The 57,258-nt window shown below is 47.0% G+C and overlaps 1 protein-coding gene across 1 annotated transcript; it reads right to left on the reverse strand.

Moving 5' to 3' along the window:
* Nucleotides 1–26,724: 26,724 nt before the first annotated feature.
* LOC147105060 (small nuclear ribonucleoprotein E) lies at nucleotides 26,725–36,508 on the reverse strand. Its single transcript, XM_086011120.1, has 5 exons — nucleotides 36,299–36,508; nucleotides 33,542–33,568; nucleotides 33,140–33,202; nucleotides 31,329–31,407; nucleotides 26,725–26,939 (listed from the first exon to the last, which is right to left on the reverse strand). The coding sequence occupies exons 1-5, from the start codon at nucleotides 36,350–36,352 to the stop codon at nucleotides 26,884–26,886; spliced, it is 279 nt and encodes a 92-aa protein (XP_085867246.1). The 5' UTR covers nucleotides 36,353–36,508; the 3' UTR covers nucleotides 26,725–26,883.
* Between the last annotated feature and the right edge of the window lie 20,750 nt (nucleotides 36,509–57,258).

Below are 57,258 nucleotides of genomic sequence, written 5' to 3' on the forward strand. Positions count from 1 at the left end.
GCTGGCATTTCTGCGATTTTATGTCTCTTAACACGATACTTCCCACAAAGGTGACTTAACAATTGCGTTTTCTCAGTAAAGGACGTTCCAGAAAGAGGATGTGTGTCATCTGTGGCACACACATATCTGCTCGCATGAATCACTTGACAGTGGTTTTAATGAGGCCTCGCTGATCACTACGAGAAGTGACATTGATACTAAACTGAACCCTCTCGCTGGCAAGAAAATTGCATTTTTCTGCCTGCAAGTAGTTAATACAAATGGACTTGGGAGGGTTACTGATCCAGATGTGTCAGTAATCCCTCCATCGAATCGTTCTCGGTTATTTGGTCAGTACATATGGTATTTGGAAAGTCGTTCATTGAGCTGGGGCCTCCGGTGTAGGTTCCTTTCTGACACAAGCTGTTCCTGCCACATTGCTCCTCCTCAGCTGCCTCTCACCCACTACCTCCTGCTCAAGGTGTCAAGAGATTAGATCACACTTCCTCTAATGAGCTTCTGCACAATCCAACAGTCAAACTGTCTCCGCAAACAAAATGTATTTTTAAAAAAGCAGCAGTGCGTTTTCCCTTGCCTTATTGTTTCTTTCAGAAAATAATTATTTTTATCTGTTTGTTTTTTAATGCTCAGCTATCAACTTCAATTTAAACTGATAATATTTTTTTTTAAAACCTCCAAAGATTCATGTTAATTGAAGAAAGACTTGCATTTATATAACAACAATTTGTATTTATATAGTGCCTTTAATGTAGTGAAATGTTCCAAGGCGCTTCACAGGAGGATTACAAGACAAAAGAATGACACCGAGCCGCATAAGAAATTAGGGCAGGTGACCAAAAGCTTGGTCAAAGAGGTAGGTTTTAAGGAGCGTCTTAAAGGAGGAAAGAAAGGTAGAGAGGCGGAGAGGTTTAGGCAGGGAATTCCAGAGCTTAGGGCCTAGGCAGCTGAAGGCACGGCCACCAAAGGTTGAGAAATTATAATCAGGGATGCTCAAGAGGGCAGAATTAGAGGAGTGCAGATATCTCGGTGGGGTTGTGGGTCTGAAGGAGATTACAGAGATTGTGATTTCAAATAAAGCTGTTGGGACTATAACCTGGTGTTGTGTGACTTCTTACATTTGTCCACCCCAGTCCAACTCCGGCATCTCCACACCAGAGATAGGAAGGGGTGAGGCCATGGAGGGATTTGAAAACAAGGATGAGAATTTTGAAATCGAGGCGCTGCTTAACCAGGAGCCAATGTAGGTCAGCGAGCACAGGGGTGATGGGCGAACGGGACTTGGTGCGAGTTAGGACACGGGCAGCCGAGTTTTGGATCACCTCAAGTTTACGCAGGTTGGAATGTGGGAGGCCAGCCAGGAGTGCGTTGGAATAGTCAAGTCTAGAGGTAACAAAGGCATGGATGAGGGTTTCAGCAGCAGATGAGCTGAGGCGGGGGCGGAGACAGGCGATGTTACGGAGGTGGAAGTAGGCGGTCTTAGTTATGCTGCGGATATGTGGTCGGAAGCTCAATTCAGGGTCAAAAATCGTTTTAAAAAAAAGGACTTTCTTTTAAAATTTTCTTTGAATACTTTCACTTATTAGTTAGAAAAACACATTTGGAGATGGGAAAAGGAGCTGTTTGACTGAAGTTGACAATCATCCAGTTGGGTAATGAAGCTTCTCAATTGGTGTGGGAAGGCGATGCACCCCAACGATGGACATGTTGGTCGCCCACTGGTGGAGGCGGGGCAGTGGGAGGCGGGAGGTCATGTCATTAAACCTCCAGGAATACGTCCAACCAGAGTTGGCAACCCTACCACCACCTTCTCAAGGGCAACGAGGGATGGGCAACACTTGCCAGCGACGCCCAGTTCCCGAGAATGAATAAAAAGACATTTTAGAAGTGAATTGCTGAAATGCATCAGTGACAGCTGTGGTTCAGTGGGTAGCACCCTCACCTCTGAATCAGGAGGTTGTGGGTTCAAGTCCCACTCCAGAGACTTGAGCACAAACATCTAGGCTGACTTGCTGAGGGAGTGCTGCACTGTCGGAGGTGCCGTCTTTCAGATGAGACATTAAACCGAGGCCCCGTCTGCTCTCTCAGGTGGATGTAAAAGATCCCAGGACACTATTGCAGAGGAGTTATCCCCAGTGTCCTGGCCAATACTTATCCCTCAATCAAAAAAATAGATGCTGGAAATCTGAAATAAAAACAGAAAATGCTGGAGATACTCAGCAGGTCAGGCAGCATCCGTGAAGAGAGAAACTGAGTTAACGTTTCAGGTTCTGACGAAGGGTCATCGACCTGAAACGTTAACTCTGTTTCTCTCTTCACAGATGCTGCCTGACCTGCTGAGTATCTCCAGCAGTTTCTGTTTTTAATTCACAAAGAATTCAGATTATCTGGTCATTATCACATTGCTGTTTGTGGGAGCTTGCTGTGCGCAAATTGGTTGCCGCGCTTCCTACATTACAACAGTGACTACACTTCAAAAGTATTTCATTGGTAGTAAAGCACTTTGGGACGTCCGGTGGTCGTGAAAGGCGCTATATAAATGTAAGTCTTTCTTTATTTCTTATTTCTCTATCTGCTCACTTGGAATGGGTCTTGGACTGTGTTCCCCAGTTTTGGTTTGTAGAGAGAGGATATCTTCACCCAGTCTGTCCGCCTGGATTCTATCCCGGGTCTTCAACATGGCCAGCCGCTCGAACTCACTGCATCTCTCGGAGGAGAGGAGACCCTGGTGCCCAGTGTGGCTCACTTCCACTTTACTTGCAGAGCAAGCTCCTTCCAGTTGTCACATTCGGAGAGTGTTAGCGGCCTCACTGTCAGGTATTTATTGTATTTATTTCACATCCATCATTATCAATTTGAAGGCACCTGCTGTCCCACACACCTCTGACACAATGTTCTAACCCCAACCCCTCCTGATATAATTGGTGGGTTTTTTTCCTCGCGGTGTCAGAAATTGATCGACAGCTTTTTAAGTGTTTTCTTTGATCCCCATCTCTCGCGGGACAATTGGTGGACAAGAGAAAATAAAGAACTTGCATTTATACAGCACCTTTCATGACCTCAGGTCGTCCCAAAGCACCTCACGGCCGATGAAGCACTCCTGAGGTGCAGTCACTGTTGTAATATAGGAAACGCAGCAGCCAACCTGTACACAGCAAGCTCCCACAAACAGCAATGTGATAATGACCAGATACTCTGCTTTTTTTATTAATGTTGGTTGGGGGATAAATGTTGGCCAGGACACCGGGAAGAACTCCCCTGCTCTTCTTCGAAAAATGCCACAGGTTCTTTTACGTCCACCTGAGAGGGCAGACGGGGCCTCGGTTTAACGTCTTATCCAAAAGACGGCACCTCTGACAGTGCAGCACTCTCTCAGCACAGCACTGGGAGTGCCAGCCTAGATTTTTGTGCTCAAGTCTCTGGAGTGGGACTTGAACCCACAAACCTTCCGACTCAGAGGTGAGAGAGTGCTGCCCACTGAGCCACAGCTGACAGACCCACGCTGCTTTATGACAAATTATTACTGTGTGAATTGGCCGTGTATGCGTACCCAGTTACCAGAATAATCCGGAAACATACCGCTCATCAATAGTACCGACAGCACTGCAGGAGAGGGGCTGTTAAAAAAGGTTTCCCCCCCCCTCCCACCCCAGCATTTTCTCTCCTGAAGATGCTGATCTTGCTGGTTTCACAAGCACTGGATTACACAGAACTCACAGCACAGAAACAGGCCATTCAGCCCAAGGGTGGTGGAAAAATACACTGGATGAATACTTGAAGGAAAGCCTTCTGAAAGTCCAAATACACCACATCCACTGGTTCTCCCTTATTTATTCTACCAGTTACATCCTCAAAAAATTCCAGTAGATTAGTCAAGCACGATTTACCTTTTGTAAATCCATTTTGACTTTGTCCGATCTTGTCACTGTTTTCCAAGTGCTCTGCTATTACATCTTTTATAATGGACACCACACCTCTCAGTATCCTCCCATTAATTGTGTATTACTTTGCCTTGTTGCCCCTCCCCAAATGCATTACCTCACACTTTCCCGGATTGAATTCCATTTGCCACTTTTCTGCCTAACTGACCAGTTCATCGATATCTTCCTGCAGTCTGAAGCTTTCCTCCTCACTGTCAGCCACACGGCCAATTTTTGTATCATCTGCAAATTTCTTTATCATGCCCCCTACATTTAAGTCTAAATCATTAATATATACAACAAAAAGTAAGGGACCGAGTACTGAGCCCTGTGGAACCCCACTGGAAACAGCCTTCCAATCTCAAAAGCCATTACCCCTTGCTTCCTGCCACTGAGCCAATTTTGGATCCAATCTGCCACTCTCCCTTTTAGTTTTTTGAACAGCCTGCCATGTGGGACCTTGTTAAAAAAAACCTTGCTAAAATCCATGTAGACTACATCAAACGCACTGCCCTCATCGACCCTCCTTGTTACCTCCTCAAAGAATTCAATCAAGTTAGTCAAGTTCATCTTGTATAACTCGGGACAGCAAGCACCAGCAGGCCATTTGACAATAGCGGGGCACTGCAGCTGAGTTTGAGCCTGTCCTAGTGTCTATACATATGCAAGTATGTGAACCAACACACACACACGTTCCAAGCAAGAGTATCAGGGGTTACTGGTTGGAGCCATGGATGATTTTCTTCCTCCCTACCCCAGGCGATGTTGATTTTAATAACCCTGCCACCTGGTTTCGCTGCTCACCGGAGACTACACTTACCAAGCAAGCCACGATGGGAAGTTTCCATTCTGTTTCCTAACATGAATCATTCAACGCAACGCCACTGGATTTACTTAATTAGCATCATTGTGAAGGTTTCTAGCCTCTGCCGTGAGACAGAAGGTTTCTTTGATCACATCCCTATTGAGGGTTACAAATAAATACTCCAGGGCACATGGACAAAACTATCAAGGACAGACGTAACAAGTCTTTTGTCCCTTTTGTGATATGCTAGACCCACATTAACCCCCTTGAGAGCCACAGCGCCGAATAGCATCATAAACCAGCGTGCTCCCAATTTCCCCCACCTTCTAGTGCGCATTACGCCCAGCTCGCTTCATGCCCTAGCGGGGCCTTTGGTATTTTACGTATAAAATTCTTAAAGGACTTGACAGGGTTAATGCAGGGAGGATGTATCCCCTAGTTGGAGAGTCTAGAACCAGGGGTCGGCAATTTAGGACTGAGATGAGGAGAAATTTCTTCACTCAGGGGGTTGTGAATCTTCGGAATTCTCTACCCCAGAGGGCTGTGGAGGCTCGGTCATTGAGTATATTCAAGACTGAGAGCGACAGATTTTTGGAGTTGAACATAAGAAATAGGAGCAGGAGTAGGCCATTCGGCCCTTCGAGCCTGCTCCGCCATTCAGTGAGATCATGGCTGATCTTCTGCCTCAACTCCATTCACCGGCCCTATCGCCATATCCCTTGATGCCCTTACTAGTCAGAAATCTATCGACTTCTGTTTTGAATATACCCAATGATTGAGCCTCCACAGCCCTCTGGGGTAGAGAATTCCAAAGATTCACCACCCTCTGTGTGAAGAAATTTCTTCTCATCTCAGTCCTGAGAGGTTGAAGATCAGCCATGATCTTATTGAATGGCGGAGCAGGCTCGAGGGGCCGAATGGCCTACTCATAGAAACATAGAAGATAGGAGCAGGAGTAGGCCATTCGGCCCTTCGAGCCTGCTCCGCCATTCAACGAGATCATGGCTGATCATCCAAACCCTAGCACCTGGTCCCTACACCGACAGCCATCCCACCCAAGCCCTATCCCCGTAACCCCACGTATTTAATCCCCCCTAACACTAAGGGCCAATTTTTTTTATCATGGCCAATCAACCTAACCCGCACATCTTTGGACTGTGGGAGGAAACCGGAGCACCCGGAGGAAACCCACGCAAACATGGGGAGAATGTGCAAACTCCACACAGACAGTCACCCGAGGCCGGATTTGAACCCGGGTCCCTGGCGCTGTGAGGCAACAGTGCTAACCACTATGCCACCGTGCTGCTCCTAGTTCTTATGTTCTTCCACCGGAATCTTCCTCCAGGTGAGCACTGAAACGCGGGGCTGCTCAGAAGGAGTTGGTAGTGGCCCTGCCGTCTGGCTCCTCTTGGACTGTTGCAAGGCCAGGAGACCTACGAAGGTGAGGGGCACCCTTTTTCTTCTAGGTCCTCAATGGAGCTCCATGGCCAGAGGACCTCTGCCTGCTGTTTCTGGACAATAGTCAGAAGATCCCCAGCTGGCTGTCCCCAACTGTGGGTGCAGACTCCTGCCAAAGGCTGGGTCATAGGAACAGGAGTAGGCCATTCAGCCCCTTGAGCCTGTTCCACCATTCAATTCGATCATGGCTGATCTGTATCTTAACTCCATCTGCCCGCCTTGGTTCCGTAACCCTCAATACCCTTACCCAACAAAAATCTTATCAATCTCAGTTTTGAAATTCTCAATTGCCCCTCAGCCTCAACAGCTTTTTGGGGGAGAGAGTTCCAGATTTCCACTACCCTTCTTGCGGAGAAGTGCTTCCTGACATCACCCCTGAACGGCCTGGCTCTAATTTTAAGATTATGCCCCCTTGTTCTGGACTCCCCCACCAGAGGAACTAGTTTCTCTCTATCTGCGCTATCAACTCCTCAATTAGATCACCCCTTAATTGTCTATATTCAAGGGAATACAAGACTAGTCTATCCAGCCTGTCCTCGTAATTTAACCCTTTTAGCCCTAATGAATCTGCGCTGTACCCCCTCCAAGGCCAATATATCCTTCCTGAGGTGCGGGGCCCAGGACGGAACACAGTTCTCCAGGTGGGGTCTAACCAGAGCTCTGTACAGCTGTAACATAACTTCCACCCTTTTGTATTCCTGCCCTCACTGGGTCACTGGATAGCGATCAGGAATAGGGACCCCTGATTGAATTGTTTTTCTTTCCTTTCCTCAGGAGCCTTGTGCATCCCCTACTGATACCCCACAGCAAGTAACCCAGGACAGAATGGGGGAGGGGGTGAACCTGCGACCTTTTCTGGTCAGTGTGGCTCAGTTCCACACTCAGCATTCCAACTGCGCCACCGAAAGATCCCCACATCTTTACACCACCCCTTTAACACAGCGACACAATCCCTTTCAATATGGCAACAGTCTCGACGGCTATGGAGCTGTCCCATTTTTAATTAGAGCAACAGTAGGGAATCCTGACAGTGCCCAAAATGTGCCTTTGGCGGCATTTCAAATGCTGCCCAGAAGCTAGTCTCTCCACACCACTCGGGATTCTTCTCTCCTTTAAGCATAGCCCTTCAATCACGTCCACTCCATCAAAGGCCAAAGGTCGCCCCAATTCTTTCCGCCAGTTCAGTTCCTTCCAATTTAAAATCCTTCTTGGAACGATCGACGGCAGCATCACAGAATTTAGCCGATTCAATTTATACTTGTAATAAAACTGCGCATTATAATATTCCCTCACACCAGGAACATTAGTCCATTTTCTCGCTGAACTCAGTCACCCTGCCTGGTTGAACAAAGTAATGATGCAAAACCAGGGGCCTGTTGATCTTAATTGCCAGGCAAAGCATGTCAGAGCTAAGATGGAAAGTCATTAAAGCCAACTGTGTGAGGAATGGTCACTTGTTAAAGAGGCAAAACCTTCCCCAGCTCAGGCAGAATTCTGAATTGACAACTCAATGCAATTCCATCATTAGAGTTTCTAATGCTTAAATTCAAACTGAGATATTATTCTGAAAATTATTTGCATGAATCCTTCCAGCTGTCTAGGTGGATGGAGGCCGTGATGGTCCGGTGCTGAGATCGCGCTCCCTGTTTCGGGCGGCCAGTTCTTGCCGCTCGCTCCCGCAACCGGAGCGAGGTGCTCGGCGAGTCGGGCAGAGGCAGCGCAGCGCGGTGAGCAGCAGCAGCAGCCAAGCCGACCCGCTGGAGCACATCGGCCGGCAGCTCCTCGGCGGGAAGGAATTCCGACTGGGAGGAGGGGAGCCGAGCATGGCGGCCAGAGGCCGACCCGTGAAGAGAGAGAAGTAGGCCCCGGGCCGTGGAGCGTGGAGCCGGCGACGGTGAAGAGGAGGCCGCATTGGAGCATTCACATCCCGACGATGTGTTCGGCGAGTCGGGCAGAGGAGCGCAGCGCAACGAGCAGCAGCAGCAGACTCAACGACAAGCTGCAGCACGTCAGCCGGCAGCTCCATTTCGGGTAACTCGCAGTCCGGATGGGAGGAGGGGAGCCGGGCATGGTGGCCAGAGCGGGAGAAGCAGGCCACCACACGTGGAGCCGGCAACAGTGAGGAGGAGGCGGCGGTGAAGAGGAGGACGGAGCGGCTGAGGGACATCGTGCTCCCACTGCCACGGGAAGCCATTGTATTGACTCTGAACGCGGCGCTGTATGTATAGCTGACGCGTCCCTACGGGGGACAAGCATTCCATTGTACTTGTTACATATGGCAAATAAATCTAATCTGAATCTGAATCTGAATCTGGTTATGCTTAAACTGTCTAAAAAAACTAGTTCGGCCACAACTAGAGTACCGAGTACAGTTACCGCCGCCGCAAACTGGCAGGTGAATTTTGCGGGCGGCGGTGATGTCACTGCGCCCGGGTGGTAAGATCTGAGCACCCCGTTATTGCGCCCCCCACCCCCGGAGGCAATAACGAGAGGCACTCATCACCGAATTTCTAGCCCCACGTGATTCGTGAAGTTTCAGAGATAGAGGCTGCACCTCAGAAGGAGAGACACAGACTAAGAGATGTTAGTAACACCTGTGCTTTGCTTATAGTCAAAATTCCAAAGCGATTGTTTACAGAAAATAGGCAGCTGTTACTTATCTATCGAGCGGCAGTAGGTAAAGGAAAGCAAGCTTTCAGAGCAAAATAAATGTTTCACATTAAAAACTATTTATCAGCCCCCTTATTGTTAGAAAACAACATATCCTGTGACTCACTGTGAGTAACACAACCCCAGATCCTGCTGTATAAATAAAGTTGTTGCTGCTACTACACATTTTAAGAAAGACTTGCATTTCTATAGCACCCTGCAGGACATCCCAAAGTGCTTTACAGCCAATGAAGTACTTTTGAAATGTAGTCACTGATGTACTGTAGGAAACGCGGCAGCCAATTTGCGCACAGCAAGCTCCCACAAACAGCAATGTGATAATGACCAGATCATCTGTTTTAGTGATGTTGATTGATATTGGCCAGGACACCAGGGAGAAATCCCCTGCTCTGCTTCGAAATAATGATATGGGCACTTCTGCGTCCACCTGAGAGCGGACGGGGCCTCGGTTTAACGTCTCATCCGAAAGACGGCACCTTCGACAGTGCAGCGCTCCCTCAGTACTGCACTGGGAGTGTCAGGCTGGATTTTTGTACTCAAGTCTCTGGAGTGGGACTTGAAGCCACAAACTTCTGACTCAGACGATGGTGCTATCAACCGAGCCACGGCTGACACACAACACACAAGCGTATCAGGATAAATTGAAAGCTTCACTTTTGCTTCCATTTCAGCTTGTTTGTGGCTTTGAGATGATTAGCCAACAGTCCTCTTTGACCTCTGAGTGCCTTCCTCCTCCATGGTCTAGCTCGAAGAACTGCCTCGCTTGGTGTATCTCCAGCAGCAGCTTCTCCCGCTGTTCCTTGTGTGTCAGCCTTGGCTCGATGGTAGCACTCTCGCCCTTGGGTCAGAAGGCTGTGGCTTCAAGCCCCACTCCAGAATCTTGAGCACAATTTCTTTTCTTTTTTTCTTTCCCACCCCACCCCACCCCTGGGGTTTTGGATGGGATCTGTATCTTTTCCTATGGTCTGGGTGGGAATATAAGAGTTAATATTTTACTTGGCCCTGCAATTTTTACACAAAAAATAACAGCTGAGCAAAGGTGTCCAGGTGCACACACCATTAAAAGCTAGTAGACAGGTACAAGAAGCAATCAAAAAGGCGAATGGAATTTTGACCTTTATCTTGAGGAAGCTGGATTACAAAGGGGAGGGAGTGATGCTTCAGTTGTACAGAGCTCTGCTCAGACCCCACCTGAAGTACTGCGTTCAGTTCTGGGCACCGCACCTCAGGAAGAATATATTGGCCTTGGAGAGGGTGCAGCGCAGATTCACCAGAATTATACCAGGGCTTAGAGGGTTATATTATGAGAACCGGTTGCATTAACTTGGCTTGTATTCCCTGGAGTATAGGAGATTGAGGAGGGGGTAGATCTGATAGGGTAGATACGGATAAACTATTTCCTTTGGTGGGGGAATCAGGAACAAGGGGGCATAATCTTAAAATTAGGACTAGACAAATCAGGAGCAAAATCAGGAAGCACCTTTGACATGAATCAACTGAGCGGCCTGCGGGTGGCGCTGTTCAGGGAGAGTATAAATACTCGGGCACGGGCCCAGCTTGCGCAGGACATTCTTAACAGGAACTAGTGAAGGACACAACTAGACCTCCATGTTGTAAAACAGTTGATTAAAGCTTTCTTTAACGCTTAGACCAAGTGCCGAGTAGTTTTCTTACGTCAACCTTTTCCACACAACGGGTAGTAGAGATCTGGAACGTTCTACCCCAAAAGGCTGTGGATGGTAGGACAGTTGGAGCTTTCGAGACTGAGATAGATAGATTCTATCGAGGGATCTGGAGCAAAGGCGGGTAGATGGAGTTGAGGTGCAGATCAGCCATGATCTAATTGAATGGAGCAGGCCCGAGGGGCTGAATGGCTGACTCCTGTTCCTAATGTTCCAAAGTGATTACAAACAGTAATCATTATGTTAATCATTAAAACAATGCTGGGAATTTTAGGCACAAATGTACGCTGCGATCTGCGAGCTAGTAATTGGCTGCGTCTCTGTAGCTGAGAGTAATGGCTTTGGGGATCACAATCAAATTAAAACTGAGGGGTCTCAGACAGGCTCAGAATGGAAAATGCTGTTGGAGAAAATTCCATTGTACAGCTAAGTTAATCATTTGCTTGTAAATTTTAATAATTTTAATGTCTCTTTCCGTGCACATCAAGATGTGGAATGTTAATGCTGGGAATTGGAACTCATCCCATTTCAGGCCCCGTGTCAACTCAATGCAAAGTAAAGCTCCCTCTACATTGAAACAACAGCCCCAGCCTCAGACGAGCGCCCTCTACTGCGGCAGTGTGATTCCCCACCCTCCCCACACGAACCATCCCTAGGCCTGTCTGGCTGACATTGCCAAATTAAGAGGTGATTGTGTGTTTAGCTCCATGGCCACCGGGAACTGCATTGAGTCTGGCTAAACCCATTACACCATTACATCTTTCGGATGAGACGTTAAACCAATTCCACCCCCCCCCCCACCGTCTGCTCTCTCGGGTGGACGTAAACGATCCCGCAGCCACTATTTCGAAGAAGAGCAGGGGGAGTTAACCCCGGTGTCCTGGCCAATATTTATCCCTCAATCAATATAACAACAAAAACAGATGATCTGGTCATTATCACATTGCTGTTTGTGGGATCTTGCTGTGCGCAAATTGGCTGCTGCGTTTTCCACATTACAACAGTGACTCCGCTTGAAAAAGTACTTCATTGGCTGTAAGGCGCTTTGAGACGTCCGGTGGTCGTGAAAGGTGCTATAGAAATGCAAGCCTTTCTTTCTTTTACACACTGGACCCTTCCAGCCAGCAGCAGAGAGGAAACGGCAGGTGCTGCAAATCGGAAACAAATCCAGAAACTGCTGCAAATAAGCAGCAGGCCAGTCAGCGTCTGTGAAGAGAAAAGGCAGGCTGTTCTTCATCAAAACTTTCATCCCATCGGTCCAGGCTGGATCTGACCCAAGTGCTAGAGGTGAAAGGTTAGTGTCGAAACCACTGCACCACACAATTCCATAAAAAATAAGAGCAGGAGTCAGCCATTTGGCCCCTCGAGCCTGCTCCGCCATTCAATAAGATCATGGCTGATCATCTACTGCAACTCCACCTTCCCGCCCGATCCCCTTATCCCTCGATTCCCTTAGTGCCCAAAAATCTCGTGTCTTGAATATACTCAACGACTGAGCATCCACAGCCCTCTGGGGTAGAGAATTCCCAAGATTCGCAAAACCTCTGAGTGAAGAAATTTCTCCTCAGCTCAGTCCTAAATGGCCGACCCCTTATTCTGAGACTGTGACCCCTGGTTCTAAACTCCCCAGCCATTTCATTTTAGGTTTTTATTATGCTACAAAACTTTTATTTCCAGTAGATGAGACGTTAAACCGAGGCCCCGTCTCCTCTCTCAGGTGGACGTAAAAGATCCCACAGCAGTATTTCGAAGGAGAGTAGGGGAATTATCCCCAGTGTCCTGGACAATATTTCTTCCTCAACCAACATAACAAAAACAGATTATCTGGTCATTATCATCAGTGCTGTTTGTGGAAGCTTGCTGTGCGCCCATTGGCTGCCGCATTTCCCACATTACAACAGCGACTACACTTCAAAAAGTACTTCATTGGCTGTAAAGCGCTTTGAGACATCTGATGGTCATGAAAGGCGCTATATAAATGCAAGTCTTTCCTTCTTAGTAAGCCCTCAGCTTAGTGAAGAAACAAAGATGGCCAAATAAAATGTTTTGAGCTACTTTATTTGATTTCCCTCTCCTTTTTTAAAAAAATTGGTGGCTTTTGCCGACTGGTTATTTTCAAGCATCCTGAGTAGTTCTTTGTTTTGGAAGGTAATGTCCTCGTTTTGCCTGCATACAGTCGGTATGCCCCCTACCCGTTCAGTTGTGATTTCCCCCCCCCCCCTATTTTATGACATTTTAGCCAATCCAGTGTAATTGTGACATAGACATTTAAAAAGAGACAGGCTTGATACCCGGAGGTCATTGTTCCCTTTAAGCTGCGTGGCCGCGTGGGTCTCTGAAGGTCCCGCGCAGCCGGCTTTTAAATAGAGAAACCGCGCAATCGCGGTATTTTGAATGGGTCGCGCGGCATGCCCCCCCCCCCGCCAAAAAATGACAGGGAACACTGCCGGAGGTGCCGTCTTTTGGATGAGACGTTAATCCGAGGCCCCCGTCTGCTCTCTCAGGTGGACGTAAAAGATCCCACGGCCACTATTTCGAAGAAGAGCGGTGGAGTTATTCTCGGTGTCCTGGGGCCAATATTTATCCCTCAACCAACATCACCAAAAAAAAAACAGATTGTCTGGGTCATTTTCACATTGCTATTTGTGGGATCTTGCTGTGCGCAAATAGGCTGCCGCGTTTCCTACATTACAACAGTGACTACACTTCAAAAAAAGTACTTCATTGGCTGTAAAGTTCTTTGGGACGTCCTGAGGTCGTGAAAGGTGCTATAGAAATGCAAGCCTTTCTTTCTTTCTCTTCTTGCTGGAGACATAAGCCACGCCAGTTCATCGTCATCTCTGTGCTGCATCCTACGAGGAGGCGAGCTCCAGCGGCAAAATTAAGGGAACTTCTTCCCCGCTGGAAAACCAAAATGCAACAGTTAATTAATTGATGACTGGAGCCTCTTGTGTTGTAGCAGTAGGGCTGCTCTTTGCAGCTTTCAGTTCCCTTAGAAACAGTCAACAAAAACTTCCTGATGTATGTATACAGTGCTGGCTTGGATGAAGACATTCGCACATTGCTGTTCCTATCTGCATCTATCCAAGGTATATTCTAAAATACCAATTAGTCACACATAGATTTAAAATTGTGTGGCAATAATTGCCTTGTTACCGCACCAGATAGGAGCACTGGCAATCACTCTGGCACTGGATGTGGATGTGGTAAGTGCACTTGGTATTTAGAAAGGACACTTGCGCCCCACAATGGTGGCAAACTTGCTCTGCATCTCAACTGCAGCAAAAAATGAATCAGTGCTTCTATTACTTGCCTTTATATAGCACTTTATCATGCTCAAACATCTGAGCTTCACACAATGAATTCTATTGAAGTGTAGTGGCTATTGATGGTCATTATCCCTTGACCTCTCTGCTATGATCAATCACACCAAGGTGTCAGCCAATCGCTCAATGATCGCACTCTTGTCGCTGAGTCAGAAGCCGCCATCCAGAGATTTCAGCAAGTAATCCAGGCTGGCATTTCAATGCAGTGCTGAGGGGGTGCTGCAGCGTAGGAGGTGCCGTCTTTCGGACAAGACGTTAAACCGAGGCCGCACCTGCCTTCTCAGGTGGATGCAAAAGATCCCAAGGCACTATTCCGAAGAGGAGCAGGGGAGTTCTTCTCCTAGTTTCATGGCCAATATTTATCCCTCAACTATCATTAAATATCTGGTCACATACCTCACTGCTGTTTGTGGGGCCGTGCTGTGTGCAAATCGGCTGCCATGTTTTCCTGCATTACAACAGTCACTGCAGTTCAAAAAAGTACGCAATCGGCGCTAATCGACATCCTGAGGTCGTGAAATGCAAGTTCATTCATTTCCTGTTATGTAGTCCAACTCAAGGGGCCATCTGTCTCTGTGTGGTTCCATTTCTATCTGTCCCACCATAGCACATGTTTAGCAATGGCATCTGCTCCCATCCAGGATTCCATCCTCAGCCCCTTCATTTGCATATTGCCCTTAAATGAAGTCATCAATAGACATGGAGTCATGCTTCATATGATACAGTTCTACTCCTTCACAACTACCTCTGTGCTTTCAGACTACTTGTCCAACATCAAGTTGTGAATGAGTCAGAATATTCCTCCAGTTGAATACTAGGAAGGTTGAAGTCATTGTTAATAAATACTGTGAATAGTTGAGGCCCCAACACAGATTCCTGTGGGACACCACTAGTCACATCCTGCCAATTTGAGTACCTATCCATTATCCCTACTCTCTGTCTCCTGCCGCTCAGCTAATTTCCTAACCAGGTCAATAATTTGCCCTCAATTCCATGGGCTTCTACCTTAATTAACAGTCTCTTATATGGGACTTTATCAAATGCCTTCTGAAAGTCCATATAAATAACATCCATAGACATTCCCCTGCCCACTACTTTAGTCACCTCTTCAAAAAATTCAATCAGGTTTGTCAGGCATGACCTACCTTTCACAAATCCATGCTGGCTCTCTCTGATCAACAAAATTTTTGAGGTGTGAGTCACCCTATCCTTAATCATAGACTCCAGCAATTTCCCAACAACAGATGTTAGGCTAACTGGTCTATAATTCCCTGGTTTCCCTCTCTCACCATTTTTAAATAGTGGAGTTACATGCGCAATTTTCCAATCTAAAGGAACAGTTCCTGAATCGAGAAAACTTTGGAAGATTATAGTTAGGGCATCTGCAATATGCTCACCTAATTCCTTTAAAACCCTGAGATGGAAACCATCTGGTCCTGGGGACTCGTCACTCTTTAGTGCCATTATTTTCTTCATTACTGTTATTTTACTTACATTAATTTTATTGAGTCCCTGTCCCTGATTTAGTTTCTTTGGGATTTCTGGCATGCTATCCTCTTCCTCCACTGTAAATACTGACACAATGTAATTATTTAACATGTCCGCCATTTCCTCATCATTGATAATATCACCGCTTTGTTTTTGGGGGGCCAACATTGCCCCTCACTACCCTCTTTTTCCTAATATAATTGTAAAAAACTTGTATTGATTTTGATATCCCTTGCAAGTTTCCTTTCATACTCCCTTTTTGTAGCTCTATCTGTTTTGTGACCCTTTGCTGTTCTTTGTATTTTTCCCATTTGTCAGAAACTGTGCTATTTTTTGTATGCTTTTTCTTTTAGTTTGATGCTGTCCCTTACCTCTTTAATCCTCCATGGCTTTCTGTTTTGACAAGTAGAGCTCTTGTCCCTCAGGGGTATAAACTGGTTCTGTATCACATTAAATTCTTTCTTGAACATCTCCCACCAATTTTCTGTCATTTTACCCATTAACAGATTTGCCCAATTTACTGTGGACAGTCTCTGTCTCATCCCTCTGAAGTTGGCCTTACCCAAATCTAGAATTTTAGTAGCTGTTTCGCGTTTCTCCCGCTATGTTGAACTCGATCATGTTATGATCTTGGCTTTTATTGCAAAGGGGATGGAGTATAAAAGCAGGGAGGTCTTGCTTCAGTTGTACAGGGTACTGGTGAGGCCACACCTGGAATATTGCGTACAGTTTTGGTTTCCATATTTAAGAAAAGATATACTTGCTCTCGAGGCAGTTCAGAGAAGGTTCACTCGGTTGATTCCAGAGATGAGGGGGTTGACTTATGAGGAAAGGTTGAGTAGGTTGGGCCTCTACTCATTGGAATTCAGAAGAATGAGAGGCGATCTTATCGAAACATAAGATTGTGAGGGGGCTTGATCGGGTGGATGCGGGATGTTTCCACTGATGGGTGAGACTAGAACTAGGGGGCATAATCTTAGAATAAGGGGCTGCCCTTTCAAAACTGAGATAAGGAGAAACTTCTTTATTCAGAAGGTAGTAAATCTATGGAATTTGCTACCTCAGAGAGCTGTGAAAGCTGCGACATTAAATAAATTTAAAACGGAGATAGTTTCCTAGCTAATAAGGGAATTAGGGGTTACGGGGAGCGGGCAGGGAAGTGGATGCGAGTCTAGGTTCGGATCAGCCATGATCCTATTGAATGGCGGAGCAGGCCCGAGGGGCCATATGGCCTACTCCTGCTCCTACTTCTTATGTTATGTTCTTATGATCGCTATTGGATAAATGTTCACGCAGTTAGGCTGTTAACTAAATCTGGCTCATTACTAAATCTAATATGGCTTGCCCCCTTGTTGCCTCTAGGACATATTGTTGTAGAAATTCAGTACCTTTCTGACAGGTGCTAGTCTGCTTATCCCAATCTATATGAAAGTTAAAATCCCCCATTAAAACCACTCTGCTTTTACTACACGCTTGTCTAATCTCTGCATTTATACAATCTAGCACTTCACAGCTGCTACCAGGAGGCCTATACACAACTCCCACTACAGTCTTAAATCCTTTCCTATTTCTTAAATCTAACCATAAAGTCTGCACTTCCTGCTTACCTCTTGTTATATCCTCTCTCATCATTGAAGTGAGTTCATCCTTAATCACTAAGGCTACTCCTCCCGCTCTGCCATTTCCCCTATCATTCCTGTAGACGTTATAACCTGGTATATTTCGTTCCCAGTCCTGACCGCCTTGCAGCCATGTCTCAGTAATGGCTACCATGTCATACCCTCCAATTTGAATTGCACCTGCAGTTCATTAAGTGTATTCCTTATATACCGGGCGTTGGTATAAAGAGCGCTTATTTGGGCCACACACCTTAGCCTGTCCTTCGGCGCTAATGTTTTTCTCACATTTCTTTCACCTGGTTTAATCGCTTTACATCTTTTAGTTTTCCCTCTACATGTAGTGCCTAAAGCACAATTTCTGACTATTTCTCTATTCTCTTCGCTTGCATTTATTTTTGAACTACTATTTTTACTACAATTTCCGCCTGAGCCCCCCTCCCCCCCATTTACTAGTTTACTACCAGATTCAATTCCTCAAATGCCTCCAAAGGTTTATCCTCCATAAACTACAATTGGTCCAAAATGTTGTTACCCTCAATCTTTGTTGACCTGCAATAGCTCCCTAGCCCCCCAATGCTTGAGTTTCAAAATCTCCATCTGGACATCCTGCCACAGCTTTACCCCAACCCCTACCTCTACCTCTGGAGCCTTTGGTCATGTCCAGAGTCCTTCATTCCTCCCATGCTTCCCTCCTCTCCCGTTGTACCAGCACTCAGAGATTTCTCAGATGTCTCAGCCCGACAGTCTAGAACTCCCACCCTTGCTTGGTTTCCCTCCAGCTTCCTAATTGGCCTACCTTTTGGTCACCTCTCCGAATTCCCACTTAACGCTTGGTTTTCATTCTCCTTTGAGAAGCACCTTGAGGTGTGTTGCTACATGAAAGGTGTTATATAAATACAAGTTTGTAATCACGTAGGCAAACACATCAGCCATCCTGCATTACCCCACAAACAAGAATTGAGATGGATAACTGGCAAAGCTGGGTGTTTTTATGGTTGTGATTGAGGGAGGAATGATTGCCAAGAAACCAAGAAAAGCACATTTTTTTCTTTGAATAGAGCTATGATTTATTTAATATCCACCTGAACCATCAGAACTGGAGGTTGGTAGGCTGGCCAACTTATCTATAGGAAGGCACTTCCACCAATACAATACTGCCTTAGAATTATACTGGAGTTTCAGCCTTGCTTGCAAGCTCAAAGCTGATTTTTTTTCATAGATGGTAGATATTCATGGATCTCATACCATTCTTCTTCTCACATAGCTCACCCTGTGTTTCAATCAACTCAGGATTCACAAGGGTTCCATCCACTCCTACATTGTTGCTTCTTCATATTAATCACCTCTACTCATCATCCAACCCTACATTCATGAGATCGCACACCTTCACTGATGTCCAGTCCCCTTGCAATAGAATGCCTGAATTGCTACATCTTGGTATTCGCCATGCCCTTTAATGGGGAAAAATATGTTCAGTTCCTTTGTGTCTCACAGGTGTAATCAAATTATCTTACCTTTAATGGCTCCACCCACAGGCGCGCATTGCTATTAACTCGCTCTTTGTTGCTCAATTGCTAAAACTGCATCCAAGAAGCTTGGTTTTCTTTTTCAAGCCAAGCACGTTTTCTCTTTTTCAAGCCAAGCACGTTTTCTCTTTAACTTTCTATAAAGCCCCAAGTCACTCCAAAAGTGGAACACCGCTCCCATTTCTGGAGAGGCTCTTCTGACTGGGAACCTTCAACAGGATACAAGAGAAAGTATTTTGTCGAAAGAGGAATAAGGTGCATAAAAGAGTGAGTGTGTTGGATCGTACAAGAGAAGGTAGTACTAGAGGCGGTAACAGTAATAGGAGCAGACTAAGAAAAACTATGAAAAATTCAAAAATGGGTTTAGAATACATGTACGTAAATGCACAAAATGTGGTGAATAAGGTTGGTGAGCTACAAGCACAATTAGCTGTGTGGCAATATGATGTGGCAATAACGGAAACGTGGCTTAAAAACGGTGAGGACTGGGCACTTAAGGGTACAAGGTGTTCAGAAAAGCTAGGAAAGGAAAAAAGGGAGGTGGGGGCAGTGCTGATTAAGGAAGACATTGTAGTGTTGGAAAGGGAGGATGTTCTTGAGGGGAAAAGGACAGAATCCATTTGACTAGAGTTGAGGAGCAAAAAGGGTATGATCACGCTATTGGGGGCATTCTATAGGCCTCCAAATAGAGAGTGAGGTAGAGGAGCAAATCTGCAGGGAAATCGCAGAGATATGCAAGAGCTATAGAGTGGCGATATTGGGGGACTTTAATTACCCAAATATCGATTGGGATAATACTAGGGTAAAGGGAAAGGAGGGGGAGGAATTTCTGAAATGTGTTCAGGAGAATTTCCTTGACCAATATGTTCTTGGCCCAACAAGGAAGGGGGCATTGCTGGATCTGGTGCTGGGGAATGAGGTGGGCCAGGTCGACCAAGTGTCTGTGGGAGAACACTTGGGTACGAGTGATCATTGTATCATAAGATTTAGATTAGCAATGGAGAGGAGCAAGGAACAATCTAGAGTGGAACTTCTAAAGTGGAATAGGGCTAACTTCAATCGGATACGACTGGTTCCATTTTACCCTGGCTAGATCCTAAGACTGACAGGAAAAACTGTAATGGAACAATGGGTGATCTTTAAGATGTTCCAAGTACAGGCTAGGTACATTCCAACAAGAGGGAAGGGTTAGGGAACCAAAGCAAGGGCTCCTTGGATGACAAGGAAGACAGAGAAGATGATGAAACAAAAAAAGAGGGTGTATGATGCATATCCGGTGAATTCTTCAAGGGAGAACCAGACCAAATACAATAAGTTGAGAGGGGATGTGAAGATGAAAGTAAGATTGGTAAAGAGAGAATATGCGAGTAGAATGGCGGTTAACATAAAAGGGAACCCAAAAATCTTCTACCGGCATGTAAACAGTAAGCGGGTAGTAAGAGGCGGGGTGGGGCCTATTAGAGACAAAGAAGGTGATATATGCTTAGAGGCACAGGGCAAGGCTAGAATACTCAATGAGTACTTTGTATCGGTGTTTACTAAGGAGGTGGATGCTAACAAAATATTGGTAGAAGTGGAAAAGGTAGAAGCAATGGAAGGGGTGAAAATTGAGACAGGATATACTAGAAAGGCTGGGTATGCTGAGTGGACAAGTCGCCTGGTCCAGATGGCTTGCATCCCAGGTTGCTAAGGGAATTGGGGGAGGAGATAGCAGGAGGGCTTGCTATAATTTTCCAATCTACCTTAGTTGCGGGGGAGGTGCCTGAGGATTTGAAAGTGGCAAATGTGACACCATTGTTCAAGAAAGGGTGCAAGGACAATCCTAGTAACTACAGGCCGGTCAGTTTAACATCAGTGGTGGGTAAAGTTTTAGAAACAATAATCAAGGAAAAAATTAATGGGCATTTGGAGAGGTTTAAGCTAATTAAGGAGAGCTAACACAGGTTTGTAAAAGGCAGATTGTGTTTGACAAATCTAAGTGAATTTTTTGATGAAGTACAGAGAGGATTGATGAAGGGAATGCAATGGATGTTGTCTACATGGTTTTTCGGAAGACGTTTGACAAAGTACCACATAGAAGGCTGGTTAACAAAATTGAGGCTCATGGAACAGGTGAGCCAGTGGCAGCTTCGATAAGGAATTGGCTTAAGGACAGAAAATAGCAAGTTGCGGTAAATGGCTGTTTTTCAGACTGGAGATTGGTAGACAGTGGTGTTCCCCAAGGGTCAGTGCTGGGGCCACTGCTTTTTTTGATATATATAAATGACCTGGATATTGGAATACAGTGTAGAATTTATAAATTTGCGGATGACACCAAACTTGGGGGTGTGGCAAACAGTGATGATATCAATCGACTGCAACAGGACATAGAAAGGCTAGCAGAATGGGCAGACAAGTGGCAGATGGAATTTAATAGAGGTGAGGTGATGCATTTTGGCAGAAGAAACAGAGAGGCAATATACACTTAATGGCAGTTTTAAAGAGTGTGCAGAGACAGTGACCTCGGAGTTAATGTGCATAGGCCCCTGAAGGTGGCAGGACATATTGAGAGTGGTTAACAAAGCATATAGGATCTTGGGCTTCATAAATAGAGGTATTGAGTACAAAAGTAGAGAAGTTATGCTAAACCTTTATAAAGCACTGGTTAGGCCACAACTGGAGTATTGCATCCAGTTCTGGTCACCACACTTTAGGAAGGATGTGAAGGCCCTTGAAAGGGTGCAGATGAGATTTACCAGAATGGTTCCAGGGATCTTAGCTACAAGGACAGGTTGGAGAAGCCGGATTTGTTTTCATTAGAGCAAAAAGGAGGTTGAGGGGTGATTTGATAGAGGTGTACAAGATTATGACGGGTTTGGATAGGCTAGACAGGGAAAGGCTGTTCCCACTAGTTGATGGTACAAGGACTAGGGGACACAGATTTAAGGTTTTGGGCAAGAGATACAGGGGAGAAGTGAGGAAAAACTTTTTTTACGCAGCAAGTGGTGATGACCTGGAATTCGCTGCCAACGGAAGTGGAGACACTCAATGTTTTCAAGGGGAGACTGGATAGGCACTTGAGGGAAATAAACTTGCAGGGATTAAGCGGGGGAATGGGACTGACTGGATTGCTGAGCCGGCACAGACTCGATGGGCCAAATGGTCTCCTCCTGTGCCGTTATGACTGTGACTTTCTTAATCTTTCCTTCCTTCTCCAGGATTTTCAGGCTTTAAAAATGCAAGCTTTCATCATCTAAACATTACTTCCTGATGTACCTTGCCTTCTCTTATATTCTCTTGAAACTTAGTGGGGGGTTTTTTGCCCATCACTTTTGTTTCTCAATTAAAAATAACAAATTTTATGATGATATTTTGGCCTCTGAATGAACTAATAAACAGAACATTCCTTCAACGTTCAGCTGACAATAGAAATTAATTTTATTGTTTTAGCTACAGGGGTAAAAGTCATTCATGTTGGGTACCTTCCACCCACTGAGAGCAACATTTACTGCACTGGCGAAGACTGGAATGTCCCTTTGGGGATTTTGTCACAAGGCTCATTACTACTGGCTAAAATGCCTAATGGGAGAGATGAGGAGGGTTTAAAAATAAAAGCCTTCACTGCTACATTGGAAATGAGTGAGAACCCTTAGATTCCTTATTTCAGTTGGCAGTATGCAATGACAAATTATCATTGATACAATTTTTTTTCATGTATCTATATATTAAACAGCATTTACATAGATTTTCTGAACAAATATGTAAATGTACTGTTACTGAATATTCTATTTGCAAGTTACATTATGCAAGCATAACATTTCAGGCAGACTAGTTACCTGCACTATGTATGGATTCACATTCTGTATGTTTCAATTCCACCCCTCAACATGTTAATACATTCTCCACATTTTATCCACCTTAACCTCAAAAATGTTAGCAACTACTTTTGTGCGATGACTGTAAACAGCAAAATGCATCACATGCATGATATAGTGTGAAACAGGGTCACTGCTGCAACATGATGGCAAGTTAATCAAACCCAGCCAATGGGGTATTTGCTCATCTCTCTTGCATTGGTCCAGGCCAGGATTGGAGTAACATTAGTACTTTAGCTCTTGTAAGCTGTCTCAACTTCAAATAGAACACTGACTATGGTGTGTTAGCCATGGCTTATTTGGCAGCACTCTCGCTGGAGTCAGAAGGTTGTGGGTTCAAGTCCCACTCCAGAGACTTGAGCACAAAAATCTAGGCTGACACTAGTGCAGTGTTGCACGGTCGGAGGTGCCAACTTTCGGATGAGACGTTAAACCGAGGCCCTGTCTGCTCCCTCAGGTGGATGTAGAAGGTCTCATGGCACTATTTCGAGGAAGAGCAGGGGGGTTATCGCTGCTGCCCTGGCCAATATTTATCCCTCAATCAACATCACTAAAAAAAAACTAATCAGGTCATTATCACATTGCTGTTTGTGGGAGCTTGCTGTGCGCAAATTAGCTGCCTCGTTTCTACATTACAATGACACTTCAAAAGTACTTAATTGGTTGTAATGCACTGTGTGATGTCCCGAGGTCGTGAAAGGCGCTATATAAATGCAAGTCCTTCTTTCTTTCTATAACCCATGAAACTGCTGGGTGCACAGCATTCATGAAATCCCTCATGATCGGTAACATTGCAGATTAATGTACAGAATTAGTTCACATTAAATTAGTTGTATATAGTAGTCAAATATATCTAAATTATTGAGAGCTAGGCAGTACAATGTCATTATTATCTGAAGTAAAGCGGCTATGCCTCAAATAAGGAAAATGACCATCATTTTTTATGTCTGTGCCTGGAGGTTGACCAGCTAGCTGTGGCTCAGACTTGTGGTGGAGAGGGCAAAGATAATACAGAAAATTGTCTAGAGAAAGCTTTTAGTTTTATGGGCAGGCAGCAAGCGTTTGTTGTAGCCACTGCCTGGTCAGAAACTAATTAGGTCAAGTCTGATTAACATTCCAAAAATATGGAGGAAACTTTACGTAAACTTACAGGCTCATATCAGGTATTAAAAATGGGTTCTATACTATTGCAGTTAGGTGTCGAGAGCAAAAGACACAACAGCCAATAGACAGCTACTTGAATGGTTGCCTGTTGGGAAGATCTTTGATCAACTGTGCCTTCCTCAGTTTCAAAGACAGGAATATAAGAACATAGGAACATAAAAAATAGGAGTAGGAGTAGGCCATTCAGCCCTTCGAGCCTGCTCCGCCATTCAATAAGATCATGGCTGATCTTCTACCTCAACTCCACCTTCCCACACTATCCCCATATCACTTGATTCCCTTAGTATCCAAAAATTTATCAAACTCTGTCTTGAATATACTCAACGACTGAGCATCTACAGCTCTCTGGGGTAGAGAATTCCAAAGATTCACAAGTGAAGAAATTTCTCATCTCAGTCCTAAATGGCCGACCCCTTATTTTGAGACTGTGATCCCTAGTTCTCGAATCCCCAGCCAGGGGAAACATCCTTCCACCATCTACCCTGTCAAGCCCCTTAAGAATTTTATATGTTTCAATGAGATCACCTCACATTCTTCTAAACTCTAGAGAATATAGGCCTTGTTGACTCAATCTCTCCTCAGAGGACAATCCCCTCCATCCCAGGATCAGTCTGGTGAACCTTCGTTGCATTCCCTCTATGTCAAGTATGTCCTTCCTTAGGTAAGGAGACCAAAACTGTGCACAATACTCCAGGTGTGGTCTCACCAAGGCCCTATATAATTGTAGTAAGACTTCTTTACCCTTATACTCCAATCCTTTTGTAATAAAGGCTAACATACCATTTGCTTTCTTAATTGCTTGCTGTACCTGCATGTTAACTTTGTGATACATGTACAAGGACACCCAGGTCCCTCTGATTACCAACATATCCCAATCTCTCATCATTTAAGATATTCTGCTTTTCTATTTTTCCTACCAAAGTGGGTAACTTTGCACTTCTCCACGTATACTCCAACTGTCATGTTCTTGCCCAATCACTTAATCTGTCTGTATCCCTTTGCAGCCTCTTGGAGACATCCTCACAGCTTACTTTCCCACCTAATTTTGTGTTGTCAGCAAACTTGGAAACATTACACTCGAACCCCTCATCGAAGTCATTGATGTAGATTGTGAATAGCTGAGGCCCAAGCACTGATCCTTGCGGTACCCCACTAGTTACAGCCAGCCAACCCGAAAAGGACCTGTTTATTCCTACTGTTTTCTGTCCGTTAACCAATTCTCAATCCATGCTAATATATTACCCCAATCCTATGAGCCCTAATTTTGTGTAATAGCCTCTTGTGTGGTTTATCGAATGCTTTTTGATAAATCCAAATACACTACATCCACTGGTTCCTCATCTACCCTGCTAGTTACAACCTCAAAAAATTCTATTAGATTTGTCAAACACGATTTCCCTTTCATAAATCCATGTTGACTCTGCCCAATCATATGATTTTCTAAGTACCCTGTTACCACGTCCCTAATAATAGATTCTAGCATTTTCCCTACCACTGATATCAGGCTAACTGGCCTATAGTTCCCATTTTCTCTCTCGCTCCTTTTTTGAATAGCGGGGTTACGTTTGCTACCTTCCAATCTGCTGGGTCCGTTCTAGAATCTAGGGAACTCTGGAAAATCAAAACCAATGCATCCACTATCTCTGCAGCTACCTCTTGTAAAAGCCTAGGATGTAGGCTATCAGGTCCAAGGGATGTCGACTTTTAGTCCCATTAATTTCTCCAGTACTATTTCTTTACTAATACTAATTTATTTAAATTCCTCACTAGACCCTTGGTCCTCCACTATTTCTGGAATGTAATATGTCCTCCATCATGAAGATAGATACAAAGTATTTGTTTAATGTCTCTGCCATTTCCTTATCCCCATTATAATTTCTCCTGTCTCCGCCTCTAAGGGACCTATGTTTACTTTTGCTAATCTCTTCCTTTTTACATACCTATAGAAGTTTTTATAATCTGTTTTTATGTCTCTTGCTAGTTTACTAAGATTATGCTAGAATTGAGAAGCTTTAGTTATGAGGAGAGACTGGAGAAAGTGAGTCATTTTTTCACCAGAGCAGAGAAAGTTATGAGGCGGTCTGATGGAGGAGTTTTGATCAGATAAGTAATGAAAAACTAATTCCACTGGTTGGTGTGTTGGTAACTAGAGCACTACCAAAATATAACTAGGAAGTGGCTCTGTGTTATTTAAGATGCTGCCTATTCTATGCAAGGCAACCAGAAAGGGGTTTTTGCCATACAATTGTTAATCACAGACTTAGTTCTACCGCAATATAAATAATCTACAGTTTGAAACAGTTGAATTGTTTAAGAATTGTATTGCTAGTTTCGTACTGGGTTTATTTTAGCCTGAATGCAGCAGTCAGATAGTGATATTTAACTCCTCTTTGGAGTGGGCAGGAGAGCATAGTAGGTGGTCCATATGACCTTCAATGCGCAATCCCTTGGTAGGAAGGCAACTGTTAATCTTGTATCATGCTATCCCCTCTGCGTCATGTGTAAGGTTGCAAATTTCAGTTCAAAGGAGATGCTGAACTGCTTGTGAAAACCATTTTTCTGCTGGGAACACAAATTTAAGGTATTGGACCACTTGTTCTATAAAAAAGCTTTACCATATTACATGGAATGGCACAAAACAGTTCCTCCCCTACAAATCCTCACACGGCGAGCTTACAATGCCAACAGTACTATCGAAGGGTCAACAGGGGGGAGGTGAATATAATGTGAATATAAATTATGCGTTAGGCATTCTTCCACCAACGTTCCCGCTAAACTGCGCAGCCGCACGGCGGTCTGGAGGTCCCGCGCAGGCCGCTCAGCGGCTTTACAATGAAAATGACCGCGCATGGGTGAAAAATTAAACGGGCCGTGCAGCCAGCTAAAGGGTCCGTGAACCCCCTCCAAAATTAGAGAACATTGTCTCCCACTTTTCTTCGCTAGCCCCGAAGATGTTGACTGACACTTGGGAATGGCCCCAAGAGAAGGGAGATCTGTAGCTGCGTAACTGCTGTTCTGGCCAAGATCACCTAAATTATTGGACGGTGAAATGGACTATTTGGTTCTGTATCGCTCCATGCGCTGTCCTAACATAAAAGGTGTCCAAACACCCTATCCGGTTTGTGCTCGTGGTAATTGTAAATTATAATAAACTAACTAAAGTAGATGTGATTTTTTCCAATCTTATCTTCAGCTGTGACCAATATGGAAGGATCGCTGGTTACAACGTTTTTATTTCAGAAAAATCATTACTTAGGTACAAAAAAGTCACAATTTAAATCTGCTTAGACACCAACAACCAGTATTCAAAATGCTACAGTTAGAGGGGTTATTTGCAATAATGTATAGAAAATGAAGCTCCAGTGATGTCATTCCTAGGTGTGAACACTCTGTAGTAAGGTGATGTTGTCCCCTTTCAGCATAACACGGCCTAAAAAAAGAAAGAAAAACCCATAATATAAAAAGGGCCTTTGTTTTAAATGAACAACAACTTGTATTTATATAGCGCCTTTAACGTAGTAAAAGGTCCCAAGGTGCTTCACAGGAACATTAAAAGACAAAGAATTTGACACCGAGCCACATAAGAAATTAGGGCAGGTGACCAAAAGCTTGGTCAAAGAGGTAGGTTTTAAGGAGCATCTTAAAGAGAGGAAAGCAGGGTAGAGGTGGAGAGGTTTAGGTGGGGAATTCCAGAGCTTAAGGCCTAGGCAACAGGTTGAGCGATTACAATCAGGGATGCTCAAGAGGGCAGAATTAGAGGAGCGCAGATCTCTCAGGGGGTTGTGGGGCTGGAGGAGGTTACAGAGATAGGGAGGGGCGAGGGCCATGGAGGGATTTGAACACAAAGATGAGAATTTTGAAATCGAGGCATGGCTTAACCAGGAGCCAATGTAGGTCAGCGAGCACAGGGGTGATGGGTGAACGGGACTTGGTGCGAGTTAGGACACAGGCAGCCGAGTTTTGGATGGCCTCAAATTAATGTAGGGTAGAATGTGGGAGGCCAGCCAGGAGTGCTTTGGAATAGTCAAGTCTAGAGGTAACAAAGGCATGGATGAGGGTTTCAGCAGCGGATGAGCTGAGGCAGGGGAGATGTTACGGAGGTGGAAAGAGGCGGTCTTAGTTACACTGTGGTCGGAAGCTCATTTCAGGGTCAAATATGACACCAAGGTTGTGAACAGTGTGGTTCAGCCTCAGACAGATATTAGGGAGAGGGATGGAGTCATTGGCTAGGGAACGGAGCTTGTGACGGGGACCGAAAACAATGACTTTGGTCTTCCCAATATTTAATTGGAGAAAATTTCTGCTCATCCAGAACTGGATGTCAGACAAGTAACCTGACAATTTAGAGACCGTGGAGGGGTCGAGAGAAGTGGTAGTGAGGTGAACCTAGGTGTCGTCACCGTACATGTGGAAACTGACGATGTCGCCAAGGGGCAGCGTGTAGGTGAGAAATAGGAGGGGGCCAAGGATAGATCCTTGGGGGACACCAGAGGTAACGATGCGGGAGCGGAAAGAGAAGAATGGAACCAGGCGAGTGTAGTCCCGCCCAGCTGACCAATCACTACTAGAATACCCTCCCCTTGTGAACTGAGGCAGCCGAGTGGTGATATATTGTTTAATGGTAGGGAGCATCACAGCTGAGCCTATTACCTGCCGCCTGCACACACAGCATGGGTAACTGAATTTAAAAAAAATCATCACGATGTGGGCGTCGTTGGCAAGGCCAGCATTTATTGCCCATCCCTAATTGCCCTTGAGAAGGTGGTGGTGAGCGGCCTTCTTGAACCGCTGCAGTCCGTGTGTTGAAGGTACTCCCACAGTGCTGTTAGGCAGGGAATTCCAAGATTTTGACCCAGCGACGATGAAGGAACGGCGACATATTTCCACGTCAAAATCGTGTGTGACTTGGAGGTGGTGTTCCCATGCGCCTGCTGCCCGTGCCCTTCTATGTGGAAGAGGTTGCGGGTTTGGGAGGTGCTCTCGAAGAAGCAATGGCGAGTTGCTGCAGTGCATCTTGCAGATGGTACACACTGCAGCCACGGTACGTCGGTGGTGGAGGGAGTGAATGTTTAGGGTGGTTGCTGAAGCCAACTGTGCTGGCCCTGAATTCAGTCTCGAGATCGGCTAACTCAGAACGATTTGGGAATCAAAGCTGGGATTTAATAACCTGTCTGTCAGCTTGGGTCAACTGGTAGCAATCTCAGCACCGAATCAGCAGATTGTGGATTCAAATCCTACCCCAAGATTCAGCACACAATCCACTTTTCAAGGAGCGCTGTATTGTTGGAGCTGTAGTCTTTCAGGTGAGATGTTAACCCATAAGCACCATCTGTTTGTTCAGATGGACGTAGAGATGCCACTGCATGATTTGCAGGGAAATCTGGTAACCTGGCCAGCATTCTCCCCGATACCTGGGATGGCAGGAATGACGTATGGAGAGAGATTGGGTCAATTAGGCTTATATTCGCTAGAGTTTAGAAGAATGAGAGGGGATCTCATTGAAACTTATAAAATTCTGACAGGACTGGACAGACTAGATGCTGGAAGAATGTTCCCGATGGTCGGGGAGTCCAGAACCAGGGGTCACAGTCTAAGGATAAGGGGTAGGCCATTTAGGACAGAAATGAGGAGGAATTTCTTCACCCAGAGAGTGGTGAACCTGTGGAATTCTCTACCACAGAGGGCGGTGGAGGCCAATTCATTAAATATATTCGAAGGAGTTGGATATATTTCTCAAGGATAAACGTATCAAGGGGTATGGGGAGAAAGCAGGGACAGGATACTGAATTTGGATGATCAGCCATGATCGCATTGAATGGCGGAGCAGGCTCGAGGGGCCGAATGGCCTACTCCTGCTCCTATCTTCTATGTTTCTAATATACACTGCAAAAAACAATGACTGATTAGTCAGCTCATCTGCTGCTTGTGGGATCTTGCCGGATACAAATTGATGCCACGTTTGCCTACAGAACAGTGACTGCATTACAAGAGTAACTTCTTGGGATATTCCAAGGGTACTAATAATGCACTATGTAAATGGAAGTTCATTCTATGGTTTAGTTACAAACATGCTTTAACAGCAACCATTAAGAAAGCTCCATTAAAATTGGTGCAAAGGATAGTTTGCAGGGCTGTTGTGCAAATTTGAGAAATTTGTAGTAAATTGAAATACACATTTCTGTATTTGACAGCAGAATTTTCCCAATGGGAGTATCCAATCACCACTTGTTTAAGCTGTTGACTACACATTGAGAAATGGGGAAAGAAAATGTGGTTCAGGACGTCACAAAGTGCTTCACAATCAACCAACTGGAATTGATCGTAAAGCATGTAAGGGCACCCTGAGAACATTACACAGCAAATGAGACGAATCGCCGGTTAATTTGTTTTTGGTGTGGGATGCATTTTAGCCAGTACACCAGGAGAATTCAAAGCCCTTCTTTGAATAGTGGCATGGGATCTTTTACCGCAACAGGTAGAATGGGGTTCGGATGAATGCCTCATCCCAAAGGTGGCACCTCCCAAAATGCAGCACTCCCTCAGAACCTAGGCTGATATTTCAGTACTATAATGTGCTCAACTGCAGGAGTGGGACTCGAACCCACGACTTTGACTTACAGGAGAAAGTGCTACCAACTAAGCCAAGCTGGCAGACGATTGTGTATCGACAGAAACATTAACAAAAGCCATTCAGCTGGAAGTGAGAAGTGAAAGGACTTTTGTTTCAACTATAACATTTAGAATTAACACAAACACCAACCCATTGCAGTTCCTGTTTAACTGCATGGACAAGGCGATGATGCAACAGGTCTTAAATATCAAAATGGGACAACGTGCATCCTTCCCTAACCATTGTTAAGTATTTGGGAGACTGCACCTGAAGAGGTACGCTGTACACCACTGGGTACAGTTATTACTCGAAGTATTTTCTATATGTCACTAGGTGATCTAGTTGAGCATATCAAGGAATATGGGGACAGTGCGGGAAGGTGGAGGGGAGGTAGATCAGCCATGATCTTATTGAATGGCCTATCCCTGCTCCTATTTCTTATGTTCTTACACAAGTCAAATTAAAATTTCAGCAGCAATACAACTAAATTTCAACAATTCAAAAGATGAAAGAGACCAAACTTTATAGATGAATTACACCAGGACATAGCATTTTTTCCTTTCATTCCAATTCTTTCCCTTTCCTGATATTGTACCCCAGTAAGAGCCACTTTCACAATAATGACAGCCGCCCAGTTACTTGACTAAATGAGCATAGTGTCAGGGGACTATTTAACATCCCTGGCAGTGCATCACAATCAGACCCGAACCTATCCCCAACTAACATCCGCCACATCTTTCGCGCATGTCCCCAGTTAGCAATCAGGAGCAGTAAGCTTGGCTGATTTTCCCTGTTGCTAGCCTTGAGGATTGGAGACCAACTGTAGCGCTACTCTGGTTGCGGTCAGTTAACTTAGCACGTTTCCTAGTATTATATTACACGGTGCATTACCACCAAGTTAAGCATATCCCTTGAGGTAATTTCGGACGCTTATTCCATAGCAGCGCTTTCATGTGGCCACCTGACTAATCCAACACAAACTTCAACAAGCTCATCTTAATTAATTTCCTTTCTGATCAAAAAGGATGAAATCTCACCAGTCAGATGCACCAATGAGAGTTCTGTGGCAGGAAGTAGAGGAAAGAGAAAAGGCACACTGCCTGAGAGGAGAACACATCTTGGCAGATCTTAAGTAAGGATAGACTTTTTTTATGTAACAAGATAAAGATACAATGCTGTAAGAGTTCAGGGTCATGTTAACCCACTTACCCAACGGTTTCCTTGCTTTTGATTTCATGTGAATTTCCTCTGCATCATCCAATACAAGGTTCATGTATTCATCAAACCCCTAAGGGGAAAAAAAGGCATTAATTACTTTCTACTACACAAATAATCTCAGCTGGAATGTCACTTGTCTAACTCACAGAGCAGAGGACAATCGCAAATCAGAATCAAAATTCACAGTAACCTCAGGCCAAGAAGGTATCAGCCACGCTGCAGCATTGTGCAGCAAACTAATAGGTTTTATTTTAAATCAGAGACTTCTGCAGCCAGAGTGTAGACTTCGCACAGCAGAGACCTGCTAGAAAGGTGTCTGAATAGATTCTTACTGATCATGTGCAATATTTCTTTCCTTCTTTATAAGCTGTCTCCTTTTACACCCGTGAGGTGAATGATCAGGTTTTGTGGTGATAATTAGAGAGATTGGTAAGTCAAATGTTGCTTTCATTATGCAGTTCTTGGATTTTACTAGTGTTTGGGATCAAGTCCCACAAATCCATTTTTCCATGAAAATTGAAAACCTTGCCTATAATATACAAAGGGGCCATTATTTGCAATTGGTTGAGGGAGGAATAATTACCATGGTCCAAAGATGTGCGAGTTAGGTTGATTGACTATGATAAATTGACCCTTAGTGTTAGGGGGATTAAATACGTGGGGTTACGGGGATAGGGTGGGATATGTGTCGGTGTAGGGGTTACGGGGATTGGGTGGGATATGTGTCGGTGTAGGGGTTACGGGGATTGGGTGGGATATGTGTCGGTGTAGGGGTTATGGGGATTGGGTGGGATATGTGTCGGTGTAGGGGTTACGGGGATTGGGTGGGATATGTGTTGGTGTAGGGGTTACGGGGATTGGGTGGGATATGTGTTGGTGTAGGGGTTACGGGGATTGGGTGGGATATGTGTTGGTGTAGGGGTTACGGGGATTGGGTGGGATATGTGTTGGTGTAGGGGTTACGGGGATTGGGTGGGATATGTGTCGGTGCAGGCTCGATGGGCCGAAATGGCCTCTATCTGCACTGTGGGGTTTCTGTGATTCTGTGACACGAGAACACTCTGATCTTCAAATAGTGCCATGGTATCTAACATCCACCGTAACAGGCAGACAGCACATTAATTTAACATCTCACAAAGGTTGGCACCAACAATGCCAATTTAAGGCACTGCCTAAGTCACTGATTTCATCAAGACACAAGAGCCCAACTTTACAGATTCATAGAAACTTACAGCACAGAAGGAGGCCATTCAGCCCGTCGGGCCTTTGCTGGCTTTGTGCTTAGTCCCACATTCCCATAGTTAAAAACTACAAATGCTAGAAATGCACATCTGTTAGCAACTGAAGGGAAACCACAAGTAAACGTCCTCGGTTTAGACACTCAGCTCTGAAACATTAAACTATCTTTTCAGATGCTCACTGACCTGCTGTATATTTCCACCATTTTCTACCAATGCTATCCTGCAGCCAACTTCTAGTAGGCACAAAAGGCTGTTCCTTCCGGGGATGCATCTCTAGATGGGCTGTGAGGTATGGGTTTATGCTTGGATCATGGGGGTGGGTTAAAAGTAAATGAAAATTATGCCCCATCACTCTGTCTTGTAACTGTTTGTACAGCAAAAGGTTACACCACAAAAATCACTAATCACATTTAGAGTGAATATAATATCGCTACAACTGATGGTTAAATCCACCCGAGGCAACTTCAGACTTTCTTGCCAGTTGTTAGCCAATAGAGCCTATCCTGCTTTTCACGGTATCTACAGCCTAAAACTGTACTACAACTTAAATGTTATACTTACAATTATACAGCCTTCTATCCTCATGTTGACTTGCTCATATAACCATACTTGGATTCTGGATCGCTACAGTAAAGAAAAAGGCATTTTTAAGTTAGGATAAAATTATTTAAAAGTATTTTGAATCCCTGTTAGAATAAAACAGCACCTCCGACAGTGCAGCACACCCTCGGTACTGCAGTGAAGTGTCAGCCTAGATTATGCGCTCAAATCTCTGGAATGGGGTTTGAATCCATGACCTTGCCACTGAGCCCAGGCTGACACTTGCCAAGATTCAAATTGGTCTTTGCTGAACTATTGCAGCAAAGGTATTAATAAGTTGCACTCACTTACCAGGTGCAACAATTAAGCATCACTACCACAATATTTAAAAATGCAAAAGACTAAAATTAAATGTGTACTTACATTCTGAAGGTATCTGAAAATAAGATTCTGTTGCACCTTCAGTTAAGGAACACAGCCACATGCATGTTATACTGTAAACATCTCTATAGCAAGATCTGTATACACCCAACATGCTCTCTAGAACCAGTCTGTAGTATTCTAATGCAATTATATCATTGCTACCTCTAAATTGTTTACAAAGCACATGACCCATGATGCCTATAACCTTCCCCCAAATGGCCAATATTCATGAGTCTCAACAGTGTGTGGTGGCAAGCAATGTTCCCTTATATTTTCTTTGGCTGCATGGCCCATTCAAATTTCCACGCATGCGCGGTTTTTCCATTTATAAGCCGGTTGCGTGGGAGCTCCAGAGCGCTGCACGGCCGTGCAGGTTAACTGGGACATTGGCGGCAAACTATTCAGCTACAAAGAGCACCAGAAGCTCAATCCTACCCTAACCTAACATCCACAGACATACACTTCCAGAAGGCATTCCTGAGGATCAGGAAGAGGAACCCAAACTGATTTTCCACTCCGAACCCAGGGAATTAAAGTCAGCTGTTGTGCCCATACATGTCCCTGGCCAAGATCAGCTAACTTTGCAAATTAGGGATCAAACCGGGATCTTCCTGATTTGTATGGGTCACTAACTCCACCATCTGGGAGAGCTCCTTCCCAGAGACTAAACACATTTATTGATGTCATAATCTAGTCTGACTACTGGAAGTAGTGTCAGATTCAGTATATTAATAAAAATTAGAACATACGAAATAGGAGCAGGAGTAGGCCATTTGGCCCTTCGAGTCTGCTCCACCATTCAATAAGATTATGGCTGATGATCTACCTCAACTCCACCTTCCACACTATCCCTACTAACTAGCAATATTAAAAATCTTGTATCCTCACATGTGCTGTCATTTTTCTCCATTATAAACTCCCATGTCCACATTTATCATAGAAACTGCCCAAGTAAACTTCTCAGGCCCAAGTAAATACACTCCTGCCTGTGGTGGCACCTACATTGGGAGGGAAGAAAGGTGCAATTACTTGCAATTAAGTTATCCTTTTACACATGGATATGGAAATTTATAATGGTATTATCAAAATAAGGAACAAGTGAAGGGATTGAATTACACCTGCATTCTCCCCCCACCACCACCCCGCCCCCAAGTCATCCCATGACATTTAACCTCACTTCATCTCCAGGCTCTTGAACTGGCTGTGTGACCCATTCAATTTTTCACAAATTCAGTTATTTCCATTGTAAAGCCAGTGAGCGGCCTGCGCGGGACCTCCAGACCACTGCGCAGCTTAGCAGGTACATTGCCCATCACCCGTGCTCGCTGACTCACATTGGCTCCCAGTCCAATAACACCTCACTTTTATTCAAGGAATTAGATATATTTCTTAAGGCTAAAGGGGTCAAGGGATATGGGGAGAAGGCAGGGACAGGGTACTGAGTTTGGATGATCAGCCATGATCTCATTGAATGGCAGAGCAGGCTCGAGGGGCCGAATGGCCTACTCCTGCTCCTATCTTCTACTCCTGCTCCTATCTTCTGTGTTTCTAATTCTCATCCCTGTTTTCAAATCCCTCCATGGCCTCGTCCCTCTCGCCCTACAACCACACCCACCCACCCTACCCCCAAGATCTCTGCGCTCCTCCAATTCTGGCCTCTTGCACATCCCTAATTTTAATTGCTTCACCATTGGTGGCTATGCCTTCGGCTGCCTCGGCTCTAAGCTTTAGAATTCCCTCCCTAAACCTCTCCGCCTCTTTCCTCCTTTAAGACGCTCCTTAAAACCTACCTCTTTGACCAGTCACCTGTCCTAATATCTCATGCAGCTCGGTGTCAAACTTTGTTTTATAACACTCCGGTGAAGCACCGTGGGACGTTTTTACTACTTTAAAAGGCGCTATATAAATGCAAGTTGTTGTACTTGGTTAGCACTCCCCATGTGCAACACCACAAGTGATTGACCAGTGAATATAAAAGTATTTAGCCGAAACCCATCTGCTCTGGCCCACAGATTACCATTGAATATTCCACATGTCGCAGAACAGATAGTTTGATTTAATTTTAAGATGAATTTGATTATGAATATAATTTTAGATCAATTTAATGTTCAGATCAATTTAATTTAAGATTAAGTTAATATCAGATTAACTTTTAGGGTCCATTTAATTTTAAGATCAACATAATTTAAATTCAATTTAATCTTAAAGATCAATTTAAGATTAAGTTAATATCAGATTAACTTTTAGGGTCTACTTAATTTTAAGAACATAATTTAAAGATCAACATAATTTAAGGTCAATTTAATCTTAAAGATCAATTTAATTTTTGACCAAATTAATTCTAAGATCAATTTAATTTTAGAATTATTTCCCCCCCACCGCGCGCACACACCTCCCTCCCACCGCGCACACACCTCCCTCCCCCCGCTTCAATTATTGCTCCAGGTTCCTATACACAAGGACACGCTTTTCACACAAGGTGCGGTGGAAAGTCCCAGGTTTAAAGTTGAGAATGAAGCAGGGGCGCGTGGAGTTTGTGCGAGGGCCCCGGGGTCCTGGTCATGAATCCCCCCCTCCCCGGTCTCCTTTCCTGCCGAGTAACGGGTACAGGGGCGGCCCGCGGGAGAGGGAGCGGGCCTCCAGCCGCGTCTCTCCGTTCCCAATCCCTCCCCTCAGACAGCGGCCTCGACCCACGCCGCCTTTCTCCTATCCCCAGCCACGCCACCCCGACTCGACTCCGGACCGTGCGAAGGATACGATGGGCTGCACCATCACTTTCTGGACTTTCTGCGCCTGCCCGCGGTACGCCATGGCTGCTCCGGCTCAGACTCCCGAGTCTCGACGGACAACCTCCGGCAGCAAAAATGGCGGCTCCGACTCCCGAGTCTCGACGGACAACCTCCGGCAGCAAAAATGGCGGCTCCGCCCGCCAACCAACCAGCACCGTGACCTCTCACCCGCCCGCGCGGAGGAGCCTGGGACACGGCAGCCCGCCCTGACCTCTCACCCCGCCCGCTGCCATGGCAATGACGCAAGGGAGGGGGGGCGTAGCCATCTCCTTCCCACCCTGCTGCCCAGTGAAGGCTCTGGGCTGGGACATGGATCAAAGAGATACCTTGCAAACCAATCAAACAACAATGCAGCTTAGCAACAACAGCCACAATCAGCCTGATCTCAATCTTAAGGGAAAAAAGTGAATCAAAAAATAGTAGGGAACGGTAGCATAGTGGTTATAAGAACATAAGAATTAGGAGAAGGAGTCGGCCATTGAGCGCCTCGAGCCTGCTCCGCCATTCAATAAGATCACGGCAGACCATTGACCTCAGCTCCACTTTCCCGCCCGATCTCCATATCCATTGATTCCCCTAGAGTCCAAAAATCTATCGATCTCAGCCTTGAATATACTCAAAGACTCAGCATTCACAGCCCTCTGGGGTAGAGAATTCCAAAGATTCACAACCCTCTAAGTGAAGAAATTCCTCCTCATCTCAGTCTTAAATGGCCGACCCCTTATCCTGAGACTATGCCCCCTAGTTCTAGACACTCCAGCCAGGGGAAACAACCTCTCAGCATCTACCCTGTAAATCCTTTTCAGAATCTTGCGTGTTAAATAAATCTGGAATAAATAGTATCAGTAATGGTGACCATGAAACTACCGGATTGTTATAAAAACCCATGTCCTTTAGGGCTACAGGGAAGGGGCGGGGGAGTGGGACTGGCTGAGGTGCTCTTGCAGAGAGCTGGCACGGGCACGACAGGCCGAATGGCCTTCCATGCTGTAACCATTCTATGATTCTAGGGAAGGAAACCTGCCGTCCTGGATTTGCCTATATGTGACTCCAGACCCACAGCAATGTGGTTGACTCTTAACTGCCCTCTGAAATGGCCAAACACGCCACTCAACTGTACCAGCTGTTACAAAGGAGCATTACCGACTACAGAGGTTCAAGAAGGCAGCTCACCACCACCTTCTCAAGGGCAATTAGGGATGGCCAATACCAGCAACACCCACATCCCGTGAACGAATGAAAAAAAATTATGATGCAAGAAAAATAATTCACATGCCACACCTTGCACTGTAACAGAAAGAAAGACTTGCATTTATATAGAGCCTTTCATAACCTCAGGACATCCCAAAGCACTTTACAGTCAATGAAGTACTTTTTGAAGTGTAGTATTCACTCTTGTAATGTAGGAAACGCGGCAGCTAATTTGCGCACAACAAGCTCCCACAAACAGCAATGTAATAATGACCAGATCATCTATTTTTTATGACGTTGGTTGAGGGATAAATATTGGCTAGGACACCAGGGATAGCTCCCCTGCTCTTCTTGAGAATAGTGGCCATGGGATCTTTTACATCCACCTGAGAGAGCAGATGGGGCCTCGGTTTAACGTCTCATCCGAAAGACGGCACCTCCAACAGTGCAGCACTCTCCCTCAGTACTGCATTGGAGTGTCAGCCTAGATTTTTGTGCTCAAGTCTCTGGAGTGGGACTTAAACCCATGATCTTCTGACTCAGAGGTGAGAGTGCTACCCACTGAGCCATGGCTGACACACAGCATCGAAATGGACTAAAGTAACTCGCCATACATGTCACCATGGCACCAGCAGCAAATATATGCATAGGAGATGATAGAAACATAGAAACATAGAAGATAGGAGCAGGAGTAGGCCATTCGGCCCCTCGAGCCTGCTCCGCCATTCAATGAGATCATGGCTGATCATCCAAATTCAGTACCCTGTCCCTGCCTTCTCTCCATATCCTTTGATCCCTTTAGCCTTAAGAAATATATCCAACTCTTTCTTGAATATACTTAATGAACTGGCCTCCACCGCCCTCTGTGGCAGAGAATTCCACAGGTTCACCACTCTCTGGGTGAAGAAATTCCTCCTCATTTCAGTCCTAAATGGCTTACCCCTTATCCTTAGACTATGACCCCTGGTTCTGGACTCCCCGGCCATCAGAAACATCCTTCCTGCATCTAGTCTGTCCAGGCCTGACAGAATTTTATAGGTTTCGATGAGATCCCCTCTCAATCTTCTAAACTCCAGTGAGTATAAGCCCAATCGACACAATCTCTCCTCATACGTCATTCCTGCCATCCCAGGTATCAGCCTGGTGAATCTTCGCTACACTCCTTCCATGGCAAGAACGTCCTTCCTCAGGTAAGGCGACCAAAACTGCACACAAAACTGCATACAGGGCCTTGGTGTGGTCTCACCAAGGCCCTGTACAACTGCAGCAAGACATCCTTGTTCTTGTACTCGAACCCTCTTGCTACGAAGGCCAACACACCATTTGCCTTCTTAACCGCCTGCTGCACCTGCATGCTTACCTCCAGCGACTGGTGCACAAGAACACCCAGGTCTCTTTGCACTTCCCCTTCTCCCAATCTATTGCCATTCAAATAATAATCTGCCTTCCTGTTTTTGCCACCAAAGTGGATAACCTCACATTTATCCACATTATAGTGCATTTGCCATGTTTCTGCCCAATCACCCAATCTGTCCAAATCGTACTGGAGTTTCACGACATCCTCCTCACAGCATACCCTCCCACCCAGCTTTGTGTCGTCTGCAAATTTGGAGATATTACATCCAATTCCCTCGTCCAGATCATTAATATATATTGTGAACAGCTGGGGTCCTAGGACCGATCCTTGCGGTACCCCACTAGTCACTGCCTGCCACTCGGAAAACGACCCGTTTATTCCAACTCTTTACTTTCTGTCCGCCAACCAGTTCTCTATCCAAGTCAATACCTTGCCCCCAATCCCATGTGCCTTAATTTTGCACGCTAATCTCTTATGCGGGACCTTATCGAAAGCCTTCTGAAAGTCCAAATACACCACATCCACTGGTTCTCCCTTATCTATTTTACCAGTTACATCCTCAAAAAATTCCAGTAGATTAGTCAAGCATGATTTACCTTTTGTAAATCCATGTTGACTTTGTCCGATCCAGTCACTGCTTTCCAAGTGCTCTGCTATTACATCTTTTATAATGGACTCTAGCATTTTCCCCACTACCGATGTCAAGCTTACCAGTCTATAATTGCCCGCCTTTTCTCTACCACCTTTTTTGAATAGTGGGGTAACATTAGTTACCCGCCAATCCATGGGTACCGTTCCAGAGTCTATCGAGTTCTGGAAGATGACCAGCAATGCATCTACTATTTCTAGGGCCACTTCCCTAAGTACCCTGGGATGTAGATTATCAGGCCCTGGGGATTTATCGGCCTTCAGTCCCATCAATTTTCCTAACACCATTTCCCCACAAATACTGATTTCTTTCAGTTCCACCCTTTCATCAGACCCTATGTTCCTCGGCATCTCTGAGAGGTTATTTGTGTCCTCCTTTGTGAAGACAGAACCAAAATATGTATTTAGTTGGTCTGCCATTTCTTTGTTCCCCATTATAAATTCCCCTGATTCTGACTGCAAAGGACCTACGCTTGACTTCACCAATCTTTTTCTCTTCACATATCTATAAAAGCTTTTACAGTCAGTTTTTATGTTCCCTGCAAGCTTACTCTCATATTCTATTTTCCCTTTCTTAATTAATCCCTTTGTCCTCCTTTGTTGAATCCTAAACTGCTCCCAATCCTCAGGATTATTGCTTTTTCTGGCCAATTTATATGCCCTCTCCTTGGACCTTATGCTATCCCTAATTTCCCTTGTTAGCCACGGTATTCTCACGGTATTCTCACCAGACTATTGGAATTAAAATGAAACACTAGTTGTATCAATCTAAACTAATAAATGGCAACAGTCAGCTGTGGCTCGGTGATGGCACCTTTGAGTTAGAAGGGCATGAGTGCACATTCCAAGCTGACTCTTCAAAGCAGTACTGAGGGAGTGCTGCACTGCCGGAGGTGCCATCTTTCAGATGAGACGTTAAACCGAGGTCTTCAATATTTATCCCTCAACCCACATCACTAAAACATATAACAACAACAACTTTAATTTATATAGCACCTTTAACATTGTAAAATGTCCCAAGGCCCTTCACACAAGTGTAATCATACAATCATACAGCACAGAAGGAGGCCATTCAGCCCATTGTGCCTGTGCCGGCTCTTTGAAAGAGCTATCCAATTAGCCCCACTCCCCTGCTCTTTCCCTGCAAATTTTTCCACTTCAAGTATTTATCCAATTCCATTTTGAAAGCTATTATTGAATCTGCTTCCTCCACCCTTTTAGGCAGTGTATTCCAGATCATAACTCGCTGCGTACCATGTTTTTCCCTCATGCCATCACTAGTTCTTTTGCCAGTTACCTTAAATCTGTGTCCTCAGTTACCGACCCTTCTGCCACTGGAAATAGTTTCTCCTTATTTATGCTATCAAAACATTTAATGATTTTGAACACCTCCATTAAATCTCCCCTTAACCTTCTCTAGTCTCTCCATGCAACTGAAGTCTTTCATCCCTGGTACCATTCTAATAAATCTCCTCTGTACCCTTTCTAATGCCTTGATATCCTTCCTAAAGTGTGGTACCCAGAATGAGACACAATACTCCAGCTGAGGCCTAACCAGTGGTTTTATAAAGGTTTAGCATAACTTCCTTGCTTTTGTGTCTCTATTTATTAAGCCAAGGATCTCATACCCTTTTTTTAACAGCCTTCTCAACTTGTCCTGCCCTCTTCAAAGACTTGTGTACGGACACCCCCAGGTCATTCTGTTCCTGCTTCCCCTTTAAAACTGTATCATATTGCCTCTCCTCATTCTACCAAAATGTATCACTTCACATTTCTCTACATTAAATTTCATCTGCCATGTGCCTGTCCATTTTACCAGTCTCTCTATGTCCTCCTGAAATCTGTTACTACCCTCTTCACTGTTTACTACATTTCTGAGCTTCGTGCCATCTGCAAACTTTGAAATTATGCCCTGTATACCCACGTCCAGGTCATTAATATAGATCAAAAAGAGCAGTGGTCCCAACACCATACCTTGCACAAAGGAAGTTGGCTGTGGTTGTTGGAGGTCATTCATCTCAATCACATGACATCACTGCAGGAGTTCCTCAGGGCAGTGTCCTAGGCCCAACCATCTTCAGCTGTTTCATCAATGACCTTCCCTCCATCATAAGGTCAGAAGTGGGGATGTTCGCTGATGATTGTACACTGTTCAGCACCATTCGAGACTCGTCAGATACTGACGCAGTCCGTGTCCATATGCAGCAAGACCTGGACAACATTCAGACTTGGGCTGACAAGTGGCAAGTAACATTCGCACCACACAAGTGCCAGGCAATGACCATCTCCAACAAGCGAGGCTCTAACCATCTCCCCTTGACATTCAATGGCATTACCATCGCTGAATCCCTCACTATCAACGTTTTGGGGGTTACCATTGATCAGAAACTGAACTGGACCAGCCATATAAATACTGTGGCTACAAGAGCAGGCCAGAGGCTGGGAATTCTGCAGCAAGTGTCGCACCTCCTGACTCCCCAAAGCCTTTCCACCATCTACAAGGCACAAGTCAGGAGTGTGATGGAATATTCTCCACTTGCCTGGATGAGTGCAGCTCCAACAACACTCAAGAAGCTCGACACCATTCAGGATAAAGCAGCCCGCTTGATTGGCACTCCATCCACCACCTTCAACATTCACTCCCTCCACCACCAGCACACTGTGGCTACAGTGTGTACCATCTACAAGATGCACTGCAGCAACTCGCCAAAGCTCCTTCAACAGCACCTTCCAAACCCGCGACCTCTACCACTTAGAAGGACAAGGGCAGCAGACGCATGGGAACATCACCACCTACAAGTTCCCCTCCAAGCCACACACCATCCTGACTTGGACCTGTATCGCCGTTCCTTCTCTGTCGCTGGGCCAAAATCCTGGAACTCCCTTCCTAACAGCATTGTGGGTGTATCTACACCATATGGACTGCAGCGGTTCAAGAAGGCGGCTCACCACCATCTTCTCAAGGGCAATTAGGGATGGGCACTAAATGCAGGCCTAGCCAGCGACGCCCACATCCCATCAATGAATAAAAATTTAATAAAAAACACCAACCCCTGGGGGACACCACTGCACACTTCCCTCCAGTCTGACAAACAACTGTTCACCACAACTCTCTGCTTTCTGTCCCTTAGCCAATTTTATATCCACGCAGCCAGGGCCCCTTTGTTCTCTAATCGGCCCCATCTTTTCTTTGACTACCCTTTTACCATTTACATCATACAAAAAGTAAAACTGAGCCTAAGAAGGAGACATTAGGACAGGTGACCAAAAGTTTGGTCTAAGAGGTTGGCTTTAAGGAGCGTCTTAAAGGAGGAGAGGCAGAGAGGTTTAGTGCGAGAATTCCAGAGCTTAGGGCCTAGACAGTTACAGGCGTGGCCGCTAATGGTGTGACGAAGGAAGTAGGGGATGAACAAAAGGGAAGGTCTGTGATAGGGTGGAAGGCAGGAGAGATTAAATGACAAAAGAGATGATGGTGTGAGGGGAAAGGGGGTGGTAAAGTAAAGAAACAAAAGATGGGTCAAGAGGAGGTGTAAATGGCAACAGCAGAAACATTACCAGCGTGATGATCTGAAATTATTGAACTCAATGTTGAGTCCAGAAGGCTGTAAAGTGCCTAATCGAAAGATGAGGTGCCGTAAGCTTCCTCAAGCTTCATTAGAACAGTGTAGGAGGCCGAGGAGGGAGAGGTCAGAGTGGGGGGGGGGGTGGTGGGGAGAATTAAAATGACAAGCGACCGGAAGCTCCGGGTCACGCTTGCAGACTGAACGGAGGTGTTCTGTAAAGCGATAACCCAATCTGCATTTAGAACATAAGAAATAGGAGCAGGAGTAGGCCATTTGGCCCTTCAAGCCTGCTCCGCCATTCAATAGGATCATGGCTGATCTTCTACTTCAACTCCACCTTCCCGCACTATCCCTTAATTCCCCAAAATTTATCGACCTCTGTCTTGAATATACTCAACGACTGAGCATTCACAGCCCTCTGGGGTAGAGAATTCCAAAAATTCACCACCCTCTGAGTGAAGAAATCTCTCCTCATCTCAGTCCTAAATGCTGACCCCTTATTTTGTGACTGTGACCCCGTGTTCCAGATTCCCCATTTTCCCAGCATTAACCCTATCAAGCCCCTTTATATGTTTCAATGAGATCACCTCTCACTCTTCTAAACTCTAAGGAATATAGGCCTAGTCTACTCAATCTCTCCTCCTAGGGCAATCCCCTCATCCCAGGAACCAGTCTGGTGAACCTTCGTTGCATTCTCTCTAAGGCGGGTATGTCTTTCCTTAGGTAAGGAGATCAGAACTCTACAGTGTGGCCTCACCAATACCCTGTATAATTGTTGTTGGATCCGCAATTCAGAGGATATGTTGTTATAAAATAATCACACAGATGCTGTACATCAACAATAAACAGGTCTTTACTGGAGGAGGGTAGTCTCACGACTGGGGGTACAGAGGCATGCGCAAAGCTTATATACCGGTGTGGTCACTGCCGGTACTACAGTATACAGGAGCTGTAAAAGTAGTTCTGACTTAAAGGCACATACACTACAATTCCTCCCCTTTTAGATTAGTAGTGCCCCTAATATTCAAATAACAATTAACATTTTTAACATGTACATTAAACAACAAAAGTCCATTTAAAGATTCAGACTTTGGGGCGGCTTCCTGACCCTTTCAGGATAGCGCCTTTCCGGAGGTTCTTGTTCTTGGTGCAGAGGCGATTCTGGCCCCTTTTCATCGGGTAGTTCATCGGGTTCCACTGCTACTGGGTCTGAAGTAGATGCTACCGGTATGTCGGATTCATCCCCAGGTACTCGAGACATGGGGTTGACGCGTTCCTGTGACGCTAAGATCTGATCGACGTGGTGTCTCACAATGTTCTCCCCGACATCCACTGTGTACATTAATGGCCCCTGTCTTGTACATATCGTTCCGGGTTGCCATTTCTCTGTTCGGTAGTCACGGGCCAAGACTGGTTGCCCTACATTGAAGCTTCTTGTCGGCTTCTCATTGATGTGCTGGAATTGTTTGTCCTCAACATTTCTTCGCACATTTGGTCTGAGCAAGTCCAGACGAGATCTCAACCTTCGGTTAAAGAACATCATGGCCGGGGTCTGGTTGGTAACTGCATGTGTCGCGTTTCGGTAGGCTAATAAGAAATTGTCCATCTTATGCTGTAGTGGAATTTCCTCGTCGCACATGGCCTTTATCGCCTTCTTAAAGGTTTGTACGAACCTCTCAGCCAATCCATTGGTGGCTGGATGATACGGGGCGGATGTGTAATGCCTTACCCCATTCCTTCTCATAAATTTTTGGAACTCGTCGGACACAAACTGTGGTCCATTATCAGAGCAAATCTGCTCTGGCAAACCGTTTCTGGCAAATATGGTCTGTAGGACTGCAATCGTTTTCTCTGTAGTGGTTGAAGACATTTTTATCTCGTCAGGCCACTTTGAATGAGCATCCACTGCTATTAAGAACATTGAGTCCATGAATGGACCAGCGAAATCCATATGCACCCGTTGCCATGGAGAGGAGGACCACTCCCATGGGTGTAGAGGGGCATGTGGTGGTGCATTTTGGACCTTCTGGCATCCTAAGCAGCTCTTAGTTAGGTCTTCGATTTGTTGATCGATTCCCGGCCACCACACATAAGCCCTAGCAAGGCTTTTCATTTTCACTCCCCCCAGATGACCTTCATGTAGCTCATTTAGCACACTCTCCCTTAACTTGGGTGGAATCACCACTCTGGATCCACACATCACTGTCCCCTGGCATACTGACAGCTGTTCTCTTCTGGATGAGAATGCTGGCAACAGTGAGTCGCCATGTGCTGGCCATCCCCTCACCGTCAATTCATATACCCGCGACAGCGTCGGATCATTTCGGGTCTCCTTTTCTATATCCGCGTTTGTTACTGGCAATCGTTCAATTATTGACGAATAAAATATCTCAATAGGGTCCACTGCTGGTGCTTCCTCCACAGTAGGCAGTGGCAGGCGCGATAGCCCATCAGCGTTCCCATGCTGTTTAGTGCCTTTATATTCTATTTCATATTGATTCGCCCCTAGAAACAGGGACCATCTTTGTAACCGCTGTGCAGTCATCACTGGAACGCCCTTCTTAGGATTAAAGATGGAGACAAGTGGTTGGTGGTCAGTCAGCAAGGTGAACTTCTGCCCATGCAGATAGTGGTTGAATTTTTTTACTCCCCATACTAGGCTGAGGGCCTCCCTGTCAATCTGGGCGTAGTTGCGCTCGGCTGAGGTTAGTGACCGAGACGCAAAGGCTACTGGCCTCTCCAATCCGTCTGGGAATTTGTGCGACAGCACCGCTCCAATACCATAGGGTGATGCATCACATGCCAAACGAATTGGTAATGCTGGGTTGAAATGGGCCAACACCTCTTTTGATGTGATCAATTCCTTACACTTCTGGAAAGCTCGTCTACGTTCATCATCCCACTTCCATGGTACCCCTGTTTGCAGTAGGGTGTTCAGTGGATGTAATACCATAGACAAATTTGGTAAGAACTTGTGGTAGTAGTTTACCAGCCCGAGGAACGACCTCAGTTGTGACACATTTTCCGGTGCTGGAGCCTTGACTACTGCCTCAATCTTGTCTGGGGACTTATGTAACCCCTCTTCATCGATGACGTGGCCACAATACGAGATCTGTTTCTGGAAAAACTCGCACTTGTGGCGATTAGCTCATAGCCCATACTCCTTTAATCTGGTGAGCACCTTCTCCAAGTTGGCGAGGTGATCACCGTCATTTTCGCCCGTGACCAAGATGTCATCCAAATAACATTGGGTCCCTGGAATCCCTTGCAGGACCTGATCCATCGCCCTTTGCCAGATAGCCGGAGCCGAGGCTACTCCAAACACCAGCCGGTTGTATTGGTAGAGACCTTTATGAGTGTTGATTGTAAGGTATTGTTTCGAAGCTTCTTCTACCTCCATTTGCAAGTACGCCTGGGCTAGATCAATTTTGGTGAAACGTTTAACTCCAGATAGCGAGGCGAAAATATCCTCAATTCGTGGAAGCGGATATTGTACCGTGTGAAGGACTGGGTTCACTGTCACCTTAAAATCCCCACAGATGCGGACCTTCTTTGGTTCCCCAGGCGTATTACTCAACGACCTCTTCATTACAGGAACGATGGGTGTAGCCCACTCGCTCCAGTCCACTTTGGACAGTACTCTTGAACGTTCCAACCCTTCCAGCTGTGCTTCAACAGCTGGTCTGATCGCATAAGGCACTGGTCTGGCCTTCAGAAACTTTGGGCTTGCATTTTCCTCTATTTTAATCATTGCTGTTATTCCTTTTAGTGTTCCTAGTCCTTCCTGGAACACTTCTTTTGCGTCGGTTAGCATTTTTGACAGTCGTCCAGGTGTGAGGTCGTCATCCTTTTTGGCCTCAACCTTCAGTGCCTGTATGGAATGCCAATCTAATTGTATCTTCTGGATCCATTCACGTCCTAGCAGTGGTGGTCCTCCATCTGGCAATACATATATATCCATTTTAGGTATTTCCTGGCCTTTATATGTCACTTTCACCCTTATTTTTCCTTTGGGGTAGACTTTTTGCCCCGTATACGTCTTCAAGACAATCTCTGTAGCTTTCAAGGGTATGTGTGAAAATAACCGCTTGTAGTCTCTTTGATTTATGACTGTTAGAGCTGACCCTGTGTCCAATTCCATTTTCATTTGGACTCCGCCTATCTTGAGTGTAACCCAGATAGTCTGGTGATCCTCCATTTCGGTTACCTTATGTAGTTTCAGACAACCCAGCTCCTTGCTTCCGGAGTCTGTGTCACTTTTCTGTTCGTCTGAACCACTGTCCATCACCTGGTGTACCTTTTTGTACTTCTCCTGTGGAGATTTCTTACTGTTGGTTTTCTTCCCAGACCTGCAGACTCTTGCTATGTGTCCTGCTTTCCCACACTGTCTGCACACTTGGTCCTTGAACCAACAGTCTTTCTGGTCATGTATTGTTCTGCCGCAGCAATAGCACTTCCCTGTTCCATAGGACATTTCATTGGTGCCATATTCTTGCGGTCTCCGTTGTATCTCTGCAGCGCCCCTTGCGGCTGCTTCGTGTGATACTGCCATACTGAAAGCTTTGTCCAGCGTAAGATCCTTTTCTGATAGAAGCCGTTTCTGGGTTCCTTCACTTTGCAGCCCACACACAAACTTGTCCCTTAACGTATCTGCTAGTCCCGCTCCAAACTGGCAGTGTTTCGATAGCTTGCGCAGTTCTGTTAGGTACTCAGCATTGCTTTCGTCTTTGTGTTGGTTCCTTTTATGGAACTTAAATCGTTCTGCTATCAGCAGCGGTGTGGGGTTTAAGTGGTCCTGTAGGATTTCTACTATGCTTTCAAAATTCTTGTTTACCGGCTTCTCTGGGGTAATTAGATTTTGCAGTAACCCATAAGTTTTTGCACCCATGGAATTTAACAGAACCAGTGCTTTATTAGCATCTGGCACTTCATTTGCCCTGCAGTACACCTCAATACGTTCCACATATGTCGCCCAATCTTCGCCTTCATTGTCGAACGTAGAGATACTGCCACTCTTCGGCATCCTTGGGTGTGAGTTAACTGTCAAAAATGGTGCCTCCCGCGCTTCCCCTTCTTCTCCGCTGGCACAAAATGGCGTCTCCCGCGCTTTCCTTCCTTCCCGCGCTCGCCCTTCTTCTCCGCTGCGGCTTCTAAAAATGCCGTCTCCCGCGCTCTTCCTTCTTCTCCACGGCTCAATGGCGTCTCCCGCGCTCCCCGTTCTTTGCCCCGCGGACCCTGTTCAGCCCGTGAGCCCTGGCTGTGCTCTACCCTCTCTCTCTCCGGTTTGTTTTCTTTTTCTCGACGCCGCTCGGTGTTCAACCCCCGGCTGCGCCCTGCGCTCTTCACCCTTTGTCTTACCCCGTCGATGCTGCTCGGCTTTCTCTCCGCTGTCGGTCGGCTCCAGCTGCCGCTGCTCGGGAAGGGTCTGCGCTGGACCTGTCGTCGGACTCTTGCTGCTCTTCGTGGCTGGGGAACCAAGCCCGGCTCTCCACAGCCTTCCCTGCGAAGTTCAATCTCTGCCTGATGGCTGGGCGGTTGCTCGTGGTCGACGCCCGTGTTCCTGGCCTCGACTATTTAAAAAAATTTTTTTTTTTTATGTTGCAGGTAGATTCGAATCGACACTCGTTGCCACTGTTGGATCCGTGATTCAGAGGATATGTTGTTATAAAATAATCACACGGATGTTGTACATCAACAATAAACAAGTCTTTACTGGAGGAGGGTAGTCTCACGACTCGGGGTACAGAGGCATGCGCAAAGCTTATATACCGGTGTGGTCACTGCCGGTACTACAGTATACAGGAGCTGTAAAAGTAGTTCTGACTTAAAGGTACATACACTACAATTGTAGTGAGGCTTCTTTACTCTTATTCTCTAATCCCTTTGTAACAAAAGCTAACCTACCATTTGCTTTCTTAATTGCTTGCTGTACCTACATGTTAACTTTCTGTGATTCATGGACAAGGACACCCAGGTCCCTCTGAATGCAAACATTTCCCAGTCTCTCACCATTTAAAAAATATTCTGCTTTTTAGTTTTTCCTACCGAAGTGGACAACTTCACACTTCCCCACATTGTATTCCATTTGCCATGTTCCTACCCACTCAGTCAACCTGTCTATATCTCTCTGCAGCCTCTTTGCGTCCTCCTCACAGCTTACTTTCCCACCTAACTTTGTATCATCAGCAAACTTGGATACGTTACACTCAGTCCCTTCATCCAAGTCATTAATCTGGATTGTAAATAGCTGAGGCCCAAACACTGATCCTGGCGGTACCCTGCTAGTTAGAGCCTGCCAACCTGAAAAAGTCCCGTTTATTCCTACTCTCTGTTTTCTGTCCATTAACCAATCTATGCTAATACTAGCTGAAGTGCCCGGCGGTGCCGAGGCTTTTGCGAGGGCATGTTGTTGTTGGAAGAGAGAGAGAGAGAGCGACTGGGGGGGGGAGGGAGGGAGGGGGGGAGGGAGGGAGGGAGGGCGGGGGGGGGAGGGAGGGCGGGGGGAAGGGAGGGCGGGGGGCGGGGGGAAGGGAAGGGGGGAGGGGGGGAAGGGAAGGGGGGGAGAGGGGGGGAAGGGGGGGAAGGGAAGGGGGGAGGGGGGAGGGGAGGGGGGAGGGGGAGGGGGGGCGGAAGGGGGGGAACGGAAGTGGGGGGGAAGGGGGGGGTGGGGGGGAGGGAGGGGAGGGGGGTGCGGGGGGGGAGGGAGGGGAGGGAGGGCGGGGGCCCCCCCGAGGGTTGCGGCCCCCCCCGAGGGCCGCGGACCCCCCCGACGGTCGCGGCCCCCCCTCCGAGGGTCGCACCCCCCCGAGGGTCGCGGCCCCCCCAAGGGGGATTAGATAAGTTAATTACTTTCTAAATCATTTTTTAAAAAAACAATATGTGTTTTAAAAGCAACGTTTTTTTTAAAGGCGCAGAAAGCGGGAAAAAGAAAGGAAAAGTTTGGAATCAAGATGGCGGCGACTCACCTCGGTTCAGAACGATAAGCCCAGCCACACACGCACCGATTGGCCCGGCGGCACACGCCAGCAACCCGGCGTACGATTGGTCGAGCTCGAGGTCACTCTGTCGCTAATGAGCGGATAATGAGATGCTAATGAGTGGAACGTTGAAGGTTTTTGGGATACCGCGGGCGCGATTTTAGCCCGGCCGAAACGTAAATACGCTTAAAACCGTCTCGGAAGCTTAAGCTTTCTTTGGAGGTAACGCGCGCGTAGGTACGCCCTGTAACTTTCGAGCGCATAGCCCGACAGACGCACAGGCGATGACAGACAGAATGACAGAATGACAGACAGACAGACAGACAGATGTACCGATTTATATATATAGATAGATAGATAGACTAGCTGAAGTGCCCAGCGGTGCCGAGGCTTTTTCGAGGGCATGTTGTTGTTGGAAGAGAGAGAGAGAGCGACTGGGGGGAAGAGAGAGAGCGACTGGGGGGAAGAGAGAGAGCGACTGGGGGGAAGAGAGAGAGCGACTGGGGGGAAGAGAGGGAGGGGAGGGGAGGGGGAGGGGAGGGGATGGGGAGGGGAGGGGAGGGGAGGGGAGGCGGGAGGGGAGGCGGGAGGGGGGGGAGGGGGAGGGGAGGGGGGGAAGAAGGGGCGGGGGGAGGGAGGGGGGAGGAGGGAGGAGGAGAGAGGAGGGGGGAGGGGAGGGGAAGGGGGAGAGTCCATGAGCCCCCTGATCCCCGTCCCCCCAAACTCCCGAGCCCCCTGATCCCCACCCACCGAACTCCAGAGGTTGGCCCCCCCCGAGACTCGCACCCCCACCCCCACCTCCGAGGCTCGCCCAGCACCCACCCACCCCCGAGGCTCGCCCCCCCCACCAACCAAGCACCGAACTCCGGAGGCGCGATCTTCCAAGCACCGGCCTCCCGAGCTGGCTTCAACATTGCGGCTGTGCGAGACGGCCGGAGGGCCCGGTTACCAGGGTAACCGTGACGCTGACCAAGCCCCGCCCCCCGGCCGAGCCAGAGAGAGAGACGCCGCGTCTCAGCTGCTCCTGCTGCACGCGCGGCCCCCCCTCCGAGGGTCGTGGCCCCCCCCGAGGGTCGCGCCCCCCCCGAGGGTCGCGGCCCCCCGTGGGTCGCGGACCCCCCCCGAGGGTCGCGGCCCCCCCGAGGGTCGCGCGCCCCCCGAGGGTCGCGCCCCCCCGAGGGTCGCGCCCCACCCCCGAGGGTCGCGCCCCCCCCGAGGGTCGCGTCCCCCCCGAGGGTCGCGCCCCCCCCGAGGGTCGCGCCCCCCCCGAGGGTCACGCGCCCCCCCAAGGGTCGCGCCCCCCCCGAGGGTCGCGCCCCCCCCCCGAGGGTCGCGCCCCCCCCCCCCCGAGGTGAAGACCGCCGATTGCGGCTGTGCGAGACGGCCGGGGGGCCGGTTGCCAGGGTGACACTTGACGCTCAGCAAGCCCCGCCCACCGGCCGAGCCAGAGAGAGATGCCGCGTCTCAGCTCCTGCTGCGCGCGCACCCTAGCGGCGCTGGGCTGAGGCTCGGCCCTCCAGCCTTCGAGTGGGGCCGGGAGGTGCCTAGCTCGGGCGTGGGTGCGAAGGAGAAGCCGAGGCTTCGAGGCCTACCTGGAAAAACGGGGAAAGGTAGGAAAATTAATGAGATTAGATAAGTTAATTCGTTTCTAAATCATTTTTTTAAAAAACAATATGTGTTTTAAAAGCAACGTTTTTTTTAAAGACGCAGAAAGCGGGAAAAAGAAAGGAAAAGTTTGGAATCAAGATGGCGGCGACTCACCTCGGTTCAGAACGATAAGCCCGGCCACACACGCACCGATTGGCCCGGCGGCACACGCCAGCAACCCGGCGTATGATTGGTCGAGCTCGAGGTCACTCTGTCGCTAATGAGCGGATAATGAGATGCTAATGAGCGGAACGTTGAAGGTTTTTGGGATACCGCGGGCGCGATTTTAGCCCGGCCGAAATGTAAATACGCTTAAAACCGTCTCGGAAGCATAAGCTTTCTTTGGAGGTAACGCGCGCGTAGGTACGCCCTGTAACTTTCGAGCGCATAGCCCGACAGTCGCACAGGCGATGACAGACAGAATGACAGAATGACAGAATGACAGACAGACAGACAGACAGATGTACAGATTTATATATATAGATAGATAGATAGATAGACTAGCTGAAGTGCCCGGCGGTGCCGAGACTTTTTCGAGGGCATGTTGTTGTTGGAAGAGAGAGAGCGACTGGGGGGAAGAGAGAGAGCGACTGGGGGGAAGAGAGAGAGCGACTGGGGGGAAGAGAGGGAGGGGAGGGGAGGGGGAGGGGAGGGGGAGGGGAGGGGAGGGGAGGGGGAGGGGAGGGGGGAGGGGAGGGGGAGGGGGGAGGGGGAGGAGGGGGAGGGGAGGGGGGAAGAAGGGGCGGGGGGAGGGAGGGGGGGAGGAGGGAGGAGGAGAGAGGAGAGGGGAGGGGAAGGGGGAGAGTCCACGAGCCCCCTGATCCCCGTTCCCCCAAACTCCCGAGCCCCCTGATCCCCACCCCCCGAACTCCAGAGGTTGGACCCCCTAGACTCGCACCCCCACCCCCACCCCCGAGGCTCGCCCAGCACCCACCCACCCCCGAGGCTCGCCCCCCCCCACCAACCACGCACCGAACTCCGGAGGCGCGATCTTCCGAGCACCGGCCTCCCGAGCTGGCTTCAACATTGCGGCTGTGCGAGACTGCCGGAGGGCCCGGTTGCCAGGGTAACCGTGACGCTGACCAAGCCCCGCCCCCCCGAGCCAGAGAGAGAGACGCCGCGTCTCAGCTGCTCCTGCTGCGCGCGCGGGCCCCCCCACCCCGAGGGTTGTGGCCCCCCCGATGGTCGCGGCCCCCCCCCCGGAGGGTCACGGCCTCCCCCCCCGATGTGAAGACCGGCGATTGCGGGCTGTGCGAGACGGCCGGCGGGCCCGGTTGCCAGGGTAACGCTTGACGCTCAGCAAGCCACGCCCCCCGGCCGAGCCAGAGAGAGACGCCGCGTCTCAGCTCCTGCTGCGCGCGCACCCTAGCGGCGCTGGGCTGAGGCTCGGCCCTCCAGCCTTCGAGTGGGGCCGGGAGGTGCCTAGCTCGGGCGTGGGTGCGGAGGAGACGCCGAGGCTTCTAGGCCTACCTGGAAATACGGGCAAAGGTAGGAAAATTAATGAGATTAGATAAGTTAATTACTTTCTAAATCATTTTTTTAAAAAACAATATGTGTTTTAAAAGCAACGTTTTTTTTTAAGACGCAGAAAGCGAGAAAAAGAAAGGAAAAGTTTGGAATCAAGATGGCGGCGACTCACCTCAGTTCAGAACGATAAGGCCCGGCCACACACGCACCGATTGGCCCGGCGGCACACGCCAGCAACCCGGCGTACGATTGGTCGAGCTCGAGGTCACTCTGTTGCTAATGAGCGGATAATGAGATGCTAATGAGCGGAATGTTAAGGTTTTTGGGATACCGCGGGCGCGATTTTAGCCCGGCCGAAACGTAAATACGCTTAAAACCGTCTCGGAAGCGTAAGCTTTCTTTGGAGGTAACGCGCGCGTAGGTACGCCCTGTAACTTTCGAGCGCATACCCGACAGACGCACACGCGATGACAGACAGACAGAATGACAGACAGACAGATTGACCGATTTATATATATAGATATTACCCCCAATCCCTTAAGTCCTAATTTTGTGTAATTTGGTCTCCCTAATGTAGAGGAGACCGCATTGTGAGCAGCGAATACACTATACTAATTTGAAAGAAGTACAAGTAACTTGCCGTTTCACCTGGAAGGAGTGTTTGGGGCCCAGGAAGGCAGGAATGGAGGAGGTAAAAGGGCAGATGTTGCATCTCCTGCACTTGCATGGGATGGTGCCGTGGAGGGGGGGAGAGGAGGTTGGGGGGGTGATTGAGGAGTGGACCAGGGTGTTACGGAGGGAATGGTCCACTCAGAATGCTGAAAGGGCAGGCGAGGAAAGATGTGTTTGGCGGTGGGATCACGTTGGAGATGATGGAAATGGCGGAGGATGATCTGTTGAATGTGAAGGCTGGTGGGGTGGAAAGTGAGGAACTTTCTCTTGCCGATATCTGTAATCATGGGTGGATCCAAAACATAAAGGGTGGAATTTCAGTTGGAACCCACGAGGAATTAGACGGAGCCGGAGACAGTTGCTGAGGAAAGAGATGTGGCTGTGAAAGCGAGTTTTGTTAGATACCTGATCAAACACAAGAAGGGAAAAAGAAAGCAATGAACGTGAACAAGGTAAAAAGAGACAAACAGAAATCCCATCGGAGAGAAGAGCAGAACTTCTTCACGGTGGGCATTCCTGGAAGAAAAGTGGCAGTGAATTAAACACGAATACAAAAGCAAAATATTGCGTTAAGTCACATGACCGGGTATACCTAAACTACCAAAAGGCTTTTGTTAAAGCACCACATCATATTGGATGCATATTGAAATACATTCATCTGACTAAACTTTTTCAGCTAAGATCTGTAGTGTATGTGCTTTAAGTCAGAGCTACTTTTTACAGCTCCTGTATACTGTAGTACTGGCAGTGACCACACCGGTATATAAGCTGTGCGCATGCCTCTGTACCCAAGTCCAGAGGCGACCCTCCTCCAGTAAAGACCTGTTATTTGTTTATGTACAGCATCCATGTAATTATTTATCCACTGAACCACGGATCTAACAGTGGCGACGAGTGTTGATGCGAATCTACCTGCAACATAAAAAAAAATAGTCGAGTCCAGGAACACGGGCGTCGACCGCGAGCAACCGCCCAGAAGTCAGGCAGAGATCCAACTTCGCTGGGGAGGCTGTGGAGAGCCGGGCTTGGTTCCCCAGCCACAACGAGCAGTAAGAGACCGACGACAGGTCCAGAGCAGACCCTTCCCGAGCAGCGGCGGCTGGAGCCGACCGACGGCAGAGAGAGAGAGCCGGGCAGCGTCGACAGGGTAAGAAAGAGGGAAAATACTGCAAACCGGAGAGAGAGAGGGTAAGAAACAGCCGGGTTCTAGACTGAGCGGCGTCGACAAATATCAAGAGAAGAACACGCAGAGCACAGCCAGGGATTACGGGCTGATCAGGGTCCGCAGGGCGAAGCAAGGGGAGACGCCATTGAGCTGCGGAGAAGCAGGGAGAGCGCGGGAGGCGCCATTGAGCCGCGGAGAAGAAGGAAGAGCGCGGGAGACGCCATTTTGCGAAGCCACAGCGGAGAAGAAGGGCGAGCGTGGGAAGGAAGGAAAGCGCGGGAGACGCCATTTTGTGCCAGCGGAGAAGAAGGGGAAGCGCGGGAGGCGCCATTGGGGATAGTTAACGCACAACCAAGGATGCCGAAGAGTGGCAGTATCTCTACGTTCGACAATTAAGTCGAAGATTGGGCGACATATGTGAAACGTATTGAGGTGTACTGCAGGGCGAATGAAGTGCCAGATGCTAATAAAGCACTGGTTCTGTTAAATTCCATGGGTGCAAAAACTTATGGGTTACTGCAAAATCTAATAACCCCAGAGAAGCCGGTAAACAAGAATTTTGAAAGCATAGTAGAAATCCTACAGGACCACTTAAACCCCACACCGCTGCTGATAGCAGAACGATTTAAGTTCCATAAAAGGAACCAACACAAAGACGAAAGCAATGCTGAGTACCTAACGGAACTGCACAAGCTATCGAAATACTGCCAGTTTGGAGCGGGACTAGCAGACACGTTAAGGGACAAGCTTGTGTGTGGGCTACAAAGTGAAGGAACCCAGAAACGGCTTCTATCAGAAAACGACATTACGCTGGACAAAGCTTTCAGTATGGCAGTATCACACGAAGCAGCCGCAAGGGGCGCTGCAGAGATACAACGGAGACCGCAAGAATATGGCACCAACGAAATGACCTATGGAACAGGGAAGTGCTATCGCTGCGGCAGAACAACACATGACCAGAAAGATTGTTGGTTCAAGGACCAAGTGTGCAGACAGTGTGGGAAAGCAGGACACATAGCAAGAGTCTGCAGGTCTGGGAAGAAAACCAACAGTAAGAAATCTCCACAGGAGAAGTAAAAAAAGGTACACCAGGTGATGGACAGTGGTTCAGACGAACAGAAAAGTGACACAGACTCTGGAAGCAAGGAGCTGGGTTGTCTGAAACTACATAATGTAACCGAAATGGAGGATCACCAGACTATCTGGGTTACACTCAAGATAGACGGAGTCCAAGTGGAAATGGAATTGGACACAGGGTCAGCTCTAACAGTCATAAATCAAAGAGACTACAGGCGGCTATTTTCACACATACCCTTGAAAGCTACAGAGATTGTCTTGAAGACGTATACGGGGCAAAAAGTCTACCCCAAAGGAAAAATAAGGGTGAAAGTGACATATAAAGGTCAGGAAATACCTAAAATGGATATATATGTATTGCCAAATGGAGGACCACCACTGCTAGGACGTGAATGGATCCGGAAGATACATTTAGATTGGCATTCCATACAGGCACTGAAGGTGGAGGCCAAAAAGGATGACGACGTCACACCTGGACGACTGTCAAAAATGCTAACTGACGCAAAAGAAGTGTTCCAGGAAGGACTAGGAACACTAAAAGGAATAACAGCAACAATTAAAATAGAGGATAATGCAAGCCCAAAGTTTCTGAAGGCCAGACCAGTGCCTTATGCGATCAGACCAGCGGTTGAAGCAGAGCTGGAAAGGTTGGAACGTTCAGGAGTACTATCCAAAGTGGACTGGAGCGAGTGGGCTACACCCATCGTTCCTGTAATGAAGAGGTCGTTGAGTAATACGCCTGGGGAACCAAAGAAGGTCCGCATCTGGGGATTTTAAGGTGACAGTGAACCCAGTCCTTCACACGGTGCAATATCCGCTTCCACGAATTGAGGATATTTTCGCCTCGCTATCTGGTGGTAAACGCTTCACCAAAATTGATCTAGCCCAGGTGTACTTGCAAATGGAGGTAGAAGAAGCTTCGAAACATTACCTTACGATCAACACTCATAAAGGTCTCTATCAATACAACCGGCTGGTGTTTGGAGTAGACTCGGCTCCGGCTATCTGGCAAAGGGCGATGGATCAGGTCCTGCAAGGGATTCCAGGGACCCAGTGTTATTTGGATGACATCTTGGTCACGGGCGAAAATGACGGTGATCACCTAGCTAACTTGGAGAAGGTGCTCGCCAGATTAAAGGAATATGGGCTACGAGCTAATCACCA

The sequence above is a fragment of the Somniosus microcephalus genome, chromosome 18, assembly GCF_052327205.1.
Source record: "Somniosus microcephalus isolate GS21.2 chromosome 18, FLI_Smic_1.0, whole genome shotgun sequence".
Lineage (NCBI taxonomy): Eukaryota > Metazoa > Chordata > Chondrichthyes > Squaliformes > Somniosidae > Somniosus > Somniosus microcephalus.

Coding starts and splice junctions, on each gene's coding strand:
- LOC147105060 (XM_086011120.1), bottom strand. CDS start 36,352: ATGGCGTACCGCGGGCAGGCGCAGAAAGTCCAGAAAGTGATGGTGCAG. Junction 31,408..33,139: donor GGATAGAAGGCTGTATAATT/GTAAGTATAACA, acceptor TTTTCCCCTTAG/GGGTTTGATGAATACATGAA. Junction 26,940..31,328: donor AAAAGCAAGGAAACCGTTGG/GTAAGTGGGTTA, acceptor TTCTTTTTTTAG/GCCGTGTTATGCTGAAAGGG.